We start from the raw sequence: 72,089 nt of genomic DNA on the forward strand, positions 1-72,089 counted from the left end.
CTGCCTCAATAAATTGTCTAGTTCCCTGTGAACTAACGGCGGATACCGGACGCACGTCTAACACCAACATAGTTGTCAAGGACTCAGTTATCCGCTTTGCAACAGGATGACTGCTGTGATATTTCATCTTCCTCGCAAAGGACTGTTGGACAGTCAATTGCTTACTGGAAGTAGTACAAGTGGGCTTACGACTTCCCCTCTGGGATGACCATCGACTCCCAGCAGCAACAACAGCAGCGCCAGCAGCAGTAGGCGTTACACGCAAGGATGCATCGGAGGAATCCCAGGCAGGAGAGGACTCGTCAGAATTGCCAGTGACATGGCCTGCAGGACTATTGGCATTCCTGGGGAAGGAGGAAATTGACACTGAGGGAGTTGGTGGGGTGGTTTGTGTGAGCTTGGTTACAAGAGGAAGGGATTTACTGGTCAGTGGACTGCTTCCGCTGTCGGCCCAAGTTTTTGAACTTGTCACTGACTTATTATGAATGCGCTGCAGGTGACGTATAAGGGAGGATGTTCCGAGGTGGTTAACGTCCTTACCCCTACTTATTACAGCTTGACAAAGGGAACACACGGCTTGACACCTGTTGTCCGCATTTCTGGTGAAATACTTCCACACCGAAGAGCTGATTTTTTTGGTATTTTCACCAGGCATGTCAACGGCCCTATTCCTCCCACGGACAACAGGTGTCTCCCCGGGTGCCTGACTTAAACAAACCACCTCACCATCAGAATCCTCCTGGTCAATTTCCTCCCCAGCGCCAGCAACACCCATATCCTCCTCATCCTGGTGTACTTCAACACTGACATCTTCAATCTGACTATCAGGAACTGGACTGCGGGTGCTCCTTCCAGCACTTGCAGGGGGCGTGCAAATGGTGGAAGGCGCATGCTCTTCACGTCCAGTGTTGGGAAGGTCAGGCATCGCAACCGACACAATTGGACTCTCCTTGTGGATTTGGGATTTCGAAGAACGCACAGTTCTTTGCGGTGTTACTGCTTTTGCCAGCTTGAGTCTTTTCATTTTTCTAGCGAGAGGCTGAGTGCCTCCATCCTCATGTGAAGCTGAACCACTAGCCATGAACATAGGCCAGGGCCTCAGCCGTTCCTTGCCACTCCGTGTGGTAAATGGCATATTGGCAAGTTTACGCTTCTCCTCCGACAATTTTATTTTAGGTTTTGGAGTCCTTTTTTTACTGATATTTGGTGTTTTGGATTTGACATGCTCTGTACTATGACATTGGGCATCGGCCTTGGCAGACGACGTTGCTGGCATTTCATCGTCTCGGCCATGACTAGTGGCAGCAGCTTCAGCACGAGGTGGAAGTGGATCTTGATCTTTCCCTAATTTTGGAACCTCAACATTTTTGTTCTCCATATTTTAATAGGCACAACTAAAAGGCACCTCAGGTAAACAATGGAGATGGATGGATACTAGTATACAATTATGGATGGACTGCCGAGTGCCGACACAGAGGTAGCTACAGCCGTGGACTACCGTACTGTACTGTGTCTGCTGCTAATATAGACTGGTTGATAAAGAGATGTAGTAGTAGTATGTATGTATAAAGAAGAAAGAAAAAAAAACCACGGGTAGGTGGTATACAATTATGGACGGACTGCCGAGTGCGAACACAGAGGTAGCTACAGCCGTGGACTACCGTACTGTACTGTGTCTGCTGCTAATATAGACTGGTTGATAAAGAGATGTAGTAGTAGTATGTATGTATAAAGAAGAAAGAAAAAAAAAACCACGGGTAGGTGGTATACAATTATGGACGGACTGCCCAGTGCCGACACAGAGGTAGCTACAGCCGTGGACTACCGTACTGTACTGTGTCTGCTGCTAATATAGACTGGTTGATAAAGAGATGTAGTAGTAGTATGTATGTATAAAGAAGAAAGAAAAAAAAACCACGGGTAGGTGGTATACAATTATGGATGGACTGCCGAGTGCCGACACAGAGGTAGCTACAGCCGTGGACTACCGTACTGTACTGTGTCTGCTGCTAATATAGACTGGTTGATAAAGAGATGTAGTAGTAGTATGTATGTATAAAGAAGAAAGAAAAAAAAACCACGGGTAGGTGGTATACAATTATGGACGGACTGCCCAGTGCTGACACAGAGGTAGCTACAGCCGTGGACTACCGTACTGTACTGTGTCTGCTGCTAATATAGACTGGTTGATAAAGAGATGTAGTAGTAGTATGTATGTATAAAGAAGAAAGAAAAAAAAACCACGGGTAGGTGGTATACAATTATGGACGGACTGCCGAGTGCCGACACAGAGGTAGCTACAGCCGTGGACTACCGTACTGTACTGTGTCTGCTGCTAATATAGACTGGTTGATAAAGAGATGTAGTAGTAGTATGTATGTATAAAGAAGAAAAAAAAAAAAACCACGGGTAGGTGGTATACAATTATGGACGGACTGCCCAGTGCCGACACAGAGGTAGCTACAGCCGTGGACTACCGTACTGTACTGTGTCTGCTGCTAATATAGACTGGTTGATAAAGAGATGTAGTAGTAGTATGTATGTATAAAGAAGAAAGAAAAAAAAACCACGGGTAGGTGGTATACAATTATGGACGGACTGCCCAGTGCCGACACAGAGGTAGCTACAGCCGTGGACTACCGTACTGTACTGTGTCTGCTGCTAATATAGACTGGTTGATAAAGAGATGTAGTAGTAGTAGTATGTATGTATAATATAAAGAAGAAAGAAAAAAAAACCACGGGTAGGTGGTATACAATTATGGACGGACTGCCCAGTGCCGACACTGAGGTAGCTACAGCCGTGGACTACCGTACTGTACTGTGTCTGCTGCTAATATAAACTGGTTGATAAAGAGATGTAGTAGTAGTATGTATGTATAAAGAAGAAAGAAAAAAAAACCACGGGTAGGTGGTATACAATTATGGACGGACTGCCCAGTGCCGACACAGAGGTAGCTACAGCCGTGGACTACCGTACTGTACTGTGTCTGCTGCTAATATAGACTGGTTGATAAAGAGATGTAGTAGTAGTATGTATGTATAAAGAAGAAAGAAAAAAAAACCACGGGTAGGTGGTATACAATTATGGACGGACTGCCGAGTGCCGACACAGAGGTAGCTACAGCCGTGAACTACCGTACTGTGTCTGCTGCGACTGGATGATAAATAATTATATAAAAAATATATATATATCACTACTGCAGCCGGACAGGTATATATTATATAATGACGGACCTGCTGGACACTGTCTGTCAGCAGAATGAGTTTTTTATAGAATAAAAAAAAAAAACACCACACAAGTGAAGTCACACGACGAGTGTTTAACTTTTTCAGGCAATCACAATATAGTATACTATACTACTAACTATACTGGTGGTCAGTGTGGTCAGGTGGTCACTGGTCAGTCACACTGGCAGTGGCACTCCTGCAGCAAAAGTGTGCACTGTTTAATTTTAATAATAATATGTACTCCTGGCTCCTGCTATAACCTATAACTGGCACTGCAGTGCTCCCCAGTCTCCCCCACAATTATAAGATGTGTGAGCTGAGCACAGTCAGATACGAGTGTTTAACTTTTTCAGGCAATCACAATATAGTATACTATACTACTAACTATACTGGTGGTCAGTGTGGTCAGGTCACTGGTCAGTCACACTGGCAGTGGCACTCCTGCAGCAAAAGTGTGCACTGTTTAATTTTAATAATAATATGTACTCCTGGCTCCTGCTATAACCTATAACTGGCACTGCAGTGCTCCCCAGTCTCCCCCACAATTATAAGATGTGTGAGCTGAGCACAGTCAGATATATACATAGATGATGCAGCACACTGGGCTGAGCAGTGCACACAGATATGGTATGTGACTGAGTCACTGTGTATCGTTTTTTTCAGGCAGAGAACGGATATATTAAATAAAACTGCACTGTCTGGTGGTCACTGTGGTCAGTCACTAGTAAACTCTGCACTCTCTACAGTTCTACAGTACTCCTAAGCTCCAGTAAATCAGGTCAATCTCTCTCTCTCTTCTAATCTAAATGGAGAGGACGCCAGCCACGTCCTCTCCCTATCAATCTCAATGCACGTGTGAAAATGGCGGCGACGCGCGGCTCCTTATATAGAATCCGAGTCTCGCGAGAATCCGACAGCGTCATGATGACGTTCGGGCGCGCTCGGGTTAACCGAGCAAGGCGGGAAGATCCGAGTCGCTCGGACCCGTGAAAAAAAACATGAAGTTCGTGCGGGTTCGGATTCAGAGAAACCGAACCCGCTCATCTCTAATATCTACACGGTATAGCCCTGAATTTTCCAATGCGTAGCTCTTTGCAAAAGAGAGATATTGGCAAGGAAAAGCTGTCTTGTACCTTTGCATTTTTCTCGCAAACGAAGGACACTAGAAAGAAAATTTTAAAGCCTCCTGTTAGGCCATCATTTACACGGCATAGCCCTGAATTTTCCAATGCGCAGCTCTTTGCAAAAGAGAGATATTGGCAAGGAAAAGCTGTCTTGTACCTTTGCATTTTTCTCCCAAACGAAGGACACTAGAAAGAAAATTTTAAAGCCTCCTGTTAGGCCATCATCTACATTGCTGTACTCTGCTGCACATGTAAGTGCAAGAGATCCTGAAGCACTCACTCATCATGGGAAAGTACCAATGTGTTTCTTCGTTGGTTGATGGAAGAAACATTTTACAAAAACTCTCCAGATTATTGACTTTTTAAAGTTTTTCTAGGAAACGTTTTAGATGAATGCTTATTAGCCTTTGTCAGTATAGACTTTTGCAAAGTGTCTCTGTGGCGCAATCAGTTAGTGTGCATGGCTATTAACCAAAAGGTTGGTGGTTCAATCCCACCCAGGGACGTAATTGACCTTGTTATCAGATTTTGGTGATCTTTAAGTAGACAAGTCAAAATTTCAAACGCCCTGTTCTGGTGTAGGGTACCTGGCCTTCTCTGATGTAATCAGAGTTAGATTTGATTCAGTGATTTTATAAAAACAGCTAGGAAGCACAATTTAGCAGTGGGTTGCAGAGAAAAAGAAATATGCTGGCAAAAAAAATCCAATTGAGTGATTAAACAGCTCTTAATTTTCTGGCTTTATTTTTATGCTAACAAATTTGTTCTCTGAAAAGTGTCCACAAAGCCAAGTCTCTGATTAACACCTTTGTAAGGATGGTTTTTCACCTATTATAAAATTAAACTTGCTTCATTGGAAAGGCAGCAAGATGCATCCTCATTTCAATGTCTACTGAAATAATACAGGTTGACACCAGGAAACATTAACGCCACTGCATCCTTGCTGCTTTCTCATGTGGAAGTCTGTTTAATGTGAAAACAAGGTGATATCTAATTAGCACACAGGTAAGGAATTAAGAAAATCTTTATTTAAGGGTGAAAATGTTTCTCACAAAATCGTTGCCCCAATGCATCATTGAAATTCAAGCTGGAAAGATGATTTTAATATATCACTTGTACATTTTGTATTGCTCTTCTGGTGACAATGTAGTTTGTTTTTGTCAATTACCATTTTAATAATAGGGTAAAGAAAATTAAGTGGATTTTTAAAAGAAAACAATACTTTCAATATACTATTAAAACAAATTAAAATGGTAAAAGTTATTGTACTTTAATGAAAAATAAAAGAGCAAAAATATCAATCCCAGTTTTGGATTACTTTAATTAACAAAAAAAATGCATATAGCAGAGGATAGTTTTAATCTGCCTACCTCTGGGTTATGGGCCCAGCATGCTTCCATTGCAGTACTCTGCTGCACATGTAAGTGCAAGAGATCCTGAAGCACTCACTCATCATGGGAAAGTACCAATGTGTTTCTTCGTTGGTGGATGGAAGAAACATCTTACAAAAACTCTCCAGATTATTGACTTTTTAAAGTTTTTCTAGGAAACGTTTTAGATGAATGCTTATTAGCCTTTGTCAGTATGTACTTTTGCAAAGTGTCTCTGTGGCGCAATCAGTTAGTGTGTACGGCTATAAACCAAAAGGTTGGTGGTTCAATCCCACCCAGGGACGTAATTGACCTTGTTATCAGATTTTGGTGATCTTTAAGTAGACAAGTCAAAATTTCAAACCCCCTCTTATGGTGTAGGGTACCTGGCCTTCTCTGATGTAATCAGAGTTAGATTTGATTCAGTGATTTTATAAAAACAGCTAGGAAGCACAATTTAGCAGTGAGTTGCAGAGAAAAAGAAATATGCTGGCAAAAAAATCCAATTGAGTGATTAAACAGCTCTTAATTTTCTGGCTTTATTTTTATGATAACAAATTTGTTCTCTGAAAAGTGTCGACAAAGCCAAGTCTCTGATTAACACCTTTGTAGGGATGGTTTCTCACCTATTACTAAATTAAACTTGCTTCATTGGAAAGGCAGCAAGATGCATCCTCATTTCAATGTCTACTGAAATAATACAGGTTGACACCAGGAAACATTAACGCCACTGCATCCTTGCTGCTTTCTCATGTAGAAGTCTGTTTAATGTGAAAACAAGGTGATATCTAATTAGCACACAGGTAAGGAATTAAGAAAATCTTTATTTAAGGGTGAAGATGTTTCTCACAAAATCGTTGCCCCAATGCATCATTGAAATTCAAGCTGGAAAGATGATTTTAATATATCACTTGTACATTTTGTATTGCTCTTCTGGTGACAATGTAGTTTGTTTTTGTCAATTACCATTTTAATAATAGGGTAAAGAAAATTAAGTGGATTTTTGAAAGAAAACAATACTGTCAATATACTATTAAAACAAATTAAAATGGTAAAAGTTATTGTACTTTAAGTAAACATAAAATAGCTAACATATCAATCCCAGTTTTGGATTACTTTAATTAACAAAAAAAATGCATATAGCAGAGGATAGTTTCAATCTGCCTACCTCTGGGTAATGGGCCCAGCATGCTTCCATTGCAGTACTCTGCTGCACATGTAAGTGCAAGAGATCCTGAAGCACTTACTCATCATGGGAAAGTACCAATGTGTTTCTTCGTTGGTTGATTTAAGAAAATTCTTACAAAAACTCTCCAGATTATTGACTTTTTAAAGTTTTTCTAGGAAACGTTCTAGATGAATGCTTATGAGCCTTTGTCAGGATGTACTTTTTGCAAAGTGTCTCTGTGGCGCAATCGGTTAGTGTGTCTGGCTACTAACCAAAAGGTTGGTGGTTCAATCCCACCCAGGGACATAATTGACCTTGTGATCAGGTTTTGGTGATCTTTAAGTAGACAAGTCAAAATTTCAAACCCCATTTTATGGTGTAGGGTACCTGGCCTTCTCTGATGTAATCAGAGTTAGATTTGATTCAGTGATTTTATAAAAAACAGCTAGGAAGCACAATTTAGCAATGGGTTGCAGAGAAAAAAAATATGCTGGCAGAAAAATCCAATTGAGTGATTAAACAGCTCTTCATTTTCTGCCTTTATTTTTATGCTAACAAATTTGTTCTCTAAAAGTGTCCACAAAGCCAAGTCTCTGATTAACACCTTTGTAGGGATGGTTTTTCACCTATAACTAAATTAAACTTGCTTCATTGGAAAGGCAGCAAGATGCATCCTCATTTCAATGTCTACTGAAATAATACGGGTTGACACCAGGAAACATAAAACGCCACTGCATCCTTGCTGCTTTCTCATGTAGAAGTCTGTTTAATGTGAAAACAAGGTGATATCTAATTAGCACACAGGTAAGGAATTAAGAAAATCTTTATTTAAGGGTGAAGATGTTTCTCACAAAATCGTTGTTCCAATGCATCATTGAAATTCAAGCTGGAAAGATGATTTTAATATATCACTTGTACATTTTGTATTGCTCTTCTGGTGACAATGTAGTTTGTTTTTGTCAATTACCCTTTTAATAATAGGGTAAAGAAAATTAAGTGGATTTTTTAAAGAAAACTATACTGTCAATACACTATTAAAACAAATTAAAATGGTAAAAGTTATTGTACTTTAAGTAAAAATAAAAGAGCTAAAATATCAATCCCAGTGTTGGATTACTTTAATAAAAAAAATGCATATAGCAGGGGATAGTTTTAATCTGCCTACCTCTGGGTTATGGGCCCAGCATGCTTCCATTGCAGTACTCTGCTGCACATGTAAGTGCAAGAGATCCTGAAGCACTCACTCATCATGGGAAAGTACCAATGTGTTTCTTCATTGGTTGATGGAAGAAACATCTTACAAAAACTCTCCAGATTATTGACTTTTTAAAGTTTTTCTAGGAAACGTTCTAGATGAATGCTTATTAGCCTTTGTCAGTACCCACTTTTGCAAAGTGTCTCTGTGGTGCAATCAGTTAGTGTGTTTGGCTACTAACCAAAAGGTTGGTGGTTCAATCCCACCCAGGGACATAATTGACCTTGTTATCAGATTTTGGTGATCTTTAAGTAGACAAGTCAAAATTTCAAACCCCCTCTTATGGTGTAGAGTACCTGGCCTTCTCTGATGTAATCAGAGTTAGATTTGATTCAGTGATTTTATAAAAACAGCTAGGAAGCACAATTTAGCAGTGAGTTGCAGAGAAAAAGAAATATGCTGGCAAAAAAATCCAATTGAGTGATTAAACAGCTCTTAATTTTCTGGCTTTATTTTTATGCTAACAAATTTGTTCTCTGAAAAGTGTCGACAAAGCCAAGTCTCTGATTAACACCTTTGTAGGGATGGTTTTTCACCTATTACTAAATTAAACTTGCTTCATTGGAAAGGCAGCAAGATGCATCCTCATTTCAATGTCTACTGAAATAATACGGGTTGATACCAGGAAACATTAATGCCACTGCATCCTTGCTGATTTCTCATGTGGAAGTCTGTTTAATGTGAAAACAAGGTGATATCTAATTAGCACACAGGTAAGGAATTAAGAAAATCTTTATTTAAGGGTGAAGATGTTTCTCACAAAATCGTTGCCCCAATGCATCATTGAAATTCAAGCTGGAAAGATGATTTTAATATATCACTTGTACATTTTGTACTGCTCTTCTGGTGACAATGTAGTTTGTTTTTGTCAATTACCATTTTAATAATAGGGTAAAGAAAATTAAGTGGCTTTTTAAAAGAAAACAATACTTTCAATATACTATTAAAACAAATTAAAATGGTAAAAGTTATTGTACTTTAATGAAAAATAAAAGAGCAAAAATATCAATCCCAGTTTTGGATTACTTTAATTAACAAAAAAAAAATGCATATAGCAGAGGATAGTTTCAATCTGCCTACCTCTGGGTTATGGGCCCAGCATGCTTCCATTGCAGTACTCTGCTGCACATGTAAGTGCAAGAGATCCTGAAGCACTCACTCATCATGGGAAAGTACCAATGTGTTTCTTCGTTGGTGGATGGAAGAAACATCTTACAAAAACTCTCCAGATTACTGACTTTTTAAAGTTTTTCTAGGAAACGTTTTAGATGAATGCTTATTAGCCTTTGTCAGTATCCACTTTTGCAAAGTGTCTCTGTGGCACAATCAGTTAGTGTGTTTGGCTACTAACCAAAAGGTTGGTGGTTCAATCCCACCCAGGGATGTAAGTGACCTTGTGATCAGGTTTTGGTGATCTTTAAGTGGACAAGTCAAAATTTCAAACCCCCTGTTATGATGTAGGGTACCTGGCCTTCTCTGATGTAATCAGAGTTAGATTTGATTGAGGGATTTTATAAAAAACAGCTAGGAAGCACAATTTAGCAGTGGGTTGCAGAGAAAAAAAATATGCTGGCAGAAAAATCCAATTGAGTGATTAAACAGCTCTTCATTTTCTGGCTTTATTTTTATGCTAACAAATTTGTTCTCTGAAAAGTGTCCACAAAGCCAAGTCTCTGATGAACACCTATGTAAGGATGGTTTTTCACCTATTACTAAATTAAACTTGCTTCATTGGAAAGGCAGCAAGATGCATCCTCATTTCAATGTCTACTGAAATAATACAGGTTGACACCAGGAAACATTAACGCCAATGCATCCTTGCTGCTTTCTCATGTGGAAGTCTGTTTAATGTGAAAACAAGGTGATATCTAATTAGCACACAGGTAAGGAATTAAGAAAATCTTTATTTAAGGGTGAAGATGTTTCTCACAAAATCGTTGCCCCAATGCATCATTGAAATTCAAGCTGGAAAGATGATTTTAATATATCACTTGTACATTTTGTATTGCTCTTCTGTTGACAATGTAGTTTGTTTTTGTCAATTACCATTTTAATAATAGGGTAAAGAAAATTAAGTGGATTTTTGAAAGAAAACAATACTGTCAATATACTATTAAAACAAATTAAAATGGTAAAAGTTATTGTACTTTAAGTAAACATAAAATAGCTAACATCAATCCCAGTTTTGGATTACTTTAATTAACAAAAAAAATGCATATAGCAGAGGATAGTTTCAATCTGCCTACCTCTGGGTAATGGGCCCAGCATGCTTCCATTGCAGTACTCTGCTGCACATGTAAGTGCAAGAGATCCTGAAGCACTCACTCATCATGGGAAAGTACCAATGTGTTTCTTCGTTGGTTGATTTAAGAAAATTCTTACAAAAACTCTCCAGATTATTGACTTTTTAAAGTTTTTCTAGGAAACGTTCTAGATGAATGCTTATTAGCCTTTGTCAGTATGTAATTTTTGCAAAGCGTCTCTGTGGCGCAATCGGTTAGTGTGTCTGGCTACTAACCAAAAGGTTGGTGGTTCAATCCCACCCAGGGACATAATTGACCTTGTGATCAGGTTTTGGTGATCTTTAAGTAGACAAGTCAAAATTTCAAACCCCATTTTATGGTGTAGGGTACCTGGCCTTCTCTGATGTAATCAGAGTTAGATTTGATTCAGTGATTTTATAAAAAACAGCTAGGAAGCACAATTTAGCAATGGATTGCAGAGAAAAAAAATATGCTGGCAGAAAAATCCAATTGAGTGATTAAACAGCTCTTCATTTTCTGGCTTTATTTTTATGCTAACAAATTTGTTCTCTAAAAGTGTCCACAAAGCCAAGTCTCTGATTAACACCTTTGTAGGGATGGTTTTTCACCTATAACTAAATTAAACTTGCTTCATTGGAAAGGCAGCAAGATGCATCCTCATTTCAATGTCTACTGAAATAATACAGGTTGACACCAGGAAACATTAACGCCACTGCATCCTTGCTGCTTTCTCATGTAGAAGTCTGTTTAATGTGAAAACAAGGTGATATCTAATTAGCACACAGGTAAGGAATTAAGAAAATCTTTATTTAAGGGTGAAGATGTTTCTCACAAAATCGTTGCCCCAATGCATCATTGAAATTCAAGCTGGAAAGATGATTTTAATATATCACTTGTACATTTTGTATTGCTCTTCTGGTGACAATGTAGTTTGTTTTTGTCAATTACCCTTTTAATAATAGGGTAAAGAAAATTAAGTGGATTTTTTTAAGAAAACTATAATGTCAATACACTATTAAAACAAATTAAAATGGTAAAAGTTATTGTACTTTAAGTAAAAATAAAAGAGCTAAAATATCAATCCCAGTTTTGGATTACTTTAATTAAAAAAAAATGCATATAGCAGAGGATAGTTTTAATCTGCCTACCTCTGGGTTATGGGCCCAGCATGCTTCCATTGCAGTACTCTACTGCACATGTAAGTGCAAGAGATCCTGAAGCACTCACTCATCATGGGAAAGTACCAATGTGTTTCTTCGTTGGTTGATCTAAGAAACATCTTACAAAAACTCTCCAGATTATTGACTTTTTAAAGTTTTTCTAGGAAACGTTCTAGATGAATGCTTATTAGCCTTTGTCAGTATCCACTTTTGCAAAGTGTCTCTGTGGTGCAATCAGTTAGTGTGTTTGGCTACTAACCAAAAGGTTGGTGGTTCAATCCCACCCAGGGACATAATTGACCTTGTGATCAGGTTTTGGTGATCTTTAAGTAGACAAGTCAAAATTTCAAACCCCCTTTTATGTTGTAGGGTACCTGGCCTTCTCTGATGTAATCAGAGTTAGATTTGATTCAGTGATTTTATAAAAAACAGCTAGGAAGCACAATTTAGCAGTGGGTTGCAGAGAAAAAGAAATATGCTGGCAAAAAAAATCCAATTGAGTGATTAAACAGCTCTTAATTTTCTGGCTTTATTTTTATGCTAACAAATTTGTTCTCTGAAAAGTGTCCACAAAGCCAAGTCTCTGATTAACACCTTTGTATGGATGGTTTTTAACCTATTACTAAATTAAACTTGCTTCATTGGAAAGGCAGCAAGATGCATCCTCATTTCAATGTCTACTGAAATAATACAGGTTGACACCAGGAAACATTAACGCCACTGCATCCTTGCTGCTTTCTCATGTGGAAGTCTGTTTAATGTGAAAACAAGGTGATATCTAATTAGCACACAGGTAAGGAATTAAGAAAATCTTTATTTAAGGGTGAAAATGTTTCTCACAAAATCGTTGCCCCAATGCATCATTGAAATTCAAGCTGGAAAGATGATTTTAATATATCACTTGTACATTTTGTATTGCTCTTCTGGTGACAATGTAGTTTGTTTTTGTCAATTACCATTTTAATAATAGGGTAAAGAAAATTAAGTGGATTTTTGAAAGAAAACTATACTGTCAATATACTATTAAAACAAATTAAAATGGTAAAAGTTATTGTACTTTAAGTAAAAATAAAAGAGCAAAAATATCAATCCCAGTTTTGATTACTTAAATTAACAAAAAAAAATGCATATAGCAAAGGATAGTTTCAATCTGCCTACCTCTGGGTTATGGGCCCAGCATGCTTCCATTGCAGTACTCTGCTGCACATGTAAGTGCAAGAGATCCTGAAGCACTCACTCATCATGGGAAAGTACCAATGTGTTTCTTGGTTGGTTGATGGGAGAAACATCTTACAAAAACTCTCCAGATTATTGACTTTTTAAAGTTTTTCTAGGAAACGTTCTAGATGTATGCTTATTAGCCTTTGTCAGGATGTACTTTTTACAAAGTGTCTCTGTGGCGCAATCGGTTAGTGTGTCTGGCTACTAACCAAAAGGTTGGTGGTTCAATCCCACCCAGGGACGTAATTGACATTGTTATCAGATTTTGGTGATCTTTAAGTAGACAAGTCAAAATTTCAAACCCCCTGTTATGGTGTAGGGTACCTGGCCTTCTCTGATGTAATCAGAGTTAGATTTGATTCAGTGATTTTATAAAAACAGATAGGAAGCACAATTTAGCAGTGGGTTGCAGAGAAAAAGAAATATGCTGGCAAAAAAAATCCAATTGAGTGATTAAACAGCTCTTCATTTTCTGGCTTTATTTTTATGCTAACAAATTTGTTCTCTGAAAAGTGTCCACAAAGCCAAGTCTCTGATTAACACCTTTGTAGGGATCGTTTTTCACCTATTACTAAATTAAACTTGCTTCATTGGAAAGGCAGCAAGATGCATCCTCATTTCAATTTCTACTGAAATAATACAGGTTGACACCAGGAAACATTAACGCCACTGCATCCTTGCTGCTTTCTCATGTGGAAGTCTGTTTAATGTGAAAACAAGGTGATATCTAATTAGCACACAGGTAAGGAATTAAGAAAATCTTTATTTAAGGGTGAAGATGTTTCTCACAAAATCGTTGCCCCAATGCATCATTGAAATTCAAGCTGGAAAGATGATTTTAATATATCACTTGTACATTTTGTATTGCTCTTCTGGTGACAATGTAGTTTGTTTTTGTCAATTACCCTTTTAATAATAGGGTAAAGAAAATTAAGTGGATTTTTTAAAGAAAACTATACTGTCAATATACTATTCAAACAAATTAAAATGGTAAAAGTTATTGTACTTCAAGTAAAAATAAAAGAGCAAAAATATCAATCCCAGTTTTGATTACTTAAATTAACAAAAAAAATGCATATAGCAAAGGATAGTTTCAATCTGCCTACCTCTGGGTTATGGGCCCAGCATGCTTCCATTGCAGTACTCTGCTGCACATGTAAGTGCAAGAGATCCTGAAGCACTCACTCATCATGGGAAAGTACCAATGTGTTTCTTCATTGGTTGATGGAAGAAACATCTTACAAAAACTCTCCAGATTATTGACTCTTTAAAGATTTTCTAGGATACGTTCTAGATGTATGCTTATTAGACTTTGTCAGTATGTACTTTTTGCAAAGTGTCTCTGTGGCGCAATCGGTTAGTATGTCCGGCTACTATCAAAAAGGTTGGTGGTTCAATCCCAACCAGGGACATAATTGACCTTGTTATCAGATTTTGGTGATCTTTAAGTAGACAAGTCAAAATTTCAAACCCCCTGTTATGGTGTAGGGTACCTGGCCTTCTCTGATGTAATCAGAGTTAGATTTGATTCAGTGATTTTATAAAAACAGCTAGGAAGCACAATTTAGCAGTGGGTTGCAGAGAAAAAGAAATATGCTGGCAAAAAAAATCCAATTGAGTGATTAAACAGCTCTTCATTTTCTGGCTTTATTTTTATGCTAACAAATTTGTTCTTTGAAAAGTGTCCACAAAGCCAAGTCTCTGATTAACACCTTTGTAGGGATGGTTTTTCACCTATTACTAAATTAAACTTGCTTCATTGGAAAGGCAGCAAGATGCATCCTCATTTCAATGTCTACTGAAATAATACAGGTTGACACCAGGAAACATTAACGCCACTGTATCCTTGCTGCTTTCTCATGTGGAAGTCTGTTTAATGTGAAAACAAGGTGATATCTAATTAGCACACAGGTAAGGAATTAAGAAAATCTTTATTTAAGGGTGAAGATGTTTCTCACAAAATCGTTGCCCCAATGCATCATTGAAATTCAAGCTGGAAAGATGATTTTAATATATCACTTGTACATTTTGTATTGCTCTTCTGGTGACAATGTAGTTTGTTTTTGTCAATTACCATTTTAATAATAGGGTAAAGAAAATTAAGTGGATTTTTGAAAGAAAACAATACTGTCAATATACTATTAAAACAAATTAAAATGGTAAAAGTTATTGTACTTTAAGTAAAAATAAAAGAGCCAAAATATCAATCCCAGTTTTGGATTACTTTAACAAAAAAAAAATGCATATAGCAGAGGATAGTTTCAATCTGCCTACCGTTGGGTTATGGGCCCAGCATGCTTCCATTGCAGTACTCTGCTGCACATGTAAGTGCAAGAGATCCTGAAGCACTCACTCATCATGGGAAAGTACCAATGTGTTTCTTCGTTGGTTGATGGAAGAAACATCTTACAAAAACTCTCCAGATTATTGACTTTTTAAAGTTTTTCTAGGAAACGTTTTAGATGAATGCTTATTAGCCTTTGTCAGTATGGACTTTTGCAAAGTGTCTCTGTGGCGCAATCAGTTAGTGTGCATGGCTATTAACCAAAAGGTTGGTGGTTCAATCCCACCCAGGGACGTATTTGACCTTGTTATCAGATTTTGGTGATCTTTAAGTAGACAAGTCAAAATTTCAAACCCCCTGTTCTGGTGTAGGGTACGTGGCCTTCTCTGATGGAGTTAGATTTGATTCAGTGATTTTAGAAAAACAGCTAGGAAGCACAATTTAGCAGTGGGTTGCAGAGAAAAAGAAATATGCTGGCAAAAAAAATCCAATTGAGTGATTAAACAGCTCTTAATTTTCTGGCTTTATTTTTATGCTAACAAATTTGTTCTCTGAAAAGTGTCCACAAAGCCAAGTCTCTGATTAACACCTTTGTAAGGATGGTTTTTAACCTATTACTAAATTAAACTTGCTTCATTGGAAAGGCAGCAAGATGCATCCTCATTTCAATGTCTACTGAAATAATACAGGTTGACACCAGGAAACATTAACGCCACTGCATCCTTGCTGCTTTCTCATGTGGAAGTCTGTTTAATGTGAAAACAAGGTGATATCTAATTAGCACACAGGTAAGGAATTAAGAAAATCTTTATTTAAGGGTGAAGATGTTTCTCACAAAATCGTTGCCCCAATGCATCATTGAAATTCAAGCTGGAAAGATGATTTTAATATATCACTTGTACATTTTGTATTGCTCTTCTGGTGACAATGTAGTTTGTTTTTGTCAATTACCCTTTTAATAATAGGGTAAAGAAAATTAAGTGGATTTTTTAAAGAAAACTATAATGTCAATACACTATTAAAACAAATTAAAATGGTAAAAGTTATTGTACTTTAAGTAAAAATAAAAGAGCTAAAATATCAATCCCAGTTTTGGATTACTTTAATTAAAAAAAAATGCATATAGCAGAGGATAGTTTTAATCTGCCTACCTCTGGGTTATGGGCCCAGCATGCTTCCATTGCAGTACTCTGCTGCACATGTAAGTGCAAGAGATCCTGAAGCACTCACTCATCATGGGAAAGTACCAATGTGTTTCTTCGTTGGTTGATCTAAGAAACATCTTACAAAAACTCTCCAGATTATTGACTTTTTAAAGTTTTTCTAGGAAACGTTCTAGATGAATGCTTATTAGCCTTTGTCAGTATCCACTTTTGCAAAGTGTCTCTGTGGTGCAATCAGTTAGTGTGTCTGGCTACTAACCAAAAGGTTGGTGGTTCAATCCCACCCAGGGACATAATTGACCTTGTGATCAGGTTTTGGTGATCTTTAAGTAGACAAGTCAAAATTTCAAACCCCCTTTTATGTTGTAGGGTACCTGGCCTTCTCTGATGTAATCAGAGTTAGATTTGATTCAGTGATTTTATAAAAAACAGCTAGGAAGCACAATTTAGCAGTGGGTTGCAGAGAAAAAGAAATATGCTGGCAAAAAAAATCCAATTGAGTGATTAAACAGCTCTTAATTTTCTGGCTTTATTTTTATGCTAACAAATTTGTTCTCTGAAAAGTGTCCACAAAGCCAAGTCTCTGATTAACACCTTTGTATGGATGGTTTTTAACCTATTACTAAATTAAACTTGCTTCATTGGAAAGGCAGCAAGATGCATCCTCATTTCAATGTCTACTGAATTAATACAGGTTGACACCAGGAAACATTAACGCCACTGCATCCTTGCTGCTTTCTCATGTGGAAGTCTGTTTAATGTGAAAACAAGGTGATATCTAATTAGCACACAGGTAAGGAATTAAGAAAATCTTTATTTAAGGGTGAAAATGTTTCTCACAAAATCGTTGCCCCAATGCATCATTGAAATTCAAGCTGGAAAGATGATTTTAATATATCACTTGTACATTTTGTATTGCTCTTCTGGTGACAATGTAGTTTGTTTTTGTCAATTACCATTTTAATAATAGGGTAAAGAAAATTAAGTGGATTTTTGAAAGAAAACTATACTGTCAATATACTATTAAAACAAATTAAAATGGTAAAAGTTATTGTACTTTAAGTAAAAATAAAAGAGCAAAAATATCAATCCCAGTTTTGATTACTTAAATTAACAAAAAAAAATGCATATAGCAAAGGATAGTTTCAATCTGCCTACCTCTGGGTTATGGGCCCAGCATGCTTCCATTGCAGTACTCTGCTGCACATGTAAGTGCAAGAGATCCTGAAGCACTCACTCATCATGGGAAAGTACCAATGTGTTTCTTGGTTGGTTGATGGGAGAAACATCTTACAAAAACTCTCCAGATTATTGACTTTTTAAAGTTTTTCTAGGAAACGTTCTAGATGTATGCTTATTAGCCTTTGTCAGGATGTACTTTTTACAAAGTGTCTCTGTGGCGCAATCGGTTAGTGTGTCTGGCTAGTAACCAAAAGGTTGGTGGTTCAATCCCACCCAGGGACGTAATTGACATTGTTATCAGATTTTGGTGATCTTTAAGTAGACAAGTCAAAATTTCAAACCCCCTGTTATGGTGTAGGGTACCTGGCCTTCTCTGATGTAATCAGAGTTAGATTTGATTCAGTGATTTTATAAAAACAGATAGGAAGCACAATTTAGCAGTGGGTTGCAGAGAAAAAGAAATATGCTGGCAAAAAAAATCCAATTGAGTGATTAAACAACTCTTCATTTTCTGGCTTTATTTTTATGCTAACAAATTTGTTCTCTGAAAAGTGTCCACAAAGCCAAGTCTCTGATTAACACCTTTGTAGGGATCGTTTTTCACCTATTACTAAATTAAACTTGCTTCATTGGAAAGGCAGCAAGATGCATCCTCATTTCAATTTCTACTGAAATAATACAGGTTGACACCAGGAAACATTAACGCCACTGCATCCTTGCTGCTTTCTCATGTGGAAGTCTGTTTAATGTGAAAACAAGGTGATATCTAATTAGCACACAGGTAAGGAATTAAGAAAATCTTTATTTAAGGGTGAAGATGTTTCTCACAAAATCGTTGCCCCAATGCATCATTGAAATTCAAGCTGGAAAGATGATTTTAATATATCACTTGTACATTTTGTATTGCTCTTCTGGTGACAATGTAGTTTGTTTTTGTCAATTACCCTTTTAATAATAGGGTAAAGAAAATTAAGTGGATTTTTTAAAGAAAACTATACTGTCAATATACTATTCAAACAAATTAAAATGGTAAAAGTTATTGTACTTCAAGTAAAAATAAAAGCAAAAATATCAATCCCAGTTTTGATTACTTAAATTAACAAAAAAAATGCATATAGCAAAGGATAGTTTCAATCTGCCTACCTCTGGGTTATGGGCCCAGCATGCTTCCATTGCAGTACTCTGCTGCACATGTAAGTGCAAGAGATCCTGAAGCACTCACTCATCATGGGAAAGTACCAATGTGTTTCTTCATTGGTTGATGGAAGAAACATCTTACAAAAACTCTCCAGATTATTGACTCTTTAAAGATTTTCTAGGATACGTTCTAGATGTATGCTTATTAGACTTTGTCAGTATGTACTTTTTGTAAAGTGTCTCTGTGGCGCAATCGATTAGTATGTCCGGCTACTATCAAAAAGGTTGGTGGTTCAATCCCAACCAGGGACATAATTGACCTTGTTATCAGATTTTGGTGATCTTTAAGTAGACAAGTCAAAATTTCAAACCCCCTGTTATGGTGTAGGGTACCTGGCCTTCTCTGATGTAATCAGAGTTAGATTTGATTCAGTGATTTTATAAAAACAGCTAGGAAGCACAATTTAGCAGTGGGTTGCAGAGAAAAAGAAATATGCTGGCAAAAAAAATCCAATTGAGTGATTAAACAGCTCTTCATTTTCTGGCTTTATTTTTATGCTAACAAATTTGTTCTTTGAAAAGTGTCCACAAAGCCAAGTCTCTGATTAACACCTTTGTAGGGATGGTTTTTCACCTATTACTAAATTAAACTTGCTTCATTGGAAAGGCAGCAAGATGCATCCTCATTTCAATGTCTACTGAAATAATACAGGTTGACACCAGGAAACATTAACGCCACTGTATCCTTGCTGCTTTCTCATGTGGAAGTCTGTTTAATGTGAAAACAAGGTGATATCTAATTAGCACACAGGTAAGGAATTAAGAAAATCTTTATTTAAGGGTGAAGATGTTTCTCACAAAATCGTTGCCCCAATGCATCATTGAAATTCAAGCTGGAAAGATGATTTTAATATATCACTTGTACATTTTGTATTGCTCTTCTGGTGACAATGTAGTTTGTTTTTGTCAATTACCATTTTAATAATAGGGTAAAGAAAATTAAGTGGATTTTTGAAAGAAAACAATACTGTCAATATACTATTAAAACAAATTAAAATGGTAAAAGTTATTGTACTTTAAGTAAAAATAAAAGAGCCAAAATATCAATCCCAGTTTTGGATTACTTTAACAAAAAAAAATGCATATAGCAGAGGATAGTTTCAATCTGCCTACCGTTGGGTTATGGGCCCAGCATGCTTCCATTGCTGTACTCTGCTGCACATGTAAGTGCAAGAGATCCTGAAGCACTCACTCATCATGGGAAAGTACCAATGTGTTTCTTCGTTGGTTGATGGAAGAAACATCTTACAAAAACTCTCCAGATTATTGACTTTTTAAAGTTTTTCTAGGAAACGTTTTAGATGAATGCTTATTAGCCTTTGTCAGTATGGACTTTTGCAAAGTGTCTCTGTGGCGCAATCAGTTAGTGTGCATGGCTATTAACCAAAAGGTTGGTGGTTCAATCCCACCCAGGGACGTATTTGACCTTGTTATCAGATTTTGGTGATCTTTAAGTAGACAAGTCAAAATTTCAAACCCCCTGTTCTGGTGTAGGGTACGTGGCCTTCTCTGATGGAGTTAGATTTGATTCAGTGATTTTAGAAAAACAGCTAGGAAGCACAATTTAGCAGTGGGTTGCAGAGAAAAAGAAATATGCTGGCAAAAAAAATCCAATTGAGTGATTAAACAGCTCTTAATTTTCTGGCTTTATTTTTATGCTAACAAATTTGTTCTCTGAAAAGTGTCCACAAAGCCAAGTCTCTGATTAACACCTTTGTAAGGATGGTTTTTAACCTATTACTAAATTAAACTTGCTTCATTGGAAAGGCAGCAAGATGCATCCTCATTTCAATGTCTACTGAAATAATACAGGTTGACACCAGGAAACATTAACGCCACTGCATCCTTGCTGCTTTCTCATGTGGAAGTCTGTTTAATGTGAAAACAAGGTGATATCTAATTAGCACACAGGTAAGGAATTAAGAAAATCTTTATTTAAGGGTGAAAATGTTTCTCACAAAATCGTTGCCCCAATGCATCATTGAAATTCAAGCTGGAAAGATGATTTTAATATATCACTTGTACATTTTGTATTGCTCTTCTGGTGACAATGTAGTTTGTTTTTGTCAATTACCATTTTAATAATAGGGTAAAAAAAATTAAGTGGATTTTTGAAAGAAAACAATACTGTCAATATACTATTAAAACAAATTAAAATGGTAAAAGTTATTGTACTGTAAGTAAAAATAAAAGAGCCAACATATCAATCTCAGTTTTGGATTACTTTAATTAACAAAAAAAAATGCATATAGCAGAGGATAGTTTCAATCTGCCTACCTCTGGGTTATGTGCCCAGCATGCTTCCATTGCTGTACTCTGCTGCACATGTAAGTGCAATAGATCCTGAAGCACTCACTCATCCTGGGAAAGTACCACTGTGTTTCTTCGTTGGTTGATGGAAGAAACATCTTACAAAAACTCTCCAGATTATTGACTTTTTAAAGTTTTTCTAGGAAACGTTTTAGATGAATGCTTATTAGCCTTTGTCAGTATGTACTTTTGCAAAGTGTCTCTGTGGCGCAATCAGTTAATGTGTATAGCTACTAACCAAAAGGTTGGTGGGTCAATCCCACCCAGGGACGTAATTGACCTTGTTATCAGATTTTGGTGATCTTTAAGTAGACAAGTCAAAATTTCAAACCCCCTGTTATGGTGTAGGGTACCTGGCCTTCTCTGATGTAATCAGAGTTAGATTTGATTCAGTGATTTTATAACAACAGCTAGGAAGCACAATTTAGCAGTGGGTTGCAGAGAAAAAGAAATATGCTGGCAAAAAAATCCAATTGAGTGATTAAACAGCTCTTCATTTTCTGGCTTTATTTTTATGCTAACAAATTTGTTCTCTGAAAAGTGTCCACAAAGCCAAGTCTCTGATTAACACCTTTGTAAGGATGGTTTTTCACCTATTACTAAATTAAACTTGCTTCATTGGAAAGGCAGCAAGATGCATCCTCATTTCAATGTCTACTGAAATAATACAGGTTGACACCAGGAAACATTAACGCCACTGCATCCTTGCTGCTTTCTCATGTGGAAGTCTGTTTAATGTGAAAACAAGGTGATATCTAATTAGCACACAGGTAAGGAATTAAGAAAATCTTTATTTAATGGTGAAAATGTTTCTCACAAAATCGTTGCCCCAATGCATCATTGAAATTCAAGCTGGAAAGATGATTTTAATTTATCACTTGTACATTTTGTATTGCTCTTCTGGTGACAATGTAGTTTGTTTTTGTCAATTACCATTTTAATAATAGGGTAAAGAAAATTAAGTGGATTTTTAAAAGAAAACAATACTTTCAATATACTATTAAAACAAATTAAAATAGTAAAAGTTATTGTACTTTAATGAAAAATAAAAGAGCTAAAATATCAATCCCAGTTTTGGATTACTTTAATTAAAAAAAAATACATATAGCAGAGGATAGTTTTAATCTGCCTACCTCTGGGTTATGGGCCCAGCATGCTTCCATTGCAGTACTCTGCTGCACATGTAAGTGCAAGCGATCCTGAAGCACTCACTCATCATGGGAAAGTACCAATGTGTTTCTTCGTTGGTTGATCTAAGAAACATCTTACAAAAACTCTCCAGATTATTGACTTTTTAAAGTTTTTCTAGGAAACGTTCTAGATGAATGCTTATTAGCCTTTGTCAGTATCCACTTTTGCAAAGTGTCTCTGTGGTGCAATCAGTTAGTGTGGTTGGCTACTAACCAAAAGGTTGGTGGTTCAATCCCACCCAGGGATGTAAGTGACCTTGTGGTCAGGTTTTGGTGATCTTTAAGTGGACAAGTCAAAATTTCAAACCCCCTCTTATGATGTAGGGTACCTGGCCTTCTCTGATGTAATCAGAGTTAGATTTGATTAAGTGATTTTATAAAAAACAGCTAGGAAGCACAATTTAGCAGTGGGTTGCAAAGAAAAAAAATATGCTGGCAGAAAAATCCAATTGAGTGATTAAACAGCTCTTCATTTTCTGGCTTTATTTTTATGCTAACAAATTTGTTCTCTGAAAAGTGTCCACAAAGCCAAGTCTCTGATTAACACCTTTGTAAGGATGGTTTTTAACCTATTACTAAATTAAACTTGCTTCATTGGAAAGGCAGCAAGATGCATCCTCATTTCAATGTCTACTGAAATAATACAGGTTGACACCAGGAAACATTAACGCCACTGCATCCTTGCTGCTTTCTCATGTGGAAGTCTGTTTAATGTGAAAACAAGGTGATATCTAATTAGCACACAGGTAAGGAATTAAGAAAATCTTTATTTAAGGGTGAAAATGTTTCTCACAAAATCGTTGCCCCAATGCATCATTGAAATTCAAGCTGGAAAGATGATTTTAATATATCACTTGTACATTTTGTATTGCTCTTCTGGTGACAATGTAGTTTGTTTTTGTCAATTACCATTTTAATAATAGGGTAAAAAAAATTAAGTGGATTTTTGAAAGAAAACAATACTGTCAATATACTATTAAAACAAATTAAAATGGTAAAAGTTATTGTACTGTAAGTAAAAATAAAAGAGCCAACATATCAATCCCAGTTTTGGATTACTTTAATTAACAAAAAAAAATGCATATAGCAGAGGATAGTTTCAATCTGCCTACCTCTGGGTTATGTGCCCAGCATGCTTCCATTGCTGTACTCTGCTGCACATGTAAGTGCAATAGATCCTGAAGCACTCACTCATCCTGGGAAAGTACCACTGTGTTTCTTCGTTGGTTGATGGAAGAAACATCTTACAAAAACTCTCCAGATTATTGACTTTTTAAAGTTTTTCTAGGAAACGTTTTAGATGAATGCTTATTAGCCTTTGTCAGTATGTACTTTTGCAAAGTGTCTCTGTGGCGCAATCAGTTAATGTGTATAGCTACTAACCAAAAGGTTGGTGGGTCAATCCCACCCAGGGACGTAATTGACCTTGTTATCAGATTTTGGTGATCTTTAAGTAGACAAGTCAAAATTTCAAACCCCCTGTTATGGTGTAGGGTACCTGGCCTTCTCTGATGTAATCAGAGTTAGATTTGATTCAGTGATTTTATAACAACAGCTAGGAAGCACAATTTAGCAGTGGGTTGCAGAGAAAAAGAAATATGCTGGCAAAAAAATCCAATTGAGTGATTAAACAGCTCTTCATTTTCTGGCTTTATTTTTATGCTAACAAATTTGTTCTCTGAAAAGTGTCCACAAAGCCAAGTCTCTGATTAACACCTTTGTAAGGATGGTTTTTCACCTATTACTAAATTAAACTTGCTTCATTGGAAAGGCAGCAAGATGCATCCTCATTTCAATGTCTACTGAAATAATACAGGTTGACACCAGGAAACATTAACGCCACTGCATCCTTGCTGCTTTCTCATGTGGAAGTCTGTTTAATGTGAAAACAAGGTGATATCTAATTAGCACACAGGTAAGGAATTAAGAAAATCTTTATTTAATGGTGAAAATGTTTCTCACAAAATCGTTGCCCCAATGCATCATTGAAATTCAAGCTGGAAAGATGATTTTAATTTATCACTTGTACATTTTGTATTGCTCTTCTGGTGACAATGTAGTTTGTTTTTGTCAATTACCATTTTAATAATAGGGTAAAGAAAATTAAGTGGATTTTTAAAAGAAAACAATACTTTCAATATACTATTAAAACAAATTAAAATAGTAAAAGTTATTGTACTTTAATGAAAAATAAAAGAGCTAAAATATCAATCCCAGTTTTGGATTACTTTAATTAAAAAAAAATACATATAGCAGAGGATAGTTTTAATCTGCCTACCTCTGGGTTATGGGCCCAGCATGCTTCCATTGCAGTACTCTGCTGCACATGTAAGTGCAAGCGATCCTGAAGCACTCACTCATCATGGGAAAGTACCAATGTGTTTCTTCGTTGGTTGATCTAAGAAACATCTTACAAAAACTCTCCAGATTATTGACTTTTTAAAGTTTTTCTAGGAAACGTTCTAGATGAATGCTTATTAGCCTTTGTCAGTATCCACTTTTGCAAAGTGTCTCTGTGGTGCAATCAGTTAGTGTGGTTGGCTACTAACCAAAAGGTTGGTGGTTCAATCCCACCCAGGGATGTAAGTGACCTTGTGGTCAGGTTTTGGTGATCTTTAAGTGGACAAGTCAAAATTTCAAACCCCCTCTTATGATGTAGGGTACCTGGCCTTCTCTGATGTAATCAGAGTTAGATTTGATTAAGTGATTTTATAAAAAACAGCTAGGAAGCACAATTTAGCAGTGGGTTGCAAAGAAAAAAAATATGCTGGCAGAAAAATCCAATTGAGTGATTAAACAGCTCTTCATTTTCTGGCTTTATTTTTATGCTAACAAATGTGTTCTCTGAAAAGTGTCCACAAAGCCAAGTCTCTGATGAACACCTTTGTAAGGATGGTTTTTCACCTATTACTAAATTAAACTTGCTTCATTGGAAAGGCAGCAAGATGCATCCTCATTTCAATGTCTACTGAAATAATACAGGTTGACACCAGGAAACATTAACGCCAATGCATCCTTGCTGCTTTCTCATGTGGAAGTCTGTTTAATGTGAAAACAAGGTGATATCTAATTAGCACACAGGTAAGGAATTAAGAAAATCTTTATTTAAGGGTGAAGATGTTTCTCACAAAATCGTTGCCCCAATGCATCATTGAAATTCAAGCTGGAAAGATGATTTTAATATATCACTTGTACATTTTGTATTGCTCTTCTGGTGACAATGTAGTTTGTTTTTGTCAATTACCATTTTAATAATAGGGTAAAGAAAATTAAGTGGATTTTTGAAAGAAAACTATACTGTCAATATACTATTAAAACAAATTAAAATGGTAAAAGTTATTGTACTTTAAGTAAAAATAAAAGAGCAAAAATATCAATCCCAGTTTTGATTACTTAAATTAACAAAAAAAAATGCATATAGCAAAGGATAGTTTCAATCTGCCTACCTCTGGGTTATGGGCCCAGCATGCTTCCATTGCAGTACTCTGCTGCACATGTAAGTGCAAGAGATCCTGAAGCACTCACTCATCATGGGAAAGTACCAATGTGTTTCTTCGTTGGTTGATTTAAGAAAATTCTTACAAAAACTCTCCAGATTATTGACTTTTTAAAGTTTTTCTAGGAAACGTTCTAGATTAATGCTTATTAGCCTTTGTCAGTATGTACTTTTTGCAAAGTGTCTCTGTGGCGCAATAGGTTAGTGTGTCTGGCTACTAACCAAAAGGTTGGTGGTTCAATCCCACCCAGGGATGTAATTGACCTTGTGATCAGGTTTGGGTGATCTTTAAGTAGACAAGTCAAAATTTCAAACCCCGTTTTATGTTGTAGGGTACCTGGCCTTCTCTGATGTAATCAGAGTTAGATTTGATTAAGTGATTTTATAAAAAACAGCTAGGAAGCACAATTTAGCAGTGGGTTGCAAAGAAAAAAAATATGCTGGCAGAAAAATCCAATTGAGTGATTAAACAGCTCTTCATTTTCTGGCTTTATTTTTATGCTAACAAATGTGTTCTCTGAAAAGTGTCCACAAAGCCAAGTCTCTGATGAACACCTTTGTAAGGATGGTTTTTCACCTATTACTAAATTAAACTTGCTTCATTGGAAAGGCAGCAAGATGCATCCTCATTTCAATGTCTACTGAAATAATACAGGTTGACACCAGGAAACATTAACGCCAATGCATCCTTGCTGCTTTCTCATGTGGAAGTCTGTTTAATGTGAAAACAAGGTGATATCTAATTAGCACACAGGTAAGGAATTAAGAAAATCTTTATTTAAGGGTGAAGATGTTTCTCACAAAATCGTTGCCCCAATGCATCATTGAAATTCAAGCTGGAAAGATGATTTTAATATATCACTTGTACATTTTGTATTGCTCTTCTGGTGACAATGTAGTTTGTTTTTGTCAATTACCATTTTAATAATAGGGTAAAGAAAATTAAGTGGATTTTTGAAAGAAAACAATACTGTCAATATACTATTAAAACAAATTAAAATGGTAAAAGTTATTGTACTTTAAGTAAACATAAAATAGCTAACATATCAATCCCAGTTTTGGATTACTTTAATTAACAAAAAAAATGCATATAGCAGAGGATAGTTTCAATCTGCCTACCTCTGGGTAATGGGCCCAGCATGCTTCCATTGCTGTACTCTGCTGCACATGTAAGTGCAAGAGATCCTGAAGCACTCACTCATCATGGGAAAGTACCAATGTGTTTCTTCGTTGGTTGATTTAAGAAAATTCTTACAAAAACTCTCCAGATTATTGACTTTTTAAAGTTTTTCTAGGAAACGTTCTAGATTAATGCTTATTAGCCTTTGTCAGTATGTACTTTTTGCAAAGTGTCTCTGTGGCGCAATAGGTTAGTGTGTCTGGCTACTAACCAAAAGGTTGGTGGTTCAATCCCACCCAGGGATGTAATTGACCTTGTGATCAGGTTTGGGTGATCTTTAAGTAGACAAGTCAAAATTTCAAACCCCGTTTTATGTTGTAGGGTACCTGGCCTTCTCTGATGTAATCAGAGTTAGATTTGATTCAGTGATTTTATAAAAAACAGCTAGGAAGCACAATTTAGCAGTGGGTTGCAGAGAAAAAGAAATATGCTGGCAAAAAAAATCCAATTGAGTGATTAAACAGCTCTTCATTTTCTGGCTTTATTTTTATGCTAACAAATTTGTTCTCTGAAAAGTGTCCACAAAGCCAAGTCTCTGATTAACACCTTTGTAAGGATGGTTTTTAACCTATTACTAAATTAAACTTGCTTCATTGGAAAGGCAGCAAGATGCATCCTCATTTCAATGTCTACTGAAATAATACAGGTTGACACCAGGAAACATTAACGCCACTGCATCCTTGCTGCTTTCTCATGTGGAAGTCTGTTTAATGTGAAAACAAGGTGATATCTAATTAGCACACAGGTAAGGAATTAAGAAAATCTTTATTTAAGGGTGAAAATGTTTCTCACAAAATCGTTGCCCCAATGCATCATTGAAATTCAAGCTGGAAAGATGATTTTAATATATCACTTGTACATTTTGTATTGCTCTTCTGGTGACAATGTAGTTTGTTTTTGTCAATTACCATTTTAATAATAGGGTAAAGAAAATTAAGTGGATTTTTGAAAGAAAACTATACTGTCAATATACTATTAAAACAAATTAAAATGGTAAAAGTTATTGTACTTTAAGTAAAAATAAAAGAGCAAAAATATCAATCCCAGTTTTGATTACTTAAATTAACAAAAAAAAATGCATATAGCAAAGGATAGTTTCAATCTGCCTACCTCTGGGTTATGGGCCCAGCATGCTTCCATTGCAGTACTCTGCTGCACATGTAAGTGCAAGAGATCCTGAAGCACTCACTCATCATGGGAAAGTACCAATGTGTTTCTTCGTTGGTTGATCTAAGAAACATCTTACAAAAACTCTCCAGATTATTGACTTTTTAAAGTTTTTCTAGGAAACGTTCTAGATGTATGCTTATTAGCCTTTGTCAGTATGTACTTTTTACAAAGTGTCTCTGTGGCGCAATCGGTTAGTGTGTCTGGCTACTAACCAAAAGGTTGGTGGTTCAATCCCACCCAGGGACGTAATTGACCTTGTTATCAGATTTTGGTGATCTTTAAGTAGACAAGTCAAAATTTCAAACCCCCTGTTATGGTGTAGGGTACCTGGCCTTCTCTGATGTAATCAGAGTTAGATTTGATTCAGTGATTTTATAAAAACAGATAGGAAGCACAATTCAGCAGTGGGTTGCAGAGAAAAAGAAATATGCTGGCAAAAAAAATCCAATTGAGTGATTAAACAGCTCTTCATTTTCTGGCTTTATTTTTATGCTAACAAATTTGTTCTCTGAAAAGTGTCCACAAAGCCAAGTCTCTGATTAACACCTTTGTAAGGATGGTTTTTAACCTATTACTAAATTAAACTTGCTTCATTGGAAAGGCAGCAAGATGCATCCTCATTTCAATGTCTACTGAAATAATACAGGTTGACACCAGGAAACATTAACGCCACTGCATCCTTGCTGCTTTCTCATGTGGAAGTCTGTTTAATGTGAAAACAAGGTGATATCTAATTAGCACACAGGTAAGGAATTAAGAAAATCTTTATTTAAGGGTGAAAATGTTTCTCACAAAATCGTTGCCCCAATGCATCATTGAAATTCAAGCTGGAAAGATGATTTTAATATATCACTTGTACATTTTGTATTGCTCTTCTGGTGACAATGTAGTTTGTTTTTGTAAATTACCATTTTAATAATAGGGTAAAGAAAATTAAGTGGATTTTTGAAAGAAAACAATACTGTCAATATACTATTAAAACAAATTAAAATGGTAAAAGTTATTGTACTGTAAGTAAAAATAAAAGAGCCAACATATCAATCCCAGTTTTGGATTACTTTAATAAAAAAAAAAAAATGCATATAGCAGAGGATAGTTTCAATCTGCCTACCTCTGGGTTATGTGCCCAGCATGCTTCCATTGCTGTACTCTGCTGCACATGTAAGTGCAATAGATCCTGAAGCACTCACTCATCCTGGGAAAGTACCAATGTGTTTCTTCGTTGGTTGATGGAAGAAACATCTTACAAAAACTCTCCAGATTATTGACTTTTTAAAGTTTTTCTAGGAAACGTTTTAGATGAATGCTTATTAGCCTTTGTCAGTATGTACTTTTGCAAAGTGTCTCTGTGGCGCAATCAGTTAGTGTGTATGGCTATTAACCAAAAGGTTGGTGGTTCAATCCCACCCAGGGATGTAATTGACCTTATTATCAGATTTTGGTGATCTTTAAGTAGACAAGTCAAAATTTCAAACCCCCTCTTATGGTGTAGGGTACCTGGCCTTCTCTGATGTAATCAGAGTTAGATTTGATTCAGTGATTTTATAAAAACAGCTAGGAAGCACAATTTAGCAGTGGGTTGCAGAGAAAAAGAAATATGCTGGCAAAAAAATCCAATTGAGTGATTAAACAGCTCTTCATTTTCTGGCTTTATTTTTATGCTAACAAATTTGTTCTCTGAAAAGTGTCCACAAAGCCAAGTCTCTGATTAACACCTTTGTAAGGATGGTTTTTCACCTATTACTAAATTAAACTTGCTTCATTGGAAAGGCAGCAAGATGCATCCTCATTTCAATGTCTACTGAAATAATACAGGTTGACACCAGGAAACATTAACGCCACTGCATCCTTGCTGCTTTCTCATGTGGAAGTCTGTTTAATGTGAAAACAAGGTGATATCTAATTAGTACACAGGTAAGGAATTAAGAAAATCTTTATTTAAGGGTGAAAATGTTTCTCACAAAATCGTTGCCCCAATGCATCATTGAAATTCAAGCTGGAAAGATGATTTTAATATATCACTTGTACATTTTGTATTGCTCTTCTGGTGACAATGTAGTTTGTTTTTGTCAATTACCATTTTAATAATAGGGTAAAGAAAATGAAGTGGATTTTTAAAAGAAAACAATACTTTCAATATACTATTAAAACAAATTAAAATAGTAAAAGTTATTGTACTTTAATGAAAAATAAAAGAGCAAAAATATCAATCCCAGTTTTGATTACTTAAATTAACAAAAAAAATGCATATAGCAAAGGATAGTTTCAATCTGCCTACCTCTGGGTTATGGGCCCAGCATGCTTCCATTGCAGTACTCTGCTGCACATGTAAGTGCAAGAGATCCTGAAGCACTCACTCATCATGGGAAAGTACCAATGTGTTTCTTCGTTGGTGGATGGAAGAAACATCTTACATAAACTCTCCAGATTATTGACTTTTTAAAGTTTTTCTAGGAAACGTTTTAGATGAATGCTTATTAGCCTTTGTCAGTATGTACTTTTGAAAAGTGTCTCTGTGGTGCAATCAGTTAGTGTGTATGGCTATAAACCAAAAGGTTGGTGGTTCAATCCCACCCAGGGACGTAATTGACCTTGTTATCAGATTTTGGTGATCTTTAAGTAGACAAGTCAAAATTTCAAACCCCCTCTTATGGTGTAGGGTACCTGGCCTTCTCTGATGTAATCAGAGTTAGATTTGATTCAGTGATTTTATAAAAACAGCTAGGAAGCACAATTTAGCAGTGGGTTGCAGAGAAAAAGAAATATGCTGGCAAAAAAATCCAATTGAGTGATTAAACAGCTCTTAATTTTCTGGCTTTATTTTTATGCTAACAAATTTGTTCTTTGAAAAGTGTCCACAAAGCCAAGTCTCTGATTAACACCTTTGTAGGGATGGTTTTTCACCTATTACTAAATTAAATTTGCTTCATTGGAAAGGCAGCAAGATGCATCCTCATTTCAATGTCTACTGAAATAATACGGGTTGACACAAGGAAACATTAACGCCACTGCATCCTTGCTGCTTTCTCATGTGGAAGTCTGTTTAATGTGAAAACAAGGTGATATCTAATTAGCACACAGGTAAGGAATTAAGAAAATCTTTATTTAAGGGTGAAGATGTTTCTCACAAAATCGTTGCCCCAATGCATCATTGAAATTCAAGCTGGAAAGATGATTTTAATATATCACTTGTACATTTTGTATTGCTCTTCTGGTGACAATGTAGTTTGTTTTTGTCAATTACCCTTTTAATAATAGGGTAAAGAAAATTAAGTGGATTTTTTAAAGAAAACTATACTGTCAATATACTATTAAAACAAATTAAAATGGTAAAAGTTATTGTACTTTAAGTAAAAATAAAAGAGCAAAAATATCAATCCCAGTTTTGATTTCTTAAATTAACAAAAAAAAATGCATATAGCAAAGGATAGTTTCAATCTGCCTACCTCTGGGTTATGGGCCCAGCATGCTTCCATTGCAGTACTCTGCTGCACATGTAAGTGCAAGAGATCCTGAAGCACTCAGTCATCATGGGAAAGTACCAATGTGTTTCTTCGTTGGTTGATGGAAGAAACATCTTACAAAAACTCTCCAGATTATTGACTTTTTAAAGTTTTTCTAGGAAACGTTTTAGATGAATGCTTATTAGCCTTTGTCAGTATGGACTTTTGCAAAGTGTCTCTGTGGCGCAATCAGTTAGTGTGCACGGCTATTAACCAAAAGGTTGGTGGTTCAATCCCACCCAGGGATGTATTTGACCTTGTTATCAGATTTTGGTGATCTTTAAGTAGACAAGTCAAAATTTCAAACCCCCTCTTATGGTGTAGGGTACCTGGCCTTCTCTGATGTAATCAGAGTTAGATTTGATTCAGTGATTTTATAAAAACAGCTAGGAAGCACAATTTAGCAGTGGGTTGCAGAGAAAAAGAAATATGCTGGCAAAAAAATCCAATTGAGTGATTAAACAGCTCTTCATTTTCTGGCTTTATTTTTATGCTAACAAATTTGTTCTCTGAAAAGTGTCCACAAAGCCAAGTCTCTGATTAACACCTTTGTAAGGATGGTTTTTCACCTATTACTAAATTAAACTTGCTTCATTGGAAAGGCAGCAAGATGCATCCTCATTTCAATGTCTACTGAAATAATACAGGTTGACACCAGGAAACATTAACGCCACTGCATCCTTGCTGCTTTCTCATGTGGAAGTCTGTTTAATGTGAAAACAAGGTGATATCTAATTAGCACACAGGTAAGGAATTAAGAAAATCTTTATTTAAGGGTGAAAATGTTTCTCACAAAATCGTTGCCCCAATGCATCATTGAAATTCAAGCTGGAAAGATGATTTTAATATATCACTTGTACATTTTGTATTGCTCTTCTGATGACAATGTAGTTTGTTTTTGTCAATTACCATTTTAATAATAGGGTAAAGAAAATTAAGTGGATTTTTAAAAGAAAACAATACTTTCAATATACTATTAAAACAAATTAAAATGGTAAAAGTTATTGTACTTTAATGAAAAATAAAAGAGCAAAAATATCAATCCCAGTTTTGGATTACTTTAATTAACAAAAAAAAATGCATATAGCAGAGGATAGTTTTAATCTGCCTACCTCAGGGTTATGGGCCCAGCATGCTTCCATTGCAGTACTCTGCTGCACATGTAAGTGCAAGAGATCCTGAAGCACTCACTCATCATGGGAAAGTACCAATGTGTTTCTTCGTTGGTGGATGGAAGAAACATCTTACAAAAACTCTCCAGATTATTGACTTTTTAAAGTTTTTCTAGGAAACATTTTAGATGAATGCTTATTAGCCTTTGTCAGTATGTACTTTTGCAAAGTGTCTCTGTGGCGCAATCAGTTAGTGTGTACGGCTATAAACCAAAAGGTTGGTGGTTCAATCCCACCCAGGGACGTAATTGACCTTGTTATCAGATTTTGGTGATCTTTAAGTAGACAAGTCAAAATTTCAAACCCCCTCTTATGGTGTAGGGTACCTGGCCTTCTCTGATGTAATCAGAGTTAGATTTGATTCAGTGATTTTATAAAAACAGCTAGGAAGCACAATTTAGCAGTGGGTTGCAGAGAAAAAGAAATATGCTGGCAAAAAAATCCAATTGAGTGATTAAACAGCTCTTAATTTTCTGGATTTATTTTTATGCTAACAAATTTGTTCTTTGAAAAGTGTCCACAAAGCCAAGTCTCTGATTAACACCTTTGTAGGGATGGTTTTTAACCTATTACTAAATTAAATTTGCTTCATTGGAAAGGCAGCAAGATGCATCCTCATTTCAATGTCTACTGAAATAATACGGGTTGACACAAGGAAACATTAACGCCACTGCATCCTTGCTGCTTTCTCATGTGGAAGTCTGTTTAATGTGAAAACAAGGTGATATCTAATTAGCACACAGGTAAGGAATTAAGAAAATCTTTATTTAAGGGTGAAGATGTTTCTCACAAAATCGTTGCCCCAATGCATCATTGAAATTCAAGCTGGAAAGATGATTTTAATTTATCACTTGTACATTTTGTATTGCTCTTCTGGTGACAATGTAGTTTGTTTTTGTCAATTACCCTTTTAATAATAGGGTAAAGAAAATTAAGTGGATTTTTTAAAGAAAACTATACTGTCAATATACTATTAAAACAAATTAAAATGGTAAAAGTTATTGTACTTTAAGTAAAAATAAAAGAGCAAAAATATCAATCCCAGTTTTGATTACTTAAATTAACAAAAAAAAATGCATATAGCAAAGGATAGTTTCAATCTGCCTACCTCTGGGTTATGGGCCCAGCATGCTTCCATTGCAGTACTCTGCTGCACATGTAAGTGCAAGAGATCCTGAAGCACTCAGTCATCATGGGAAAGTACCAATGTGTTTCTTCGTTGGTTGATGGAAGAAACATCTTACAAAAACTCTCCAGATTATTGACTTTTTAAAGTTTTTCTAGGAAACGTTTTAGATGAATGCTTATTAGCCTTTGTCAGTATGTACTTTCGCTAAGTGTCTCTGTGGCGCAATCAGTTAGTGTATATGGCTATTAACCAAAACGTTGGTGGTTCAATCCCACCCAGGGACGTAATTGACCTTGTTATCAGATTTTGGTGATCTTTAAGTAGACAAGTCAAAATTTCAAACCCCCTCTTATGGTGTAGGGTACCTGGCCTTCTCTGATGTAATCAGAGTTAGATTTGATTCAGTGATTTTATAAAAACAGATAGGAAGCACAATTTAGCAGTGGGTTGCAGAGAAAAAGAAATATGCTGGCAAAAAAATCCAATTGAGTGATTAAACAGCTCTTCATTTTCTGGCTTTATTTTTATGCTAACAAATTTGTTCTCTGAAAAGTGTCCACAAAGCCAAGTCTCTGATTAACACCTTTGTAAGGATGGTTTTTCACCTATTACTAAATTAAACTTGCTTCATTGGAAAGGCAGCAAGATGCATCCTCATTTCAATGTCTACTGAAATAATACAGGTTGACACCAGGAAACATTAACGCCACTGCATCCTTGCTGCTTTCTCATGTGGAAGTCTGTTTAATGTGAAAACAAGGTGATATCTAATTAGCACACAGGTAAGGAATTAAGAAAATCTTTATTTAAGGGTGAAAATGTTTCTCACAAAATCGTTGCCCCAATGCATCATTGAAATTCAAGCTGGAAAGATGATTTTAATATATCACTTGTACATTTTGTATTGCTCTTCTGGTGACAATGTAGTTTGTTTTTGTCAATTACCATTTTAATAATAGGGTAAAGAAAATTAAGTGGATTTTTAAAAGAAAACAATACTTTCAATATACTATTAAAACAAATTAAAATGGTAAAAGTTATTGTACTTTAATGAAAAATAAAAGAGCAAAAATATCAATCCCAGTTTTGGATTACTTTAATTAACAAAAAAAATGCATATAGCAGAGGATAGTTTTAATCTGCCTACCTCTGGGTTATGGGCCCAGCATGCTTCCATTGCAGTACTCTGCTGCACATGTAAGTGCAAGAGATCCTGAAGCACTCACTCATCATGGGAAAGTACCAATGTGTTTCTTCGTTGGTGGATGGAAGAAACATCTTACAAAAACTCTCCAGATTATTGACTTTTTAAAGTTTTTCTAGGAAACATTTTAGATGAATGCTTATTAGCCTTTGTCAGTATGTACTTTTGCAAAGTGTCTCTGTGGCGCAATCAGTTAGTGTGTACGGCTATAAACCAAAAGGTTGGTGGTTCAATCCCACCCAGGGACGTAATTGACCTTGTTATCAGATTTTGGTGATCTTTAAGTAGACAAGTCAAAATTTCAAACCCCCTCTTATGGTGTAGGGTACCTGGCCTTCTCTGATGTAATCAGAGTTAGATTTGATTCAGTGATTTTATAAAAACAGCTAGGAAGCACAATTTAGCAGTGGGTTGCAGAGAAAAAGAAATATGCTGGCAAAAAAATCCAATTGAGTAATTAAACAGCTCTTAATTTTCTGGCTTTATTTTTATGCTAACAAATTTGTTCTTTGAAAAGTGTCCACAAAGCCAAGTCTCTGATTAACACCTTTGTAGGGATGGTTTTTCACCTATTACTAAATTAAATTTGCTTCATTGGAAAGGCAGCAAGATGCATCCTCATTTCAATGTCTACTGAAATAATACGGGTTGACACAAGGAAACATTAACGCCACTGCATCCTTGCTGCTTTCTCATGTAGAAGTCTGTTTAATGTGAAAACAAGGTGATATCTAATTAGCACACAGGTAAGGAATTAAGAAAATCTTTATTTAAGGGTGAAGATGTTTCTCACAAAATCGTTGCCCCAATGCATCATTGAAATTCAAGCTGGAAAGATGATTTTAATATATCACTTGTACATTTTGTATTGCTCTTCTGGTGACAATGTAGTTTGTTTTTGTCAATTACCATTTTAATAATAGGGTAAAGAAAATTAAGTGGATTTTTGAAAGAAAACAATACTGTCAATATACTATTAAAACAAATTAAAATGGTAAAAGTTATTGTACTTTAAGTAAAAATAAAAGAGCCAAAATATCAATCCCAGTTTTGGATTACTTTAATTAACAAAAAAAAATGCATATAGCAGAGGATAGTTTCAATCTGCCTACCGCTGGGTTATGGGCCCAGCATGCTTCCATTGCTGTACTCTGCTGCACATGTAAGTGCAAGAGATCCTGAAGCACTCACTCATCATGGGAAAGTACCAATGTGTTTCTCGTTGGTTGATGGAAGAAACATTTTACAAAAACTCTCCAGATTATTGACTTTTTAAAGTTTTTCTAGGAAACGTTCTAGATGTATGCTTATTAGCCTTTGTCAGTATGTCCTTTTTGCGAAGTGTCTCTGTGGTGCAATCGGTTAGTGTGTCCGGCTACTAACCAAAAGGTTGGTGGTTCAATCCCACCCAGGGACGTAATTGACCTTGTTATCAGATTTTGGTGATCTTTAAGTAGACAAGTCAAAATTTCAAACCCCCTGTTATGGTGTAGGGTACCTGGCCTTTTCTGATGTAATCAGAGTTAGATTTGATTCAGTGATTTAATAAAAACAGCTAGGAAGCACAATTTAGCAGTGGGTTGCAGAGAAAAAGAAATATGCTGGCAAAAAAAATCCAATTGAGTGATTAAACAGCTCCTTATTTTCTGGCTTTATTTTTATGCTAACAAATTTGTTCTCTGAAAAGTGTCCACAAAGCCAAGTCTCTGATTAACACCTTTGTAGGGATGGTTTTTCACCTATTACTAAATTAAATTTGCTTCATTGGAAAGGCAGCAAGATGCATCCTCATTGCAATGTCTACTGAAATAATACGGGTTGACACAAGGAAACATTAACGCCACTGCATCCTTGCTGCTTTCTCATGTGGAAGTCTGTTTAATGTGAAAACAAGGTGATATCTAATTAGCACACAGGTAAGGAATTAAGAAAATCTTTATTTAAGGGTGAAAATGTTTCTCACAAAATCGTTGCCCCAATGCATCATTGAAATTCAAGCTGAAAAGATGATTTTAATATATCACTTGTACATTTTGTATTGCTCTTCTGATGACAATGTAGTTTGTTTTTGTCAATTACCATTTTAATAATAGGGTAAAGAAAATTAAGTGGATTTTTAAAAGAAAACAATACTTTCAATATACTATTAAAACAAATCAAAATGGTAAAAGTTATTGTACTTTAATGAAAAATAAAAGAGCAAAAATATCAATCCCAGTTTTGGATTACTTTAATTAACAAAAAAAATGCATATAGCAGAGGATAGTTTTAATCTGCCTACCTCTGGGTTATGGGCCCAGCATGCTTCCATTGCAGTACTCTGCTGCACATGTAAGTGCAAGAGATCCTGAAGCACTCACTCATCATGGGAAAGTACCAATGTGTTTCTTCGTTGGTGGATGGAAGAAACATCTTACAAAAACTCTCCAGATTATTGACTTTTTAAAGTTTTTCTAGGAAACGTTTTAGATGAATGCTTATTAGCCTTTGTCAGTATGTACTTTTGCAAAGTGTCTCTGTGGCGCAATCAGTTAGTGTGTACGGCTATAAACCAAAAGGTTGGTGGTTCAATCCTACCCAGGGACGTAATTGACCTTGTTATCAGATTTTGGTGATCTTTAAGTAGACAAGTCAAAATTTCAAACCCCCTCTTATGGTGTAGGGTACCTGGCCTTCTCTGATGTAATCAGAGTTAGATTTGATTCAGTGATTTTATAAAAACAGCTAGGAAGCACAATTTAGCAGTGGGTTGCAGAGAAAAAGAAATATGCTGGCAAAAAAAATCCAATTGAGTGATTAAACAGCTCTTAATTTTCTGGCTTTATTTTTATGCTAACAAATTTGTTCTTTGAAAAGTGTCCACAAAGCCAAGTCTCTGATTAACACCTTTGTAGGGATGGTTTTTAACCTATTACTAAATTAAATTTGCTTCATTGGAAAGGCAGCAAGATGCATCCTCATTTCAATGTCTACTGAAATAATACGGGTTGACACAAGGAAACATTAACGCCACTGCATCCTTGCTGCTTTCTCATGTGGAAGTCTGTTTAATGTGAAAACAAGGTGATATCTAATTAGCACACAGGTAAGGAATTAAGAAAATATTTATTTAAGGGTGAAGATGTTTCTCACAAAATCGTTGCCCCAATGCATCATTGAAAGTCAAGCTGGAAAGATGATTTTAATATATCACTTGTACATTTTGTATTGCTCTTCTGGTGACAATGTAGTTTGTTTTTGTCAATTACCCTTTTAATAATAGGGTAAAGAAAATTAAGTGGATTTTTTAAAGAAAACTATACTGTCAATATACTATTAAAACAAATTAAAATGGTAAAAGTTATTGTACTTTAAGTAAAAATAAAAGAGCAAAAATATCAATCCCAGTTTTGATTACTTAAATTAACAAAAAAATATGCATATAGCAAAGGATAGTTTCATTCTGCCTACCTCTGGGTTATGGGCCCAGCATGCTTCCATTGCAGTACTCTGCTGCACATGTAAGTGCAAGAGATCCTGAAGCACTCAGTCATCATGGGAAAGTACCAATGTGTTTCTTCGTTGGTTGATGGAAGAAACATCTTACAAAAACTCTCCAGATTATTGACTTTTTAAAGTTTTTCTAGGAAACGTTTTAGATGAATGCTTATTAGCCTTTGTCAGTATGTACTTTTGCAAAGTGTCTCTGTGGCGCAATCAGTTAGTGTATATGGCTATTAACCAAAAGGTTGGTGGTTCAATCCCACCCAGGGACGTAATTGACCTTGTTATCAGATTTTGGTGATCTTTAAGTAAACAAGTCAAAATTTCAAACCCCCTCTTATGGTGTAGGGTACCTGGCCTTCTCTGATGTAATCAGAGTTAGATTTGATTCAGTGATTTTATAAAAACAGCTAGGAAGCACAATTTAGCAGTGGGTTGCAGAGAAAAAGAAATATGCTGGCAAAAAAATCCAATTGAGTGATTAAACAGCTCTTCATTTTCTGGCTTTATTTTTATGCTAACAAATTTGTTCTCTGAAAAGTGTCCACAAAGCCAAGTCTCTGATTAACACCTTTGTAAGGATGGTTTTTCACCTATTACTAAATTAAACTTGCTTCATTGGAAAGGCAGCAAGATGCATCCTCATTTCAATGTCTACTGAAATAATACAGGTTGACACCAGGAAACATTAACGCCACTGCATCCTTGCTGCTTTCTCATGTGGAAGTCTGTTTAATGTGAAAACAAGGTGATATCTAATTAGCACACAGGTAAGGAATTAAGAAAATCTTTATTTAAGGGTGAAAATGTTTCTCACAAAATCGTTGCCCCAATGCATCATTGAAATTCAAGCTGGAAAGATGATTTTAATATATCACTTGTACATTTTGTATTGCTCTTCTGATGACAATGTAGTTTGTTTTTGTCAATTACCATTTTAATAATAGGGTAAAGAAAATTAAGTGGATTTTTAAAAGAAAACAATACTTTCAATATACTATTAAAACAAATTAAAATGGTAAAAGTTATTGTACTTTAATGAAAAATAAAAGAGCAAAAATATCAATCCCAGTTTTGGATTACTTTAATTAACAAAAAAAATGCATATAGCAGAGGATAGTTTTAATCTGCCTACCTCTGGGTTATGGGCCCAGCATGCTTCCATTGCAGTACTCTGCTGCACATGTAAGTGCAAGAGATCCTGAAGCACTCACTCGTCATGGGAAAGTACCAATGTGTTTCTTCGTTGGTGGATGGAAGAAACATCTTACAAAAACTCTCCAGATTATTGACTTTTTAAAGTTTTTCTAGGAAACGTTTTAGATGAATGCTTATTAGCCTTTGTCAGTATGTACTTTTGCAAAGTGTCTCTGTGGCGCAATCAGTTAGTGTGTACGGCTATAAACCAAAAGGTTGGTGGTTCAATCCCACCCAGGGACGTAATTGACCTTGTTATCAGATTTTGGTGATCTTTAAGTAGACAAGTCAAAATTTCAAACTCCCTCTTATGGTGTAGGGTACCTGGCCTTCTCTGATGTAATCAGAGTTAGATTTGATTCAGTGATTTTATAAAAACAGCTAGGAAGCACAATTTAGCAGTGGGTTGCAGAGAAAAAGAAATATGCTGGCAAAAAAAATCCAATTGAGTGATTAAACAGCTCTTAATTTTCTGGCTTTATTTTTATGCTAACAAATTTGTTCTTTGAAAAGTGTCCACAAAGCCAAGTCTCTGATTAACACCTTTGTAGGGATGGTTTTTAACCTATTACTAAATTAAATTTGCTTCATTGGAAAGGCAGCAAGATGCATCCTCATTTCAATGTCTACTGAAATAATACGGGTTGACACAAGGAAACATTAACGCCACTGCATCCTTGCTGCTTTCTCATGTGGAAGTCTGTTTAATGTGAAAACAAGGTGATATCTAATTAGCACACAGGTAAGGAATTAAGAAAATCTTTATTTAAGGGTGAAGATGTTTCTCACAAAATCGTTGCCCCAATGCATCATTGAAAGTCAAGCTGGAAAGATGATTTTAATATATCACTTGTACATTTTGTATTGCTCTTCTGGTGACAATGTAGTTTGTTTTTGTCAATTACCCTTTTAATAATAGGGTAAAGAAAATTAAGAGGATTTTTTAAAGAAAACTATACTGTCAATATACTATTAAAACAAATTAAAATGGTAAAAGTTATTGTACTTTAAGTAAAAATAAAAGAGCAAAAATATCAATCCCAGTTTTGATTACTTAAATTAACAAAAAAATATGCATATAGCAAAGGATAGTTTCATTCTGCCTACCTCTGGGTTATGGGCCCAGCATGCTTCCATTGCAGTACTCTGCTGCACATGTAAGTGCAAGAGATCCTGAAGCACTCAATCATCATGGGAAAGTACCAATGTGTTTCTTCGTTGGTTGATGGAAGAAACATCTTACAAAAACTCTCCAGATTATTGACTTTTTAAAGTTTTTCTAGGAAACGTTTTAGATGAATGCTTATTAGCCTTTGTCAGTATGTACTTTTGCAAAGTGTCTCTGTGGCGCAATCAGTTAGTGTATATGGCTATTAACCAAAAGGTTGGTGGTTCAATCCCACCCAGGGACGTAATTGTCCTTGTTATCAGATTTTGGTGATCTTTAAGTAGACAAGTCAAAATTTCAAACCCCCTCTTATGGTGTAGGGTACCTGGCCTTCTCTGATGTAATCAGAGTTAGATTTGATTCAGTGATTTTATAAAAACAGCTAGGAAGCACAATTTAGCAGTGGGTTGCAGAGAAAAAGAAATATGCTGGCAAAAAAATCCAATTGAGTGATTAAACAGCTCTTCATTTTCTGGCTTTATTTTTATGCTAACAAATTTGTTCTCTGAAAAGTGTCCACAAAGCCAAGTCTCTGATTAACACCTTTGTAAGGATGGTTTTTCACCTATTACTAAATTAAACTTGCTTCATTGGAAAGGCAGCAAGATGCATCCTCATTTCAATGTCTACTGAAATAATACAGGTTGACACCAGGAAACATTAACGCCACTGCATCCTTGCTGCTTTCTCATGTGGAAGTCTGTTTAATGTGAAAACAAGGTGATATCTAATTAGCACACAGGTAAGGAATTAAGAAAATCTTTATTTAAGGGTGAAAATGTTTCTCACAAAATCGTTGCCCCAATGCATCATTGAAATTCAAGCTGGAAAGATGATTTTAATATATCACTTGTACATTTTGTATTGCTCTTCTGATGACAATGTAGTTTGTTTTTGTCAATTACCATTTTAATAATAGGGTAAAGAAAATTAAGTGGATTTTTAAAAGAAAACAATACTTTCAATATACTATTAAAACAAATTAAAATGGTAAAAGTTATTGTACTTTAATGAAAAATAAAAGAGCAAAAATATCAATCCCAGTTTTGGATTACTTTAATTAACAAAAAAAATGCATATAGCAGAGGATAGTTTTAATCTGCCTACCTCTGGGTTATGGGCCCAGCATGCTTCCATTGCAGTACTCTGCTGCACATGTAAGTGCAAGAGATCCTGAAGCACTCACTCATCATGGGAAAGTACCAATGTGTTTCTTCGTTGGTGGATGGAAGAAACATCTTACAAAAACTCTCCAGATTATTGACTTTTTAAAGTTTTTCTAGGAAACGTTTTAGATGAATGCTTATTAGCCTTTGTCAGTATGTACTTTTGCAAAGTGTCTCTGTGGCGCAATCAGTTAGTGTGTACGGCTATAAACCAAAAGGTTGGTGGTTCAATCCCACCCAGGGACGTAATTGACCTTGTTATCAGATTTTGGTGATCTTTAAGTAGACAAGTCAAAATTTCAAACCCCCTCTTATGGTGTAGGGTACCTGGCCTTCTCTGATGTAATCAGAGTTAGATTTGATTCAGTGATTTTATAAAAACAGCTAGGAAGCACAATTTAGCAGTGGGTTGCAGAGAAAAAGAAATATGCTGGCAAAAAAAATCCAATTGAGTGATTAAACAGCTCTTAATTTTCTGGATTTATTTTTATGCTAACAAATTTGTTCTTTGAAAAGTGTCCACAAAGCCAAGTCTCTGATTAACACCTTTGTAGGGATGGTTTTTAACCTATTACTAAATTAAATTTGCTTCATTGGAAAGGCAGCAAGATGCATCCTCATTTCAATGTCTACTGAAATAATACGGGTTGACACAAGGAAACATTAACGCCACTGCATCCTTGCTGCTTTCTCATGTGGAAGTCTGTTTAATGTGAAAACAAGGTGATATCTAATTAGCACACAGGTAAGGAATTAAGAAAATCTTTATTTAAGGGTGAAGATGTTTCTCACAAAATCGTTGCCCCAATGCATCATTGAAAGTCAAGCTGGAAAGATGATTTTAATATATCACTTGTACATTTTGTATTGCTCTTCTGGTGACAATGTAGTTTGTTTTTGTCAATTACCCTTTTAATAATAGGGTAAAGAAAATTAAGTGGATTTTTTAAAGAAAACTATACTGTCAATATACTATTAAAACAAATTAAAATGGTAAAAGTTATTGTACTTTAAGTAAAAATAAAAGAGCAAAAATATCAATCCCAGTTTTGATTACTTAAATTAACAAAAAAATATGCATATAGCAAAGGATAGTTTCATTCTGCCTACCTCTGGGTTATGGGCCCAGCATGCTTCCATTGCAGTACTCTGCTGCACATGTAAGTGCAAGAGATCCTGAAGCACTCAGTCATCATGGGAAAGTACCAATGTGTTTCTTCGTTGGTTGATGGAAGAAACATCTTACAAAAACTCTCCAGATTATTGACTTTTTAAAGTTTTTCTAGGAAACGTTTTAGATGAATGCTTATTAGCCTTTGTCAGTATGTACTTTTGCAAACTGTCTCTGTGGCGCAATCAGTTAGTGTATATGGCTATTAACCAAAAGGTTGGTGGTTCAATCCCACCCAGGGACGTAATTGACCTTGTTATCAGATTTTGGTGATCTTTAAGTAGACAAGTCAAAATTTCAAACCCCCTCTTATGGTGTAGGGTACCTGGCCTTCTCTGATGTAATCAGAGTTAGATTTGATTCAGTGATTTTATAAAAACAGCTAGGAAGCACAGTTTAGCAGTGGGTTGCAGAGAAAAAGAAATATGCTGGCAAAAAAATCCAATTGAGTGATTAAACAGCTCTTCATTTTCTGGCTTTATTTTTATGCTAACAAATTTGTTCTCTGAAAAGTGTCCACAAAGCCAAGTCTCTGATTAACACCTTTGTAAGGATGGTTTTTCACCTATTACTAAATTAAACTTGCTTCATTGGAAAGGCAGCAAGATGCATCCTCATTTCAATGTCTACTGAAATAATACAGGTTGACACCAGGAAACATTAACGCCACTGCATCCTTGCTGCTTTCTCATGTGGAAGTCTGTTTAATGTGAAAACAAGGTGATATCTAATTAGCACACAGGTAAGGAATTAAGAAAATCTTTATTTAAGGGTGAAAATGTTTCTCACAAAATCGTTGCCCCAATGCATCATTGAAATTCAAGCTGGAAAGATGATTTTAATATATCACTTGTACATTTTGTATTGCTCTTCTGATGACAATGTAGTTTGTTTTTGTCAATTACCATTTTAATAATAGGGTAAAGAAAATTAAGTGGATTTTTAAAAGAAAACAATACTTTCAATATACTATTAAAACAAATTAAAATGGTAAAAGTTATTGTACTTTAATGAAAAATAAAAGAGCAAAAATATCAATCCCAGTTTTGGATTACTTTAATTAACAAAAAAAATGCATATAGCAGAGGATAGTTTTAATCTGCCTACCTCTGGGTTATGGGCCCAGCATGCTTCCATTGCAGTACTCTGCTGCACATGTAAGTGCAAGAGATCCTGAAGCACTCACTCATCATGGGAAAGTACCAATGTGTTTTTTCGTTGGTGGATGGAAGAAACATCTTACAAAAACTCTCCAGATTATTGACTTTTTAAAGTTTTTCTAGGAAACGTTTTAGATGAATGCTTATTAGCCTTTGTCAGTATGTACTTTTGCAAAGTGTCTCTGTGGTGCAATCAGTTAGTGTGTACGGCTATAAACCAAAAGGTTGGTGGTTCAATCCCACCCAGGGACGTAATTGACCTTGTTATCAGATTTTGGTGATCTTTAAGTAGACAAGTCAAAATTTCAAACCCCCTCTTATGGTGTAGGGTACCTGGCCTTCTCTGATGTAATCAGAGTTAGATTTGATTCAGTGATTTTATAAAAACAGCTAGGAAGCACAATTTAGCAGTGGGTTGCAGAGAAAAAGAAATATGCTGGCAAAAAAAATCCAATTGAGTGATTAAACAGCTCTTCATTTTCTGGCTTTATTTTTATGCTAACAAATTTGTTCTCTGAAAAGTGTCCACAAAGCCAAGTCTCTGATTAACACCTTTGTAAGGATGGTTTTTCACCTATTACTAAATTAAACTTGCTTCATTGGAAAGGCAGCAAGATGCATCCTCATTTCAATGTCTACTGAAATAATACAGGTTGACACCAGGAAACATTAACGCCACTGCATCCTTGCTGCTTTCTCATGTGGAAGTCTGTTTAATGTGAAAACAAGGTGATATCTAATTAGCACACAGGTAAGGAATTAAGAAAATCTTTATTTAAGGGTGAAAATGTTTCTCACAAAATCGTTGCCCCAATGCATCATTGAAAGTCAAGCTGGAAAGATGATTTTAATATATCACTTGTACATTTTGTATTGCTCTTCTGGTGACAATGTAGTTTGTTTTTGTCAATTACCATTTTAATAATAGGGTAAAGAAAATTAAGTGGATTTTTAAAAGAAAACAATACTTTCAATATACTATTAAAACAAATTAAAATGGTAAAAGTTATTGTACTTTAATGAAAAATAAAAGAGCAAAAATATCAATCCCAGTTTTGGATTACTTTAATTAACAAAAAAAATGCATATAGCAGAGGATAGTTTTAATCTGCCTACCTCTGGGTTATGGGCCCAGCATGCTTCCATTGCAGTACTCTGCTGCACATGTAAGTGCAAGAGATCCTGAAGCACTCAGTCATCATGGGAAAGTACCAATGTGTTTCTTCGTTGGTTGATGGAAGAAACATCTTACAAAAACTCTCCAGATTATTGACTTTTTAAAGTTTTTCTAGGAAACGTTTTAGATGAATGCTTATTAGCATTTGTCAGTATGTACTTTTGCTAAGTGTCTCTGTGGCGCAATCAGTTAGTGTATATGGCTATTAACCAAAAGGTTGGTGGTTCAATCCCACCCAGGGACGTAATTGACCTTGTTATCAGATTTTGGTGATCTTTAAGTAGACAAGTCAAAATTTCAAACCCCCTCTTATGGTGTAGGGTACCTGGCCTTCTCTGATGTAATCAGAGTTAGATTTGATTCAGTGATTTTATAAAAACAGCTAGGAAGCACAATTTAGCAGTGGGTTGCAGAGAAAAAGAAATATGCTGGCAAAAAAATCCAATTGAGTGATTAAACAGCTCTTCATTTTCTGGCTTTATTTTTATGCTAACAAATTTGTTCTTTGAAAAGTGTCCACAAAGCCAAGTCTCTGATTAACACCTTTGTAGGGATGGTTTTTAACCTATTACTAAATTAAATTTGCTTCATTGGAAAGGCAGCAAGATGCATCCTCATTTCAATGTCTACTGAAATAATACGGGTTGACACAAGGAAACATTAACGCCACTGCATCCTTGCTGCTTTCTCATGTGGAAGTCTGTTTAATGTGAAAACAAGGTGATATCTAATTAGCACACAGGTAAGGAATTAAGAAAATCTTTATTTAAGGGTGAAGATGTTTCTCACAAAATCGTTGCCCCAATGCATCATTGAAAGTCAAGCTGGAAAGATGATTTTAATATATCACTTGTACATTTTGTATTGCTCTTCTGGTGACAATGTAGTTTGTTTTTGTCAATTACCCTTTTAATAATAGGGTAAAGAAAATTAAGTGGATTTTTTAAAGAAAACTATACTGTCAATATACTATTAAAACAAATTAAAATGGTAAAAGTTATTGTACTTTAAGTAAAAATAAAAGAGCAAAAATATCAATCCCAGTTTTGATTACTTAAATTAACAAAAAAATATGCATATAGCAAAGGATAGTTTTATTCTGCCTACCTCTGGGTTATGGGCCCAGCATGCTTCCATTGCAGTACTCTGCTGCACATGTAAGTGCAAGAGATCCTGAAGCACTCAGTCATCATGGGAAAGTACCAATGTGTTTCTTCGTTGGTTGATGGAAGAAACATCTTACAAAAACTCTCCAGATTATTGACTTTTTAAAGTTTTTCTAGGAAACGTTTTAGATGAATGCTTATTAGCCTTTGTCAGTATGTACTTTTGCAAAGTGTCTCTGTGGCGCAATCAGTTAGTGTATATGGCTATTAACCAAAAGGTTGGTGGTTCAATCCCACCCAGGGACGTAATTGACCTTGTTATCAGATTTTGGTGATCTTTAAGTAGACAAGTCAAAATTTCAAACCCCCTCTTATGGTGTAGGGTACCTGGCCTTCTCTGATGTAATCAGAGTTAGATTTGATTCAGTGATTTTATAAAAACAGCTAGGAAGCACAGTTTAGCAGTGGGTTGCAGAGAAAAAGAAATATGCTGGCAAAAAAATCCAATTGAGTGATTAAACAGCTCTTCATTTTCTGGCTTTATTTTTATGCTAACAAATTTGTTCTCTGAAAAGTGTCCACAAAGCCAAGTCTCTGATTAACACCTTTGTAAGGATGGTTTTTCACCTATTACTAAATTAAACTTGCTTCATTGGAAAGGCAGCAAGATGCATCCTCATTTCAATGTCTACTGAAATAATACAGGTTGACACTAGGAAACATTAACGCCACTGCATCCTTGCTGCTTTCTCATGTGGAAGTCTGTTTAATGTGAAAACAAGGTGATATCTAATTAGCACACAGGTAAGGAATTAAGAAAATCTTTATTTAAGGGTGAAAATGTTTCTCACAAAATCGTTGCCCCAATGCATCATTGAAATTCAAGCTGGAAAGATGATTTTAATATATCACTTGTACATTTTGTATTGCTCTTCTGATGACAATGTAGTTTGTTTTTGTCAATTACCATTTTAATAATAGGGTAAAGAAAATTAAGTGGATTTTTAAAAGAAAACAATACTTTCAATATACTATTAAAACAAATTAAAATGGTAAAAGTTATTGTACTTTAATGAAAAATAAAAGAGCAAAAATATCAATCCCAGTTTTGGATTACTTTAATTAACAAAAAAAATGCATATAGCAGAGGATAGTTTTAATCTGCCTACCTCTGGGTTATGGGCCCAGCATGCTTCCATTGCAGTACTCTGCTGCACATGTAAGTGCAAGAGATCCTGAAGCACTCACTCATCATGGGAAAGTACCAATGTGTTTCTTCGTTGGTGGATGGAAGAAACATCTTACAAAAACTCTCCAGATTATTGACTTTTTAAAGTTTTTCTAGGAAACGTTTTAGATGAATGCTTATTAGCCTTTGTCAGTATGTACTTTTGCAAAGTGTCTCTGTGGTGCAATCAGTTAGTGTGTACGGCTATAAACCAAAAGGTTGGTGGTTCAATCCCACCCAGGGACGTAATTGACCTTGTTATCAGATTTTGGTGATCTTTAAGTAGACAAGTCAAAATTTCAAACCCCCTCTTATGGTGTAGGGTACCTGGCCTTCTCTGATGTAATCAGAGTTAGATTTGATTCAGTGATTTTATAAAAACAGCTAGGAAGCACAATTTAGCAGTGGGTTGCAGAGAAAAAGAAATATGCTGGCAAAAAAAATCCAATTGAGTGATTAAACAGCTCTTCATTTTCTGGATTTATTTTTATGCTAACAAATTTGTTCTCTGAAAAGTGTCCACAAAGCCAAGTCTCTGATTAACACCTTTGTAAGGATGGTTTTTCACCTATTACTAAATTAAACTTGCTTCATTGGAAAGGCAGCAAGATGCATCCTCATTTCAATGTCTACTGAAATAATACAGGTTGACACCAGGAAACATTAACGCCACTGCATCCTTGCTGCTTTCTCATGTGGAAGTCTGTTTAATGTGAAAACAAGGTGATATCTAATTAGCACACAGGTAAGGAATTAAGAAAATCTTTATTTAAGGGTGAAAATGTTTCTCACAAAATCGTTGCCCCAATGCATCATTGAAAGTCAAGCTGGAAAGATGATTTTAATATATCACTTGTACATTTTGTATTGCTCTTCTGGTGACAATGTAGTTTGTTTTTGTCAATTACCATTTTAATAATAGGGTAAAGAAAATTAAGTGGATTTTTAAAAGAAAACAATACTTTCAATATACTATTAAAACAAATTAAAATGGTAAAAGTTATTGTACTTTAATGAAAAATAAAAGAGCAAAAATATCAATCCCAGTTTTGGATTACTTTAATTAACAAAAAAAATGCATATAGCAGAGGATAGTTTTAATCTGCCTACCTCTGGGTTATGGGCCCAGCATGCTTCCATTGCAGTACTCTGCTGCACATGTAAGTGCAAGAGATCCTGAAGCACTCAGTCATCATGGGAAAGTACCAATGTGTTTCTTCGTTGGTTGATGGAAGAAACATCTTACAAAAACTCTCCAGATTATTGACTTTTTAAAGTTTTTCTAGGAAACGTTTTAGATGAATGCTTATTAGCATTTGTCAGTATGTACTTTTGCTAAGTGTCTCTGTGGCGCAATCAGTTAGTGTATATGGCTATTAACCAAAAGGTTGGTGGTTCAATCCCACCCAGGGACGTAATTGACCTTGTTATCAGATTTTGGTGATCTTTAAGTAGACAAGTCAAAATTTCAAACCCCCTCTTATGGTGTAGGGTACCTGGCCTTCTCTGATGTAATCAGAGTTAGATTTGATTCAGTGATTTTATAAAAACAGCTAGGAAGCACAATTTAGCAGTGGGTTGCAGAGAAAAAGAAATATGCTGGCAAAAAAATCCAATTGAGTGATTAAACAGCTCTTCATTTTCTGGCTTTATTTTTATGCTAACAAATTTGTTCTTTGAAAAGTGTCCACAAAGCCAAGTCTCTGATTAACACCTTTGTAGGGATGGTTTTTAACCTATTACTAAATTAAATTTGCTTCATTGGAAAGGCAGCAAGATGCATCCTCATTTCAATGTCTACTGAAATAATACGGGTTGACACAAGGAAACATTAACGCCACTGCATCCTTGCTGCTTTCTCATGTGGAAGTCTGTTTAATGTGAAAACAAGGTGATATCTAATTAGCACACAGGTAAGGAATTAAGAAAATCTTTATTTAAGGGTGAAGATGTTTCTCACAAAATCGTTGCCCCAATGCATCATTGAAAGTCAAGCTGGAAAGATGATTTTAATATATCACTTGTACATTTTGTATTGCTCTTCTGGTGACAATGTAGTTTGTTTTTGTCAATTACCCTTTTAATAATAGGGTAAAGAAAATTAAGTGGATTTTTTAAAGAAAACTATACTGTCAATATACTATTAAAACAAATTAAAATGGTAAAAGTTATTGTACTTTAAGTAAAAATAAAAGAGCAAAAATATCAATCCCAGTTTTGATTACTTAAATTAACAAAAAAATATGCATATAGCAAAGGATAGTTTTATTCTGCCTACCTCTGGGTTATGGGCCCAGCATGCTTCCATTGCAGTACTCTGCTGCACATGTAAGTGCAAGAGATCCTGAAGCACTCAGTCATCATGGGAAAGTACCAATGTGTTTCTCCGTTGGTTGATGGAAGAAACATCTTACAAAAACTCTCCAGATTATTGACTTTTTAAAGTTTTTCTAGGAAACGTTTTAGATGAATGCTTATTAGCCTTTGTCAGTATGTACTTTCGCAAAGTGTCTCTGTGGCGCAATCAGTTAGTGTATATGGCTATTAACCAAAAGGTTGGTGGTTCAATCCCACCCAGGGACGTAATTGACCTTGTTATCAGATTTTGGTGATCTTTAAGTAGACAAGTCAAAATTTCAAACCCCCTCTTATGGTGTAGGGTACCTGGCCTTCTCTGATGTAATCAGAGTTAGATTTGATTCAGTGATTTTATAAAAACAGCTAGGAAGCACAGTTTAGCAGTGGGTTGCAGAGAAAAAGAAATATGCTGGCAAAAAAATCCAATTGAGTGATTAAACAGCTCTTCATTTTCTGGCTTTATTTTTATGCTAACAAATTTGTTCTCTGAAAAGTGTCCACAAAGCCAAGTCTCTGATTAACACCTTTGTAAGGATGGTTTTTCACCTATTACTAAATTAAACTTGCTTCATTGGAAAGGCAGCAAGATGCATCCTCATTTCAATGTCTACTGAAATAATACAGGTTGACACTAGGAAACATTAACGCCACTGCATCCTTGCTGCTTTCTCATGTGGAAGTCTGTTTAATGTGAAAACAAGGTGATATCTAATTAGCACACAGGTAAGGAATTAAGAAAATCTTTATTTAAGGGTGAAAATGTTTCTCACAAAATCGTTGCCCCAATGCATCATTGAAATTCAAGCTGGAAAGATGATTTTAATATATCACTTGTACATTTTGTATTGCTCTTCTGATGACAATGTAGTTTGTTTTTGTCAATTACCATTTTAATAATAGGGTAAAGAAAATTAAGTGGATTTTTAAAAGAAAACAATACTTTCAATATACTATTAAAACAAATTAAAATGGTAAAAGTTATTGTACTTTAATGAAAAATAAAAGAGCAAAAATATCAATCCCAGTTTTGGATTACTTTAATTAACAAAAAAAATGCATATAGCAGAGGATAGTTTTAATCTGCCTACCTCTGGGTTATGGGCCCAGCATGCTTCCATTGCAGTACTCTGCTGCACATGTAAGTGCAAGAGATCCTGAAGCACTCACTCATCATGGGAAAGTACCAATGTGTTTCTTCGTTGGTGGATGGAAGAAACATCTTACAAAAACTCTCCAGATTATTGACTTTTTAAAGTTTTTCTAGGAAACGTTTTAGATGAATGCTTATTAGCCTTTGTCAGTATGTACTTTTGCAAAGTGTCTCTGTGGTGCAATCAGTTAGTGTGTACGGCTATAAACCAAAAGGTTGGTGGTTCAATCCCACCCAGGGACGTAATTGACCTTGTTATCAGATTTTGGTGATCTTTAAGTAGACAAGTCAAAATTTCAAACCCCCTCTTATGGTGTAGGGTACCTGGCCTTCTCTGATGTAATCAGAGTTAGATTTGATTCAGTGATTTTATAAAAACAGCTAGGAAGCACAATTTAGCAGTGGGTTGCAGAGAAAAAGAAATATGCTGGCAAAAAAAATCCAATTGAGTGATTAAACAGCTCTTAATTTTCTGGATTTATTTTTATGCTAACAAATTTGTTCTTTTAAAAGTGTCCACAAAGCCAAGTCTCTGATTAACACCTTTGTAGGGATAGTTTTTAACCTATTACTAAATTAAATTTGCTTCATTGGAAAGGCAGCAAGATGCATCCTCATTTCAATGTCTACTGAAATAATACGGGTTGACACAAGGAAACATTAACGCCACTGCATCCTTGCTGCTTTCTCATGTGGAAGTCTGTTTAATGTGAAAACAAGGTGATATCTAATTAGCACACAGGTAAGGAATTAAGAATATCTTTATTTAAGGGTGAAGATGTTTCTCACAAAATCGTTGCCCCAATGCATCATTGAAATTCAAGCTGGAAAGATGATTTTAATTTATCACTTGTACATTTTGTATTGCTCTTCTGGTGACAATGTAGTTTGTTTTTGTCAATTACCCTTTTAATAATAGGGTAAAGAAAATTAAGTGGATTTTTTAAAGAAAACTATACTGTCAATATACTATTAAAACAAATTAAAATGGTAAAAGTTATTGTACTTTAAGTAAAAATAAAAGAGCAAAAATATCAATCCCAGTTTTGATTACTTAAATTAACAAAAAAAAATGCATATAGCAAAGGATAGTTTCAATCTGCCTACCTCAGGGTTATGGGCCCAGCATGCTTCCATTGCAGTACTCTGCTGCACATGTAAGTGCAAGAGATCCTGAAGCACTCAGTCATCATGGGAAAGTACCAATGTGTTTCTTCGTTGGTTGATGGAAGAAAAATCTTACAAAAACTCTCCAGATTATTGACTTTTTAAAGTTTTTCTAGGAAACGTTTTAGATGAATGCTTATTAGCCTTTGTCAGTATGTACTTTTGCTAAGTGTCTCTGTGGCGCAATCAGTTAGTGTATATGGCTATTAACCAAAAGGTTGGTGGTTCAATCCCACCCAGGGACGTAATTGACCTTGTTATCAGATTTTAGTGATCTTTAAGTAGACAAGTCAAAATTTCAAACCCCCTCTTATGGTGTAGGGTACCTGGCCTTCTCTGATGTAATCAGAGTTATGGGCCCTACACACTGGCCGATATTTTGAAAGATATGAACGATTTCGTTCATAAATGAACGAGATCTCGTTCATATCTTTCAGTGTGGAGACTTAAGCGATGAACGATGCGCGTCCCCGCGCTCGTTCATCGCTGGTCTCCTGTCGGCTGTGCATGCAGGCCAATATGGACGATCTCGTCCATATTTGCCTGCACGTCTATGGAGCCGGGTGACGGGGGGAGTGAAGAAGCTTCACTCCCCCCGTCACTGCCCCCCCCGCCGCCGGGTCGCTCGTCGGCCGTATCGGCCGTCGGGCACCTCGGCCAGTGAGTAGGGCCCATAAGATTTGATTCAGTGATTTTATAAAAACAGCTAGGAAGCACAATTTAGCAGTGGGTTGCAGAGAAAAAGAAATATGCTGGCAAAAAAATCCAATTGAGTGATTAAACAGCTCTTCATTTTCTGGCTTTATTTTTATGCTAACAAATTTGTTCTCTGAAAAGTGTCCACAAAGCCAAGTCTCTGATTAACACCTTTGTAAGGATGGTTTTTCACCTATTACTAAATTAAACTTGCTTCATTGGAAAGGCAGCAAGATGCATCCTCATTTCAATGTCTACTGAAATAATACAGGTTGACACCAGGAAACATTAACGCCACTGCATCCTTGCTGCTTTCTCATGTGGAAGTCTGTTTAATGTGAAAACAAGGTGATATCTAATTAGCACACAGGTAAGGAATTAAGAAAATCTTTATTTAAGGGTGAAAATGTTTCTCACAAAATCGTTGCCCCAATGCATCATTGAAATTCAAGCTGGAAAGATGATTTTAATATATCACTTGTACATTTTGTATTGCTCTTCTGGTGACAATGTAGTTTGTTTTTGTCAATTACCATTTTAATAATAGGGTAAAGAAAATTAAGTGGATTTTTAAAAGAAAACAATACTTTCAATATACTATTAAAACAAATTAAAATGGTAAAAGTTATTGTACTTTAATGAAAAATAAAAGAGCAAAAATATCAATCCCAGTTTTGGATTACTTTAATTAACAAAAAAAATGCATATAGCAGAGGATAGTTTTAATCTGCCTACCTCTGGGTTATGGGCCCAGCATGCTTCCATTGCAGTACTCTGCTGCACATGTAAGTGCAAGAGATCCTGAAGCACTCAGTCATCATGGGAAAGTACCAATGTGTTTCTTCGTTGGTTGATGGAAGAAACATCTTACAAAAACTCTCCAGATTATTGACTTTTTAAAGTTTTTCTAGGAAACGTTTTAGATGAATGCTTATTAGCCTTTGTCAGTATGTACTTTTGCTAAGTGTCTCTGTGGCGCAATCAGTTAGTGTATATGGCTATTAACCAAAAGGTTGGTGGTTCAATCCCACCCAGGGACGTAATTGACCTTGTTATCAGATTTTGGTGATCTTTAAGTAGACAAGTCAAAATTTCAAACCCCCTCTTATGGTGTAGGGTACCTGGCCTTCTCTGATGTAATCAGAGTTAGATTTGATTCAGTGATTTTATAAAAACAGCTAGGAAGCACAATTTAGCAGTGGGTTTCAGAGAAAAAGAAATATGCTGGCAAAAAAATCCAATTGAGTGATTAAACAGCTCTTCATTTTCTGGCTTTATTTTTATGCTAACAAATTTGTTCTCTGAAAAGTGTCCACAAAGCCAAGTCTCTGATTAACACCTTTGTAAGGATGGTTTTTCACCTATTACTAAATTAAACTTGCTTCATTGGAAAGGCAGCAAGATGCATCCTCATTTCAATGTCTACTGAAATAATACAGGTTGACACCAGGAAACATTAACGCCACTGCATCCTTGCTGCTTTCTCATGTGGAAGTCTGTTTAATGTGAAAACAAGGTGATATCTAATTAGCACACAGGTAAGGAATTAAGAAAATCTTTATTTAAGGGTGAAAATGTTTCTCACAAAATCGTTGCCCCAATGCATCATTGAAAGTCAAGCTGGAAAGATGATTTTAATATATCACTTGTACATTTTGTATTGCTCTTCTGGTGACAATGTAGTTTGTTTTTGTCAATTACCATTTTAATAATAGGGTAAAGAAAATTAAGTGGATTTTTAAAAGAAAACAATACTTTCAATATACTATTAAAACAAATTAAAATGGTAAAAGTTATTGTACTTTAATGAAAAATAAAAGAGCAAAAATATCAATCCCAGTTTTGGATTACTTTAATTAACAAAAAAAATGCATATAGCAGAGGATAGTTTTAATCTGCCTACCTCTGGGTTATGGGCCCAGCATGCTTCCATTGCAGTACTCTGCTGCACATGTAAGTGCAAGAGATCCTGAAGCACTCAGTCATCATGGGAAAGTACCAATGTGTTTCTTCGTTGGTTGATGGAAGAAACATCTTACAAAAACTCTCCAGATTATTGACTTTTTAAAGTTTTTCTAGGAAACGTTTTAGATGAATGCTTATTAGCCTTTGTCAGTATGTACTTTTGCTAAGTGTCTCTGTGGCACAATCAGTTAGTGTATATGGCTATTAACCAAAAGGTTGGTGGTTCAATCCCACCCAGGGACGTAATTGACCTTGTTATCAGATTTTGGTGATCTTTAAGTAGACAAGTCAAAATTTCAAACCCCCTCTTATGGTGTAGGGTACCTGGCCTTCTCTGATGTAATCAGAGTTAGATTTGATTCAGTGATTTTATAAAAACAGCTAGGAAGCACAATTTAGCAGTGGGTTGCAGAGAAAAAGAAATATGCTGGCAAAAAAATCCAATTGAGTGATTAAACAGCTCTTCATTTTCTGGCTTTATTTTTATGCTAACAAATTTGTTCTCTGAAAAGTGTCCACAAAGCCAAGTCTCTGATTAACACCTTTGTAAGGATGGTTTTTCACCTATTACTAAATTAAACTTGCTTCATTGGAAAGGCAGCAAGATGCATCCTCATTTCAATGTCTACTGAAATAATACAGGTTGACACCAGGAAACATTAACGCCACTGCATCCTTGCTGCTTTCTCATGTGGAAGTCTGTTTAATGTGAAAACAAGGTGATATCTAATTAGCACACAGGTAAGGAATTAAGAAAATCTTTATTTAAGGGTGAAAATGTTTCTCACAAAATCGTTGCCCCAATGCATCATTGAAATTCAAGCTGGAAAGATGATTTTAATATATCACTTGTACATTTTGTATTGCTCTTCTGGTGACAATGTAGTTTGTTTTTGTCAATTACCATTTTAATAATAGGGTAAAGAAAATTAAGTGGATTTTTAAAAGAAAACAATACTTTCAATATACTATTAAAACAAATTAAAATGGTAAAAGTTATTGTACTTTAATGAAAAATAAAAGAGCAAAAATATCAATCCCAGTTTTGGATTACTTTAATTAACAAAAAAAATGCATATAGCAGAGGATAGTTTTAATCTGCCTACCTCTGGGTTATGGTGATAGCCCAGCATGCTTCCATTGCAGTACTCTGCTGCACATGTAAGTGCAAGAGATCCTGAAGCACTCAGTCATCATGGGAAAGTACCAATGTGTTTCTTCGTTGGTGGATGGAAGAAACATCTTACAAAAACTCTCCAGATTATTGACTTTTTAAAGTTTTTCTAGGAAACGTTTTAGATGAATGCTTATTAGCCTTTGTCAGTATGTACTTTTGCAAAGTGTCTCTGTGGCGCAATCAGTTAGTGTGTACGGCTATAAACCAAAAGGTTGGTGGTTCAATCCCACCCAGGGACGTAATTGACCTTGTTATCAGATTTTGGTGATCTTTAAGTAGACAAGTCAAAATTTCAAACCCCCTCTTATGGTGTAGGGTACCTGGCCTTCTCTGATGTAATCAGAGTTAGATTTGATTCAGTGATTTTATAAAAACAGCTAGGAAGCACAATTTAGCAGTGGGTTGCAGAGAAAAAGAAATATGCTGGCAAAAAAATCCAATTGAGTGATTAAACAGCTCTTCATTTTCTGGCTTTATTTTTATGCTAACAAATTTGTTCTTTGAAAAGTGTCCACAAAGCCAAGTCTCTGATTAACACCTTTGTAGGGATGGTTTTTCACCTATTACTAAATTAAATTTGCTTCATTGGAAAGGCAGCAAGATGCATCCTCATTTCAATGTCTACTGAAATAATACGGGTTGACACAAGGAAACATTAACGCCACTGCATCCTTGCTGCTTTCTCATGTAGAAGTCTGTTTAATGTGAAAACAAGGTGATATCTAATTAGCACACAGGTAAGGAATTAAGAAAATCTTTATTTAAGGGTGAAGATGTTTCTCACAAAATCGTTGCCCCAATGCATCATTGAAATTCAAGCTGGAAAGATGATTTTAATATATCACTTGTACATTTTGTATTGCTCTTCTGGTGACAATGTAGTTTGTTTTTGTCAATTACCATTTTAATAATAGGGTAAAGAAAATTAAGTGGATTTTTGAAAGAAAACAATACTGTCAATATACTATTAAAACAAATTAAAATGGTAAAAGTTATTGTACTTTAAGTAAAAATAAAAGAGCCAAAATATCAATCCCAGTTTTGGATTACTTTAATTAACAAAAAAAAATGCATATAGCAGAGGATAGTTTCAATCTGCCTACCGCTGGGTTATGGGCCCAGCATGCTTCCATTGCTGTACTCTGCTGCACATGTAAGTGCAAGAGATCCTGAAGCACTCACTCATCATGGGAAAGTACCAATGTGTTTCTCGTTGGTTGATGGAAGAAACATTTTACAAAAACTCTACAGATTATTGACTTTTTAAAGTTTTTCTAGGAAACGTTCTAGATGTATGCTTATTAGCCTTTGTCAGTATGTCCTTTTTGCGAAGTGTCTCTGTGGTGCAATCGGTTAGTGTGTCCGGCTACTAACCAAAAGGTTGGTGGTTCAATCCCACCCAGGGACGTAATTGACCTTGTTATCAGATTTTGGTGATCTTTAAGTAGACAAGTCAAAATTTCAAACCCCCTGTTATGGTGTAGGGTACCTGGCCTTTTCTGATGTAATCAGAGTTAGATTTGATTCAGTGATTTAATAAAAACAGCTAGGAAGCACAATTTAGCAGTGGGTTGCAGAGAAAAAGAAATATGCTGGCAAAAAAAATCCAATTGAGTGATTAAACAGCTCCTTATTTTCTGGCTTTATTTTTATGCTAACAAATTTGTTCTCTGAAAAGTGTCCACAAAGCCAAGTCTCTGATTAACACCTTTGTAGGGATGGTTTTTCACCTATTACTAAATTAAACTTGCTTCATTGGAAAGGCAGCAAGATGCATCCTCATTTCAATGTCTACTGAAATAATACAGGTTGACACCAGGAAACATTAACGCCACTGCATCCTTGCTGCTTTCTCATGTAGAAGTCTGTTTAATGTGAAAACAAGGTGATATCTAATTAGCACACAGGTAAGGAATTAAGAAAATCTTTATTTAAGGGTGAAGATGTTTCTCACAAAATCGTTGCCCCAATGCATCATTGAAATTCAAGCTGGAAAGATGATTTTAATATATCACTTGTACATTTTGTATTGCTCTTCTGGTGACAATGTAGTTTGTTTTTGTCAATTACCCTTTTAATAATAGGGTAAAGAAAATTAAGTGGATTTTTGAAAGAAAACTATACTGTCAATATACTATTAAAACAAATTAAAATGGTAAAAGTTATTGTACTTTAAGTAAAAATAAAAGAGCAAAAATATCAATCCCAGTTTTGATTACTTAAATTAACAAAAAAAAATGCATATAGCAAAGGATAGTTTCAATCTGCCTACCTCTGGGTTATGGGCTCAGCATGCTTCCATTGCAGTACTCTGCTGCACATGTAAGTGCAAGAGATCCTGAAGCACTCAGTCATCATGGGAAAGTACCAATGTGTTTCTTCGTTGGTTGATGGAAGAAACATCTTACAACAACTCTCCAGATTATTGACTTTTTAAAGTTTTTCTAGGAAACGTTCTAGATGTATGCCTTTGTCAGTAGGTACTTTTTGCAAAGTGTCTCTGTGGCGCAATCGGTTAGTGTGTCCAGCTACTAACCAAAAGGTTGGTGGTTCAATCCCACCCAGGGACGTAATTGACCTTGTTATCAGATTTTGGTGATCTTTAAGTAGACAAGTCAAAATTTCAAACCCCTTGTTATGGTGTAGGGTACCTGGCCTTCTCTGATGTAATCAGAGTTAGATTTGATTCATTGATTTTATAAAAACAGCTAGGAAGCACAATTTAGCAGTGGGTTGCAGAGAAAAATAAATATGCTGGCAAAAAAAATCCAATTGAGTGATTAAACAGCTCTTTATTTTCTGGCTTTATTTTTATGCTAACAAATTTGTTCTCTGAAAAGTGTCCACAAAGCCAAGTCTCTGATTAACACCTTTGTAGGGATGGTTTTTCACCTATTACTAAATTAAACTTGCTTCATTGGAAAGGCAGCAAGATGCATCCTCATTTCAATGTCTACTGAAATAACACAGGTTGACACCAGGAAACATTAACGCCACTGCATCCTTGCTGCTTTCTCATGTGGAAGTCTGTTTAATGTGAAAACAAGGTGATATCTAATTAGCACACAGGTAAGGAATTAAGAAAATCTTTATTTAAGGGTGAAGATGTTTCTCACAAAATCGTTGCCCCAATGCATCATTGAAATTCAAGCTGGAAAGATGATTTTAATATATCACTTGTACATTTTGTATTGCTCTTCTGGTGACAATGTAGTTTGTTTTTGTCAATTACCCTTTTAATAATAGGGTAAAGAAAATTAAGTGGATTTTTTTAAAGAAAACTATACTGTCAATATACTATTCAAACAAATTAAAATGGTAAAAGTTATTGTACTTCAAGTAAAAATAAAAGAGCAAAAATATCAATCCCAGTTTTGATTACTTAAATTAACAAAAAAAATGCATATAGCAAAGGATAGTTTCAATCTGCCTACCTCTGGGTTATGGGCCCAGCATGCTTCCATTGCAGTACTCTGCTGCACATGTAAGTGCAAGAGATCCTGAAGCACTCACTCATCATGGGAAAGTACCAATGTGTTTCTTCGTTGGTTGATGGAAGAAACATTTTACAAAAACTCTCCAGATTATTGACTTTTTAAAGTTTTTCTAGGAAACGTTCTAGATGTATGCTTATTAGCCTTTGTCAGTATGTACTTTTTGCGAAGTGTCTCTGTGGCGCAATCGGTTAGTGTGTCCAGCTACTAACCAAAAGGTTGGTGGTTCAATCCCAACCAGGGACGTAATTGACCTTATCAGATTTTGGTGATCTTTAAGTAGACAAGTCAAAATTTCAAACCCCCTGTTATGATGTAGGGTACCTGGCCTTCTCTGATGTAATCAGAGTTAGAATTGATTCAGTGATTTTATAAAAACAGCTAGGAAGCACAATTTAGCAGTGGGTTGCAGAGAAAAAGAAATATGCTGGCAAAAAAAATCCAATTGAGTGATTAAACAGCTCTTCATTTTCTGGCTTTATTTTTATGCTAACAAATTTGTTCTCTGAAAAGTGTCCACAAAGCCAAGTCTCTGATTAACACCTTTGTAGGGATGGTTTTTCACCTATTACTAAATTAACCTTGCTTCATTGGAAAGGCAGCAAGATGCATCCTCATTTCAATGTCTACTGAAATAATACAGGTTGACACCAGGAAACATTAACGCCACTGCATCCTTGCTGCTTTCTCATGTAGAAGTCTGTTTAATGTGAAAACAAGGTGATATCTAATTAGCACACAGGTAAGGAATTAAGAAAATCTTTATTTAAGGGTGAAGATGTTTCTCACAAAATCGTTGCCCCAATGCATCATTGAAATTCAAGCTGGAAATATGATTTTAATATATCACTTGTACATTTTGTATTGCTCTTCTGGTGACAATGTAGTTTGTTTTTGTCAATTACCCTTTTAATAATAGGGTAAAGAAAATTAAGTGGATTTTTTAAAGAAAACTATACTGTCAATATACTATTAAAACAAATTAAAATGGTAAAAGTTATTGTACTTTAAGTAATAATAAAAGAGCAAAAATATCAATCCCAGTTTTGATTACTTAAATTAACAAAAAAAAATGCATATAGCAAAGGATAGTTTCAATCTGCCTACCTCTGGGTTATGGGCCCAGCCTGCTTCCATTGCAGTACTCTGCTGCACATGTAAGTGCAAGAGATCCTGAAGCACTCACTCATCATGGGAAAGTACCAATGTGTTTCTTCATTGGTTGATGGAAGAAACATCTTACAAAAACTCTCCAGATTATTGACTTTTTAAAGTTTTTCTAGGAAACGTTCTAGATGTATGCTTATTAGACTTTGTCAGTATGTACTTTTTGCAAAGTGTCTCTGTGGCGCAATCGGTTAGTGTGTCCGGCTACTAACCAAAAGGTTGGTGGTTCAATCCCAACCAGGGACGTAATTGACCTTGTTATCAGATTTTGGTGATCTTTAAGTAGACAAGTCAAAATTTCAAACCCCCTGTTATGGTGTAGGGTACCTGGCCTTCTCTGATGTAATCAGAGTAAGATTTGATTCAGTGATTTTATAAAAACAGCTAGGAAGCACAATTTAGCAGTGGGTTGCAGAGAAAAAGAAATATGCTGCCGAGAAAAAGAAATATGCTGCCAAAAAAAATCCAATTGAGTGATTAAACAGCTCTTCATTTTCTGGCTTTATTTTTATGCTAACAAATTTGTTCTTTGAAAAGTGTCCACAAAGCCAAGTCTCTGATTAACACCTTTGTAGGGATGGTTTTTCACCTATTACTAAATTAAATTTGCTTCATTGGAAAGGCAGCAAGATGCATCCTCATTTCAATGTCTACTGAAATAATACGGGTTGACACCAGGAAACATTAACGCCACTGCATCCTTGCTGCTTTCTCATGTAGAAGTCTGTTTAATGTGAAAACAAGGTGATATCTAATTAGCACACAGGTAAGGAATTAAGAAAATCTTTATTTAAGGGTGAAGATGTTTCTCACAAAATCGTTGCCCCAATGCATCATTGAAATTCAAGCTGGAAAGATGATTTTAATATATCACTTGTACATTTTGTATTGCTCTTCTGGTGACAATGTAGTTTGTTTTTGTCAATTACCCTTTTAATAATAGGGTAAAGAAAATTAAGTGGATTTTTTAAAGAAAACTATACTGTCAATATACTATTAAAACAAATTAAAATGGTAAAAGTTATTGTACTTTAAGTAAAAAATAAGAATTTACTTACCGATAATTCTATTTCTCGGAGTCCGTAGTGGATGCTGGGGTTCCTGAAAGGACCATGGGGAATAGCGGCTCCGCAGGAGACAGGGCACAAAAAAGTAAAGCTTTACTAGGTCAGGTGGTGTGCACTGGCTCCTCCCCCTATGACCCTCCTCCAGACTCCAGTTAGGTACTGTGCCCGGACGAGCATACACAATAAGGGAGGCATTTTGAATCCCGGGTAAGACTCATACCAGCCACACCAATCACACCGTACAACTTGTGATCTAAACCCAGTTAACAGTATGACAACAGAAAGGGCCTCTTAAAGATGGCTCCTTAACAATAACCCGAATTAGTTAACAATAACTATGTACAAGTATTGCAGATAATCCGCACTTGGGATGGGCGCCCAGCATCCACTACGGACTCCGAGAAATAGAATTATCGGTAAGTAAATTCTTATTTTCTCTATCGTCCTAAGTGGATGCTGGGGTTCCTGAAAGGACCATGGGGATTATACCAAAGCTCCCAAACGGGCGGGAGAGTGCGGATGACTCTGCAGCACCGAATGAGAGAACTCCAGGTCCTCCTTTGCCAGGGTATCAAATTTGTAAAATTTTACAAACGTGTTCTCCCCCGACCACGTAGCTGCTCGGCAGAGTTGTAATGCCGAGACCCCTCGGGCAGCCGCCCAAGATGAGCCCACCTTCCTTGTGGAGTGGGCTTTTACAGTTTTAGGCTGTGGCAGGCCTGCCACAGAATGTGCAAGTTGAATTGTGTTACAAATCCAACGAGCAATCGACTGCTTAGAAGCAGGTGCGCCCAACTTGTTGGGTGCATACAATATAAACAGCGAGTCAGATTTTCTGACTCCAGCCGTCCTTGCAATGTATATTTTTAAGGCTCTGACAACGTCCAACAACTTGGAGTCCTCCAAGTCGCTAGTGGCCGCAGGCACCACAATAGGTTGGTTCAGATGAAATGCTGATACCACTTTAGGGAGAAAATGCGGACGAGTCCGCAGTTCTGCCCTATCCGAATGGAAGATTAGATAAGGACTTTTATAAGATAAAGCCGCCAATTCAGATACTCTCCTGGCAGAGGCCAGGGCTAGTAACATAGTCACTTTCAATGTGAGATATTTCAAATCCACCTTTTTCAATGGTTCAAACCAATGGGATTTGAGGAAATCTAAAACTACATTTAGATCCCACGGTGCCACCGGAGGCACCACAGGAGGCTGTATATGCAGTACTCCCTTGACAAAAGTCTGGACCTCAGGGACAGAGGCCAATTCTTTTTGGAAGAATATTGACAGGGCCGAAATTTGAACCTTAATGGATCCCAATTTGAGACCCATAGATAATCCTGATTGCAGGAAATGTAGGAAACGACCCAGTTGGAATTCCTCCGTCGGAACCCTCCGATCCTCGCACCACGCTACATATTTTCGCCAAATGCGGTGATAATGTTTCACGGTGACTTCCTTCCGTGCCTTAATCAAGGTAGGAATGACTTCTTCTGGAATGCCTTTCCCTTTTAGGATCTGGCGTTCAACCGCCATGCCGTCAAACGCAGCCGCGGTAAGTCTTGAAAAAGACAGGGACCCTGCTGTAGCAGGTCCCTTCTCAGAGGTAGAGGCCACGGTTCGTCCGTGAGCATCTCTTGAAGTTCCGGATACCAAGTCCTTCTCGGCCAATCCGGAACCACTAGTATTGTTCTTACTCTTCTTTGCCGTATGATCTTCAATACCTTTGGTATGAGCGGCAGAGGAGGAAACACATACACTGACTGGTACACCCAAGGAGTTACCAGTGCGTCCACAGCTATTGCCTGTGGATCTCTTGACCTGGCGCAATATTTGTCCAGTTTTTTGTTGAGGCGAGACGCCATCATGTCTACAATTGGTCTTTCCCAACGGTCTATTAACATGTTGAAGACTTCTGGATGTAGACCCCACTCTCCCGGATGAAGATCGTGTCTGCTGAGGAAGTCTGCTTCCCAGTTGTCCACGCCCGGGATGAACACTGCTGACAGTGCTATCACGTGATTCTCCGCCCAGCGAAGAATCTTGGCAGCTTCTGCCATTGCACTCCTGCTTCTTGTGCCGCCCTGCCTGTTTACATGGGCGACCGCCGTGATGTTGTCCGACTGAATCAACACCGGCTTTCCTTGCAGGAGAAGTTCCGCCTGGCTTAGAGCATTGTAGATTGCTCTTAGTTCCAGAATGTTTATGTGAAGAGACTTTTCCAGACTCGTCCATACTCCCTGGAAGTTTCTTCCTTGTGTGACTGCTCCCCAGCCTCTCAGGCTGGCGTCCGTGGTCACCAGGATCCAATCCTGAATGCCGAATCTGCGGCCTTCTAATAGGTGAGCCTTCTGCAACCACCACAGAAGTGACACCCTTGTCTTTGGTGACAGGGTTATTCGCAGGTGCATCTGCAGATGCGACCCTGACCATTTGTCCAACAGATCCCTTTGGAATATTCTTGCATGGAATCTGCCGAATGGAATTGCTTCGTAAGAAGCCACCATTTTTCCCAGGACTCTTGTGCATTGATGTACTGACACTTTTCCTGGTTTTAGGAGGTTCCTGACCAGATCGGATAACTCCTTGGCTTTTTCCTCTGGAAGGAAAACCTTTTTCTGAACCGTGTCCAGAATCATTCCTAGGAACAGCAGACGAGTTGTCGGGATTAAATGGGATTTTGGAATATTCAGAATCCACCCGTGTTGTCTTAGCACCTCTTGAGATAGTGCTAAAGCTGTCTCCAGCTGTTCTCTGGACCTTGCCCTTATTAGGAGATCGTCCAAGTATGGGATAACTAATACGCCTTTTCTTCGAAGAAGAATCATCATCTCGGCCATTACCTTGGTAAAGACCCGAGGCGCCGTGGACAATCCGAACGGCAGCGTCTGAAACTGATAGTGACAGTTTTGAACAATGAACCTGAGGTACCCCTGGTGTGCGGGGTAAATCGGAACGTGTAGATACGCATCCTTGATGTCCAAGGATACCATAAAGTCCCCTTCTTCCAGGTTCGCTATCACTGCTCTGAGTGACTCCATCTTGAACTTGAACTTTTTTATGTAGAGGTTCAAGGACTTCAGATTTAGAATAGGCCTTACCGAGCCATCCGGCTTCGGTACCACAAATAGAGTGGAATAATACCCCTTTCCTTGTTGTAATAGGGGTACTTTGACTATCACCTGCTGAGCGTACAGCTTGTGAATGGCTTCCAACACCCTCTCCCTTTCGGAAGAGACGGTTGGTAAGGCAGACTTCAGGAAACGATGAGGAGGATCCGTCTCTAATTCCAACCTGTACCCCTGAGATATTATCTGCAGGATCCAGGGGTCTACCTGCGAGTGAGCCCACTGCGCGCTGTAATTTTTGAGACGGCCCCCCACTGTCCCCGAGTCCGCTTGAGAGGCCCCAGCGTCATGCTGAGGTTTTTGCAGGAGCCGGGGAGGGCTTCTGTTCCTGGGAAGGAGCTGCCTGTTGGTGTCTCTTCCCTCTTCCTCTGCCTCGTGGCAGGTACGACAAGCCCTTTGCTCTCTTATTTTTGTAGGAGCGAAAAGGCTGCGGTTGAAAGGTCGGTGCCTTTCTTTGTTGGGGAGTGACTTGAGATAAAAAAGTGGATTTCCCGGCAGTAGCCGTGGCCACCAAGTCTGATAGACCAACTCCAAATAACTCCTCCCCTTTATACGGCAAAACCTCCATGTGACGTTTTGAATCCGCATCGCCTGTCCACTGTCGTGTCCATAAGGCTCTTCTGGCTGAAATGGACATAGCACTCACCCGAGATGCCAGTGTGCAAATATCCCTCTGTGCATCACGCATATAGATAAATGCATCCTTTATTTGTTCTAACGACAGTAAAACATTGTCCCTATCTAGGGTATCAATATTTTCAATCAGGGATTCTGACCAAACTACTCCAGCACTGCACATCCAGGCAGTTGCTATAGCTGGTCGTAGTATAACACCTGCATGTGTGTATATATTCTTTTGAATAACTTCCATCTTTCTATCTGATGGATCCTTAAGTGCGGCCGTCTCAGGAGAGGGTAACGCCACTTGTTTGGATAAGCGTGTGAGCGCCTTGTCCACCTTAGGGGGTGTTTCCCAGCGCGCCCTAACCTCTGGCGGGAAAGGGTATAATGCCAATAACTTTTTTGAAATTATCAACTTTTTATCAGGAGCAACCCACGCTTCATCACACACGTCATTTAATTCTTCTGATTCAGGAAAAACTGTTTGTAGTTTTTTTACACCATACATAATACCCTGTTTTACGGTATCTGTAGTATCAGCTAAATGTAACGTCTCCTTCATTGCCAAAATCATATAACGTGTGGCCCTACTGGAAAATACGTTTGAATTTCTACCGTCGTCACTGGAATCAGTGCCCGTGTCTGGGTCTGTGTCGACCGACTGAGGCAAAGGGCGTTTTACAGCCCCTGACGGTGTTTGAGGCGCCTGGACAGGCATTAATTGACTGTCCGGCCGCCTCATGTCCTCAACTGACTGTTTAAGGGAAGATAAACCATCACGTAATTCCACAAATAAAGGCATCCATTCTGGTGTCGACCCCCTGGGGGGTGACATCTGCATATTTGGCAATTGCTCCGCCTCCACACCAATATCGTCCTCATACATGTCGACACCACGTACCGACACACACCGCAAACTCACAGGGAATGCTCTAATGAAGACAGGACCCACTAGCCCTTTTGGGGAGACAGAGGGAGAGTCTGCCAGCACACACCACAAAGCGCTATATATACAAGGGATATCCTTATATTAAGTGCTCCCTTATAGCTGCTTTAATATATATATATATAGCCATTAATGTGCCCCCCCTCTCTGTTTTACCCTGTTTCTGTAGTGCAGTGCAGGGGAGAGACCTGGGAGCCGTTCTGACCAGCGGAGCTGTGACAGAAAATGGCGCCGTGTGCTGAGGAGATAGGCCCCGCCCCTTTTTCGGCGGGTTCTTCTCCCGCTATTTTTCCAGTCAGGCAGGGGTTAAATATCTCCATATAGCCCCTATGGGCTATATGTGAGGTATTTTTAGCCTTGTATAAGGTTTATATTTGCCTCTCAGAGCGCCCCCCCCCAGCGCTCTGCACCCTCAGTGACTGCCCAGTGAAGTGTGCTGAGAGGAAAATGGCGCACAGCTGCAGTGCTGTGCGCTACCTTATGAAGACTGAGGAGTCTTCAGCCGCCGGTTTCCGGACCTCTTCACGCTTCAGCATCTGCAAGGGGGTCGGCGGCGCGGCTCCGGGACCGGACTCCACGGCTGGGCCTGTGTTCGATCCCTCTGGAGCTAATGGTGTCCAGTAGCCAAGCAGCAAATCCACTCTGCATGCAGGTGAGTTTACTACTTTCCCCCTAAGTCCCACGTTGCAGTGATCCTGTTGCCAGCAGGACTCACTGTAAAGAAAAAAACCTAAACTAAACTTTCTCTAAGCAGCTCTTTAGGAGAGCCACCTAGATTGCACCCTTCTCGTTCGGGCACAAAATCTAACTGGAGTCTGGAGGAGGGTCATAGGGGGAGGAGCCAGTGCACACCACCTGACCTAGTAAAGCTTTACTTTTTTGTGCCCTGTCTCCTGCGGAGCCGCTATTCCCCATGGTCCTTTCAGGAACCCCAGCATCCACTTAGGACGATAGAGAAATAAAAGAGCCAAAATATCAATCCCAGTTTTGATTACTTAAATTAACAAAAAAAAAATGCATATAGCAAAGGATAGTTTCAATCTGCCTACCTCTGGGTTATGGGCTCAGCATGCTTCCATTGCAGTACTCTGCTGCACATGTAAGTGCAAGAGATCCTGAAGCACTCAGTCATCATGGGAAAGTACCAATGTGTTTCTTCGTTGGTTGATGGAAGAAACATCTTACAACAACTCTCCAGATTATTGACTTTTTAAAGTTTTTCTAGGAAACGTTCTAGATGTATGCCTTTGTCAGTAGGTACTTTTTGCAAAGTGTCTCTGTGGCGCAATCGGTTAGTGTGTCCAGCTACTAACCAAAAGGTTGGTGGTTCAATCCCACCCAGGGACGTAATTGACCTTGTTATCAGATTTTGGTGATCTTTAAGTAGACAAGTCAAAATTTCAAACCCCCTGTTATGGTGTAGGGTACCTGGCCTTCTCTGATGTAATCAGAGTTAGATTTGATTCATTGATTTTATAAAAACAGCTAGGAAGCACAATTTAGCAGTGGGTTGCAGAGAAAAATAAATATGCTGGCAAAAAAAATCCAATTGAGTGATTAAACAGCTCTTTATTTTCTGGCTTTATTTTTATGCTAACAAATTTGTTCTCTGAAAAGTGTCCACAAAGCCAAGTCTCTGATTAACACCTTTGTAGGGATGGTTTTTCACCTATTACTAAATTAAACTTGCTTCATTGGAAAGGCAGCAAGATGCATCCTCATTTCAATGTCTACTGAAATAACACAGGTTGACACCAGGAAACATTAACGCCACTGCATCTTTGCTGCTTTCTCATGTGGAAGTCTGTTTAATGTGAAAACAAGGTGATATCTAATTAGCACACAGGTAAGGAATTAAGAAAATCTTTATTTAAGGGTGAAGATGTTTCTCACAAAATCGTTGCCCCAATGCATCATTGAAATTCAAGCTGGAAAGATGATTTTAATATATCACTTGTACATTTTGTATTGCTCTTCTGGTGACAATGTAGTTTGTTTTTGTCAATTACCCTTTTAATAATAGGGTAAAGAAAATTAAGTGGATTTTTTTAAAGAAAACTATACTGTCAATATACTATTCAAACAAATTAAAATGGTAAAAGTTATTGTACTTCAAGTAAAAATAAAAGAGCAAAAATATCAATCCCAGTTTTGATTACTTAAATTAACAAAAAAAATGCATATAGCAAAGGGTAGTTTCAATCTGCCTACCTCTGGGTTATGGGCCCAGCATGCTTCCATTGCAGTACTCTGCTGCACATGTAAGTGCAAGAGATCCTGAAGCACTCACTCATCATGGGAAAGTACCAATGTGTTTCTTCGTTGGTTGATGGAAGAAACATTTTACAAAAACTCTCCAGATTATTGACTTTTTAAAGTTTTTCTAGGAAACGTTCTAGATGTATGCTTATTAGCCTTTGTCAGTATGTACTTTTTGCGAAGTGTCTCTGTGGCGCAATCGGTTAGTGTGTCCGGCTACTAACCAAAAGGTTGGTGGTTCAATCCCAACCAGGGACGTAATTGACCTTATCAGATTTTGGTGATCTTTAAGTAGACAAGTCAAAATTTCAAACCCCCTGTTATGATGTAGGGTACCTGGCCTTCTCTGATGTAATCAGAGTTAGAATTGATTCAGTGATTTTATAAAAACAGCTAGGAAGCACAATTTAGCAGTGGGTTGCAGAGAAAAAGAAATATGCTGGCAAAAAAAATCCAATTGAGTGATTAAACAGCTCTTCATTTTCTGGCTTTATTTTTATGCTAACAAATTTGTTCTCTGAAAAGTGTCCACAAAGCCAAGTCTCTGATTAACACCTTTGTAGGGATGGTTTTTCACCTATTACTAAATTAAACTTGCTTCATTGGAAAGGCAGCAAGATGCATCCTCATTTCAATGTCTACTGAAATAATACAGGTTGACACCAGGAAACATTAACGCCACTGCATCCTTGCTGCTTTCTCATGTAGAAGTCTGTTTAATGTGAAAACAAGGTGATATCTAATTAGCACACAGGTAAGGAATTAAGAAAATCTTTATTTAAGGGTGAAGATGTTTCTCACAAAATCGTTGCCCCAATGCATCATTGAAATTCAAGCTGGAAATATGATTTTAATATATCACTTGTACATTTTGTATTGCTCTTCTGGTGACAATGTAGTTTGTTTTTGTCAATTACCCTTTTAATAATAGGGTAAAGAAAATTAAGTGGATTTTTTAAAGAAAACTATACTGTCAATATACTATTAAAACAAATTAAAATGGTAAAAGTTATTGTACTTTAAGTAATAATAAAAGAGCAAAAATATCAATCCCAGTTTTGATTACTTAAATTAACAAAAAAAAATGCATATAGCAAAGGATAGTTTCAATCTGCCTACCTCTGGGTTATGGGCCCAGCATGCTTCCATTGCAGTACTCTGCTGCACATGTAAGTGCAAGAGATCCTGAAGCACTCACTCATCATGGGAAAGTACCAATGTGTTTCTTCATTGGTTGATGGAAGAAACATCTTACAAAAACTCTCCAGATTATTGACTTTTTAAAGTTTTTCTAGGAAACGTTCTAGATGTATGCTTATTAGCCTTTGTCAGTATGTACTTTTTGCAAAGTGTCTCTGTGGCGCAATCGGTTAGTGTGTCCGGCTACTAACCAAAAGGTTGGTGGTTCAATCCCAACCAGGGACGTAATTGACCTTGTTATCAGATTTTGGTGATCTTTAAGTAGACAAGTCAAAATTTCAAACCCCTGTTATGGTGTAGGGTACCTGGCCTTCTCTGATGTAATCAGAGTAAGATTTGATTCAGTGATTTTATAAAAACAGCTAGGAAGCACAATTTAGCAGTGGGTTGCAGAGAAAAAGAAATATGCTGCCAAAAAAAATCCAATTGAGTGATTAAACAGCTCTTCATTTTCTGTCTTTATTTTTATGCTAACAAATTTGTTCTTTGAAAAGTGTCCACAAAGCCAAGTCTCTGATTAACACCTTTGTAGGGATGGTTTTTCACCTATTACTAAATTAAACTTGCTTCATTGGAAAGGCAGCAAGATGCATCCTCATTTCAATGTCTACTGAAATAATACAGGTTGACACCAGGAAACATTAACGCCACTGTATCCTTGCTGCTTTCTCATGTGGAAGTCTGTTTAATGTGAAAACAAGGTGATATCTAATTAGCACACAGGTAAGGAATTAAGAAAATCTTTATTTAAGGGTGAAGATGTTTCTCACAAAATCGTTGCCCCAATGCATCATTGAAATTCAAGCTGGAAAGATGATTTTAATATATCACTTGTACATTTTGTATTGCTCTTCTGGTGACAATGTAGTTTGTTTTTGTCAATTACCATTTTAATAATAGGGTAAAGAAAATTAAGTGGATTTTTGAAAGAAAACAATACTGTCAATATACTATTAAAACAAATTAAAATGGTAAAAGTTATTGTACTTTAAGTAAAAATAAAAGAGCCGAAATATCAATCCCAGTTTTGGATTACTTTAATTAACAAAAAAAAAATGCATATAGCAAAGGATAGTTTCAATCTGCCTACCGCTGGGTTATGGGCCCAGCATGCTTCCATTGCTGTACTCTGCTGCACATGTAAGTGCAAGAGATCCTGAAGCACTCACTCATCATGGGAAAGTACCAATGTGTTTCTTCGTTGGTTGATGGAAGAAACATCTTACAAAAACTCTCCAGATTATTGACTTTTTAAAGATTTTCTAGGAAACGTTTTAGATGAATGCTTATTAGCCTTTGTCAGTATGGATTTTTGCAAAATGTCTCTGTGGCGCAATCAGTTAGTGTGCACGGCTATTAACCAAAAGGTTGGTGGTTCAATCCCACCCAGGGACGTAATTGACCTTGTTATCAGATTTTGGTGATCTTTAAGTAGACAAGTCAAAATTTCAAACCCCCTCTTATGGTGTAGGGTACCTGGCCTTCTCTGATGTAATCAGATTTGATTCAGTGATTTTATAAAAACAGCTAGGAAGCACAATTTAGCAGTGGGTTGAAGAGAAAAAGAAATATGCTGGCAAAAGAATCCAATTGGGAGATTAAACAGCTCTTTATTTTCTGGCTTTATTTTTATGCTAACAAATTTGTTCTCTGAAAAGTGTCCACAAAGCCAAGTCTCTGATTAACACCTTTGTAGGGATGGTTTTTCACCTATTACTAAATTAAACTTGCTTCATTGGAAAGGCAGCAAGATGCATCCTCATTTCAATGTCTACTGAAATAATACAGGTTGACACCAGGAAACATTAACGCCACTGCATCCTTGCTGCTTTCTCATGTGGAAGTCTGTTTAATGTGAAAACAAGGTGA

At 36.6% G+C, this 72,089-nt stretch overlaps 8 non-coding genes across 8 annotated transcripts; all 8 read left to right on the forward strand.

Moving 5' to 3' along the window:
• Nucleotides 1-7,124: 7,124 nt before the first annotated feature.
• On the forward strand, nt 7,125-7,198 carry TRNAS-ACU (transfer RNA serine (anticodon ACU)). Its single transcript has one exon. It is a non-coding gene; the product is annotated as a tRNA-Ser (tRNA).
• Nucleotides 7,199-8,288: 1,090 nt separating this feature from the next.
• On the forward strand, nt 8,289-8,362 carry TRNAS-ACU (transfer RNA serine (anticodon ACU)). The gene has a single exon. It is a non-coding gene; the product is annotated as a tRNA-Ser (tRNA).
• A 1,096-nt stretch (nt 8,363-9,458) lies between these two features.
• TRNAS-ACU (transfer RNA serine (anticodon ACU)) lies at nt 9,459-9,532 on the forward strand. Its single transcript has one exon. It is a non-coding gene; the product is annotated as a tRNA-Ser (tRNA).
• A 1,093-nt stretch (nt 9,533-10,625) lies between these two features.
• On the forward strand, nt 10,626-10,699 carry TRNAS-ACU (transfer RNA serine (anticodon ACU)). Its single transcript has one exon. It is a non-coding gene; the product is annotated as a tRNA-Ser (tRNA).
• A 1,091-nt stretch (nt 10,700-11,790) lies between these two features.
• Nucleotides 11,791-11,864, forward strand: TRNAS-ACU (transfer RNA serine (anticodon ACU)). The gene has a single exon. It is a non-coding gene; the product is annotated as a tRNA-Ser (tRNA).
• Nucleotides 11,865-12,961: 1,097 nt separating this feature from the next.
• On the forward strand, nt 12,962-13,035 carry TRNAS-ACU (transfer RNA serine (anticodon ACU)). The gene has a single exon. It is a non-coding gene; the product is annotated as a tRNA-Ser (tRNA).
• Nucleotides 13,036-17,629: 4,594 nt separating this feature from the next.
• Nucleotides 17,630-17,703, forward strand: TRNAT-AGU (transfer RNA threonine (anticodon AGU)). Its single transcript has one exon. It is a non-coding gene; the product is annotated as a tRNA-Thr (tRNA).
• Nucleotides 17,704-28,136: 10,433 nt separating this feature from the next.
• TRNAS-ACU (transfer RNA serine (anticodon ACU)) lies at nt 28,137-28,210 on the forward strand. The gene has a single exon. It is a non-coding gene; the product is annotated as a tRNA-Ser (tRNA).
• The last annotated feature ends 43,879 nt before the right edge of the window (nt 28,211-72,089 follow it).

Source organism: Pseudophryne corroboree, chromosome 3 (assembly GCF_028390025.1).
Source record: "Pseudophryne corroboree isolate aPseCor3 chromosome 3, aPseCor3.hap2, whole genome shotgun sequence".
In the NCBI taxonomy this organism is placed as follows: domain Eukaryota; kingdom Metazoa; phylum Chordata; class Amphibia; order Anura; family Myobatrachidae; genus Pseudophryne; species Pseudophryne corroboree.